The sequence below is a fragment of the Carassius auratus genome, unplaced genomic scaffold, assembly GCF_003368295.1.
Source record: "Carassius auratus strain Wakin unplaced genomic scaffold, ASM336829v1 scaf_tig00215878, whole genome shotgun sequence".
Classification (NCBI taxonomy): Eukaryota; Metazoa; Chordata; class Actinopteri; order Cypriniformes; family Cyprinidae; genus Carassius; species Carassius auratus.
Window position 1 is genome coordinate 155 of NW_020528288.1, and position 72,089 is coordinate 72,243.

Here is a 72,089-nt window from a genome sequence, read left to right on the forward strand (position 1 = left end):
CCAGACAGAAAACAGTGAACATATTAAAGGCTTAGAATGAAACACTTCATACAACATGTGCTGTATAGACAAAAGTCTGCCTGCTAAAACTTTTTTTTTTTTTCAAAGAATCTCACGTCTCAGTAATTGTGCCTGGCTTTAATAATAACGTAAAAAAAACTGACACTGACGTTGTAAGGGGAACAACAAAGCAGCGAGTGATTTGAGAGGCCCCGCTGCTAATTATGACTCATGTTATACAGAGCGTTCTGCTGCTGCTCAAAAACACTAAATAAATTTGTCGTTTGACTGTGCTCGAGAAATATGAGAATCTGCCACAATAGCGTGCATGCTTTCCAGTTTTTAGCACCAATTACGCCATTCGAGTTAATTCGGGAAAGTTTTTTTGAAGATAACACCATGCGAGCGGCACGTGTGTGTGCAAATCTGCGATTAGGTGAACAATCATTAGCAGAAATGAGCAGTGAAGGATCATCAGTCAGAAGTGCTTACCGGAGGATGCAGTAGATTTCTTTGTTCAGTGTTTGGCAAATTCACTCACATATCCTCATCAATCACAGAAGTGATCTGGAAATTTAAAAAAACAGAACACATTATATTAATCCTTTGCCAAAGTAAATGGTGTGCACGGTTACATATGTTGTTCTCAGTATTCATAATCCCCTGTTCTGCACCTTCCCTGCTTGACAATGTCACAATGTACCATTGTGATCAGTGGAATTTATCAGCTAGAATAGGAGACAATCTAACCATGATAGTGATGATAGAGAAAGGCAAATGTAATATTTTTCATAAACAGCCAAATTTAGCCTTATTACAAGGAAATAACATAAAAAAATGCTGAGTATGCTTTGCCATTTCATGATGTCACAACCAGCATACCAAATAAAAAGTAAGGCTAAAAACGCATTCATTGGTTAAGGAGCTGTGGAAAAAGCTGACTTGCCTTCGGGGTCCTGATCACCCTGTCAGGGTTTACAGTATGTTTCAATAACGACAAGCTGACTGTAATTTATACCTTACTTAATGTATTCGAAGGAGGCGTGGTTAGAGTAACAACAACAAACATTTATATCCTGTCTAGACCACAACACAGATTCCCTACTACATAATGAATCACACAATGAGATTTAACATCATACAGCATCTTATGAGTTTGAAAGTCATTTTGCAACTTTTAATTTACACCATTTAATGTTCTGTAAAAAACAGACAATTTGCAGGCAATTTGCAACTTGCAGGCAAACCCTGGAAGCTTTTATAGCACTACTGTAGCAAGAAACGTACAGTACTAAATTGTACAGTCAACATTTTTCACTCCAGCTCCGTTATAACCAATAAACAAAATCACCCGCTATTATTATTTAATGGACACATCCTCGACTCAAAAAGTCAGGGTTCAAAGAAAATCCAGGATTCCCCATTGGCACAGACGACACATGTGCACTCTTCACGTAAATACGATAATTCTGACATGACTTGAAGGCAGCAATAATCTGCTCATATAAAACTTTGTGTCTCTGTTTATCTTTCTCATCAGCTTCTACAGCTCCACCATCCATATCCTGTCATGCAACTGTCACAGAGTCTGAATAAATACTTCTAATCTAAAGGGAAAAAAAGTGACAATCCGTCTGATTCTCTGGCCTCGGCATTGCGACTGGAGTGCAGGATCTACTAGGTGTGTTTATTGCTTGAATTCCTGCTATCAACCCCTACGGATCCATAAAGCTGTAATTTCATATGAATATTTCAAGTCAGCTTTTGGAAAAGCAAAACTACTGATATCCTAATAGGATCATGCTTTGACTATTAATGGACTCGTTTATCCTGACTGTACTTCTAATACCCACATACCACGTTTGATACACCAGAATATTGTAATTGAGTCAGGTCACAGTGACTACAGATACCAGAATGATTATGATAATAAAAATAATAGCAACTTCCACACAGAATGCTATTAAATTACACTCAAATCTGGTTGGCTGCTGTGACCCTCTCATTTATTTTCTTATTTCTGAGTCAAATTAGATTGGACCTATCCTTTTAATTAACAAAATGCTCTACAGTACTTCCATTAAGCATTTGAGAACAGATAAAACTTAAAATGCACATTAACGTCCTACTCGGATAACATTCGCCAGTGTTATTCCGGACACGATGCCCAAGGACTTCCCGAAATAAGGTTTAGACACAAGGATGTTATAGGTTATTCCTTAAGGACTGCTACTGCTCCAGATTTCAATGGGCTACTATCGTTTTAATTGGTACAATTAGGTTATCAAAACCCCACATCTGATGAAACATCCAGCATCATTATGTATTATATATATATATATATATATATATATGGAAAAAAACTATACATAAATACATAAAACAAATAATAATAATAACAAATGCATGTCTTTCTGAAACATTGAAATAATAATTAGTCAAATTTTATTATAACAACTAATAATAATGAATACAAAAACTCCTGCATGAACATGAGACTGTGACAAAGCGAGCATCAGAAAATATGACCTTCAGGCTGGATGACTGATCTGGAGTCACTCAGCATGAGAGAAACCCATGAGATGGACTGATACTAACAATAAAGGAAAGACACAGTCAGGATACAGGAGGCCGAGACAGCAAAGGCTTGATTAGCCACACTTTCACGGTCACGGAGCACAAACTGAGAGCCGTCTATAGACGACCTCCTCCGGTTCTTGGACTGCAGTGGCGCTCAGATGGGCTGCTGGATCGGGGTGCATTGTCTGTGCTCCACACTCATTAGCTGAGTCAAGGAGGGACTTACTGGGGTGTTTAGCTCGCCGGGTTTGTGTGGCAGCTCAACAAGCTCTCCCAGCTGGAGTACGGCTCTCACATCACAGCTGCACACTTACAATTAGTGCAGGTGCAGCGGAGGAAAGACCAGGCACAACACAGACAAACACACAAAGATAGAAAACACACACTTACAGAGGTGTTGCACACCACCGATGAGGGCTGTTACATGTAAAACAAAGCACTGATGACTCAAAAAACCAGCTCATTATAAAAGTACACACAATACAAGGAAAGCAGATTCTGAATTTAGTGGGTTTTCTCTGGTTTTGACATTGAAAAGTCAAGATGTGCATGTTTTGCCTAAATGGTTATGACCTTTACATGATAAAAGCATAATTTAAGGCATATACATTAACTAAGTTGCACATCATTAAGAATAATCAGGGTGATCAAGCAAGCAACTGAATTAAAATAGATTTTTTTAATATGAAATCGTCTTTCATTTGCATGTTCAAATACACTTCTGTTTTTCCTATCTGAACCAAAACTAGCATTCCATTAGGAAGCTAAATTGTTCTGGATGAGATAATGCACCAACTGCATCATTTTCCAAATATTTGAAGAGAAAAATAGAAGCCAGGCTTGTTTTCCCCCTCAATCTTATATTGATCCAAAGAGCCTTGCTTGCAAAACATTATCACAAAACTGAGCACGGAAACAAATTACAAAAGCAGCCATTGATTTGCGAATCGTTTATTAAGGGGAACCTAAAAGTGAAATGAATTCCAGCATTTTAAGCTTTGTTCCTCAGGCACACAGTGAGGCAGTGCAGAAAGCTGGAATGCCGAGGCTGTCTTACATCTGGAGTCGTCTCTGATGCATGCCATAAAAGATGCCATTAAGCAGAATGGGCCGGCAAAACACACAACATGCAGATCTGAATAATTCATTTAGGGCTCAACCCGCTGGAGGGACATCTTTCTTTTCCCCAATTGGTTTTCCGCATCAAAATCTGAGCACATATTTGCTCTGACTGAAAAAAGGCACAACACAAGCATTCTGCGGACATACAAATTAGCAAGCAGGTGTCCTCACATGTGGTGCAGACCTTTATTTTTCTCTGTACAGTTCAATAGAGACTGCAGACTGTTGTCTGCCTTATTAGGCTCTTTCCAGGGGCAGTGGGTAATGAGACTTCACACAGACAATAAAAAAACTCACAGCCAATCACATGAGAGTGATGCAAGACATCTGTCACCATGTTTTCCGCAGCTCTAATTTACTCAGTAACTGTAGTAGGCAAGATACACTCTAAGAGGGTCATCAGTGAAGAAGAAAAAGCCAATGTCAGTCTGCAGGGTAACAGTTACATGCTTTTCCATGTTATAGGGCACAGATTTTGATAGGTTGATTTCATAGAGTTTGTACACACACACACACACACAAATTATAATTTTTAGACATTTTAGAAATATATATATATGAGTATGATTATTAAATATTTTGTATTATTATATGATTCTAAATATGCTAATTTTTTTATAATAAATATTCATTGCATGATCATTTATATATATATTATATATATATATATATATATATATATATATATATATATATATATATATATATATATATATATATATATATATATATATATATATAAACATGAATTATAACAATTAGTGTAGCTATTGCTCTAGTGATGGTATTCAATATTACAAGGATTTTTATACACTTATAAATTGTTTAAAATATATCTAGCTAATCGATCCATGTATTTATAATGATAAAAATAAATGTATTATTATTTATAATTATTATTATTTTTGTTGTTGTTTCAGTATTTCAATAAGAATTTCTTATTTTAACAGAGAAATTGCCTAATATTTCCACGTTTCCCACGTCTATATAAATCCTGGATACCGCAGATGAGTTTCAATCTAAGGAAAAACCTTTTTTTCCTTCAATCAAAATGCCTTTTTGTCTGAGACAGTGGTAAACAAGCGGGAAAAAAACACATTTAAAAAGCAGATTGACTGAGGTGATGCAAAGTGCAAATGTGTGCATATGAAACCACAGAGAGCCAGGAATAAAATCAAGAGAAAGAAACAAGAATTACGAGCAAAACTAGTCCCACAGTGTGTCTCAAGCAAACCAAGCACTGTAACTCTACGTTTCAGCATTATAGCAAAAGATTTTTAATTACTTTGCTCGGCAGCTGGAAAATGCCACAGTAGCCCAAAAGTTCACAAGGCCCCTTTCATTCAAACTCCAGTTATACAGGCAAGTGTCCAAGCCTGCCAACCACTAAGCATTCAGCTGGGCTTCCACCAGCAGGCCAAGTCGAGCAGACAGCCACAGCCATGCGCACAAGAGCGAGGGGCTTGCTGACACATCCACAACCCTGACACAGGACAGAAAAATGCACAGGCCCACTCCAGCCTTTTCTTTGTGACCGAGCTTGAACGTACCCAACAATTACAGAGCTATTTTCTCTGGAAGGGCAATTCCCTTATTATTGGTATCCGCTTGTCAAAGGCTCTCCCTGTCAATCCTCAGCAGGAGCCTCCCAGTGGTCGATGAGAGATGATTGAGTGTAACTCGACAAAAATGAGTGGGATTCCGGTTTAGGCAAGCAGTGTTACTCTGTGCTGATCCACCAGCATCAGACAGGAGGGAAGCGGTTTCCCAAAGATTAAAAAAAAAAAAAAATGATGGTGACTTGAGCGCTAGCTTGTAATTTCCAATACCGCCAGTAAAAAAAAAAAAAAAAAAAATGACAGGAGTATTAAATGGAGGGAATAGATGTGCTGATGTGGCATTCGAACTAATTTTGTCACACTTCACTTTTACACACTATTTAACCTTTTCTGTGTCACAAGAAGTCCCAGTCTTCTCTACTTGGTGGAATATTTTTGTCAGGAAGATAAAACTGGAAAAAAATCTAGAAGGAAAAGCATCTACAGGAACAATTTTTACTGTGAGGAAACCGCATGAAATGTTTCTGAACAAACCTTAATAAAGCTTCTGTTGAAATAGGCATCCACTGCTCACACAGAAAAATTATTTGGTGCTTTTGGAAAACAGCTTCCACCCTAGTTTCATCACCTCACTCTCCCTTTGTTAGAGCTCGGAAATGCCTGAAGTTAGGAATGAAAATACTGGCATGTCCCTGCAGCTCAGTGAGAGAGAATATTTCTGCAGCTGCGGAGTGAAGTCAGCACATCAGAACAGAGCCAGCAGGCCAGGTTTCCTCCACAGATAGCCATGTTAACCTAAAGAACATAAACACCCACCTCACGTTTCACCACGAAAGCCTGTGTGCAATGAGGTTACAAGGCAATCTTTAGGAAGCACCGAACGTGATGCTTCAATTTCTGACAAAACAAAAAAATGTGTCATGTATGTGCCTTCCAAATGACATCTCATGTAATGTGAGATTGGATTCGGGTTTGCATGTTCACACTCGCATTTACACGAAAGCTAGAAATCTGTAGAACCAAACGTCAATGAAAGGCTTTGAGAAATGCATGCTGGGAGCTCCATCAAATATAAGACAACAGCAGGTTCAGGACATCAATCTAACCTTCGGCATGCAAGAGGCACTGGCAGTCTGACACAAGAAATCTCTCAGCATTCTGCTCTGATTTGAATTCAGCTCCCAGATGTCACTGATACGGGACTAGATTTTTCTATATACATTAATTTAACAAAGTAAAATATTTCCATGGTAAATAATTAAATGTCTAAAAAATAAAGGTCAAAAATGAAACAAAAAACAGTGAAATCATTTCTAATATATATATATATATATATATATATATATATAATATATATATATATATATATATAATATATATATATATATATATATATATATATATATATATATATTAGGGGTGTAACGATACGCGTATTCGTATTGAACCGTTCGGTACGACGCTTTCGGTTCGGTACGCGGTACGCATTATGTATACCGAACGGTTCGTTGGAGTAATTAATTATATTTGAAAAAAAAAAAAAAGAGAGAGAAAGAAATATAATGATATGCGTTCAACAAGGTAGCCCAATAACCCAAACAACGTAACAGGCAACGCCCCTGACACTCCCGAAGAAGAAAAAAACACCATCTTATATGTTTATGTTAGGCTACTCAGCAGGCGCTCGCTCACTCAGTACACGCTGAAGGCTCGTTGCAAAATAGCCAATGCGTTTAACAGACTAGAAATGAGAAGATCCCCCAATAACCAACAGGTCTGGTGTTTGGGTGCACTTTGGATTCCCTTTAAGCTATAATGGTGATGGCAAGAGAGTGGTGGATAAATAAACAACGGTATGTCGCATCTGCAACATGACAGGGTACACCAGCGGGATTACAAAAAAAAAAAAAAAAAAAACAGCGGGAATATCTGGGATATATGCGTCAGTACTATCTGGGAAAAGACGAAAAAAAGGAGAAACATGCACGCAGCAAAACTATCCCTGCAGCATTTAGACACTATAGCTTACAGGGAATCCAACCCAAACACCAGACCTGTTGGTTATTTTAGGATCTTATATTTCTGGTCTGTTAAATGCATTAGACATTTTGCAACGAGCCTTCAGCGCGTGCTGAGTGAGCGAGCGCCTTAGGGGCCGTTCACATATCGCTCCTAAAAACGCGTGGAAAACGCTAAGCGCGGTCTTTCTCCTGAGGCGTCTGTCTTTGCTAAGCAACAATGACGTGCTCTCTCCATGAGACGCGGAAATTTCAGCGAAGGATAAATGGATTTGCAGCTCTAAAAATCGCTTGCAGTAGCTCTGCTACTGAATTTATTTCAAAATTGCAATCCATATACAACTATGATCAGCTGTTCCTTCATCTTGGCTGAGCTCTCAACGTTGTTACGGGAAAGGATGAAGCTGATTGGTTGGTTCTTGTCACATGACCCGCGGTGCGCTTGCGGCCTTCTGAAAAGTTGAGATGTTTTTACATTTTGCTGTATCTAAAACGTATCGAACCGAACCGAACCGAACCGTGACATCAGTGTATCGTATCGAACCGATATATATTAGAATATTAGCGCCATCTGCATGCTAGGTGGCGCTGACCAACATTGCATTTTTCCTCAAATATGTGTTTCGTATATAGATTTAACATCGTCCGCCCCACAATATACAGCAATAAATTAAGATAAAGTAGTACAGAAATAGAAACCATATATAATGCTTACAAGAAAACATCTTAAAATACAAACAGAAGTAGCATCAATCCACATTTAAAAATTTGTGTACGTTATTTATTCATGTTTTTGCTTAAAACGATCATCAAGTGCTTGTAATAACTTCCGGTTGTGATCTATAGTTGATTTTGATTCTATAATAGGCAGACAAACACTCTTTGTATGTTTAATAATGCCCACACAGCTTATTGTCAAAAAAAATCTTAAATAAAATGTATAAATATACCATAAGCTCCATATAAAACACATACAGAAAATATATAGTCATAATCATGTCTCTTTCATATTTCATGATTAGAAATATATTTTAAAAAAATGTTTTAATATGGAAGATCTAGAGAGTGACTCATATAACAGACACTACAGATCACATAATTCAGTGGAGAATTAATAGAAATTATATTAAGAACATGTGACAATCTGTTCTCAGATACCGGAGATAAAAAGAACTCGGCATCCACTCTCTTCTCTCTTGGAATCACTCAGAATACTGTTCTTCAGTGACTACGTTTACATGCAGCCAATAACCCGTTCAAAACCGGTTGCAACCGGCCATGTAACACCGGCAAAAACCCGGATATGCTCATATCCTTTTTAAAAACCGGGATATTATACCTGAGGTACCCCTTTTCTAACCCAAATATTTGGTCTTGTAAACGCGTTTCGGCATATCCCCATCAAAATGTGTGTTCTGCGCATGTTCTATTCGCAAGGAATCTTGGTCTTTTGAGTCTTTGGATACAGGAAGAAGAATCGGAAATGACGCATATTGCGTCTTACGTCCAGACGCTAACAGTGCGTCGCCGTTTACATCGGGATATTGGCGACTGATTACACATTCCATGTATACAGGAGTAACTCTCTCTGCTCACGCATGTAAACGGGTTATGCCGAATGTTTCAGAAACCCAAATAGTGACCTTAACCCGACCAGAACCCGAATTTTAACAGCTTGTAACATGTAGTCACTGTTTGTTTACACTGGTTTTTGAAACCGCGCCACCACTCTTTGCCTTTTTGAGCAACAGCAGCAGCTTCATGCATGCAATCTAAGCTCAAATCTTATTGGATGGCCCATTTCATCGCAGAGCAATGGGTGTGATGAAAGAAATCGACACACAGAGGACGGAAAACAATCTTCACTTTTTCGCGCCGCAAATGAATGTGCCCGATGTGAATAACCCCATTGGGATCTTTTGTTTCGATTCAAAAGCATTATTGCGCCAAACATTAATGCCAAATTATCGCGTTCAGTGTTAAAAGCACTTAATGTTGAAGTTAGAAGACCTCCGAGTCAGAACAGATGTTTTCTGTAGATGACGGCGGATTCAGTTTCTTCACGTCACTTACATCAGCAAGGGTCAGACTCTTCTTTCAATTCAATTTAAACCGCATATTATGTTGCAGCTTCTAATAAAGCACCCCTCCAACCGTTGAGTGGCTTTTTGTACTCACCAAAGTCAATTTTTACTTGCATTTGGCACGAATGTTATTTTTGGAGCCTGACCGTATACGACAGGGCTCATTCTCAGCACCATGTGACCATCTATCGTTGCTTACACTGTCAGCATGAGGTGCTCGAGAGATATAACTACCGTAGCCCTGGAATTTGATCGTTGCCATTGGATGTGGTGGTATCATGACCTTATTGTCATTCCTTTCTGCTTTCCTATTAAGTGAACTGCTCCCAGTAATTTTCGATGAGTCAAGCTGCCTGACTGACACACTCCAATTAGGCCCTGGCTAGCACGGCCCTTAACTCCAGCACACGCTGTACTTCAGGCACGCACGCAGCCGAACCTTTTTAGCCAATGACAGAAGGGTGACGGTGATGACATCGAGATGGCTTGCCTGGAAGCCTGTGGGCCGCTCTAAGGAGACAGAAATATCTTCCTTTGACAGACATGGATACATGGTGCTACGCGTGCAGCTGTCTAAATGTTGCCTCTTTTTGTATCTCGCTGGCTCTGGCGCTATCTTTCTCTCTTGATCCCTCACTCACTCACTTGCCCTCTCTCATTCAATCAACTTAAGCACACTGACTTTTTGTCTGCAGCGGAGGCGAGGGGTCAGCTTTCGGAGGCCAACCTTTAGACACAAGCATTTGAGATGGATGAGGTTGGGGCAGTTACTGGAGCCTGAACACAACCCACAGACAACCTCAGACGTTCTCAATTAATCAGGTCATGGTGCAGGGAATAACTCACTCTCTGGTATCTGGGTCTGGACAGTACAACAATCTGCTTCAGCTCATGCAGCCATGTAGCTATTTGCCTCTCAAAACAGTTGAAACTGTGCTTGTGCATGTGTGAAATATCTGAGAACGTCAGCGGATAGCTTGTGACACTTAGCATTACGACACATTCAGTTACAAAGGTTAAGTATTACAACTTGGCTCCAAAACTCTAAGCAATCATATTAATCTTCCAAAAATGTATTCAAGTTACACCCCCTCCCCCGAAAAAGAAAAAAAAATCATAATTTTACGATAATTATGCGAATTCCCCCCTTGATTCTCATTAACATGATCAATACATCAATACAATGTTTTTTAATAAGTTAAAGGCAGAAAATAAAACTCTGCCAAGTATAAATATTTTACTATTTAAACAATGTTATTTTTCCAAAAAGTCATTTTTCTTTCATAAGTTAGGCACAAAATAAAACACTACTAAGTATACTTTTTTATTATATTTTTTTTTTTAAATTGGAGAAAAGAATTGAGATAAAATGTGCTTAATTGTAATGAATTAATGTTAAAGCAAAAAAAAAATCTATAAAAAAAAGTTAAATACAACAAACAAAAATTATAAATTTATAAAACAATTTAAAACAAATAAAAAATATATATTATTATATATTATAATATACAATTCTATAATATAAAATAAGAGCCAAGAGGAGCTACCTACTTGAACAACTTTCTTATTCCTGCCATCACTTCCATTCAAAGAGTTCTTGAACTCCTTAAATATAAGCGAAATTCCACACTGTAATCAGAAGTTTAATAGTCAGAGACCCTCTGCTAATTAAACCCATATCAGAAGCCCCTTCTCCTTCCCTCTCTGTGCTTCATTAGCACAAGCACAAAGGCCTTAAACTCAGTCTGGATGTCTTTCAAGCTCTCCTCCTCTGAAGGTGTGGGGCTACAGGAGGCCTCGCTGGAGACGGAATCATTTTCATTCAGCTCTTGAATGCTCTGCTGCTTTAAAATGCATACCACATTCCTCTTTCCATGTAGACATTCAGAGACATCCTTACTGAAACTATAAAATTTCCCCATCATCTCAGAACTTAATTGCTTTGTTCTGAGAGAGTGAACACTGCCCCACATCTGCATGTCCTTCTGGGGGCCTTGAACCCAAGGTGGCACCAGGACCCAACCTGGGGAGTCCGAGAAACTTGGAAAATCCGTCTCTCTTTATGGAGTCTATAAAGAGCTCTGAGTTGGAAGAAGAGAATGAAAATATACGATTGGAGGAGTAGTATGAGTATGCTGGATGTAATGCGTCGGAATGACTGCAGTCAGATACAAGTAAAATGTAGGTTTGTCAAATGAGAGCTTCCAATCTGGTGCACACCGCCTGCTACGACGGATCACACATAAAAACTGGAAGTGCAATAAATACACATTTTAATGTTGGTCTGGGCAGAATCATAATAGGCTCAGATTTTCTATCCAACAGACTGCATCCGTAAATCAACTCCAGATAGTTCTGCCAGCAAGCAACACAAACAACGTAAACGCCCTAAATCACCAGCAAATAAATGAGAGAAATTCAAATCATCAGTGCAGCTGGATGAGACAGTATGTTCTGATAATTCAAGGCTTTGTTTGAGTTCAGACTCCACCCCAATAGTTCTCAAACTCTTCCAGGGATTCAGACCAGAACAACTACTAGGAAGCCATTGGCTCCAAGAATGAAAGATTTTGGGTCCAAGTGACTTTTTTTAGATGTCTGAGGGAAAACAAGCTGAAGGATCAATTCACATTGTAGTTTTGGTTGAATATTTCTAAAACCAAACCAAACCAATTCTATAATATATATATATATATATATATATATATATATATATATATATATATATATATATATATATATATATAAAAATTAACACCACTTTAAATGGTGCTCATTTCATTTTATATCCAAAAGAACTTAAAAATTGATTCAGTGAATGAGTCAGTAATTGCTTGGAATGATTCACAGGATAAATGAGCCTGATTCAAACCACCGTTCTGAATCCTTCTTACTGGCTCAGTAAAAAGAAGGGGGAAACAAGAAAAAAGGAAAACAGATTAATTTTGGATCTTCATAGATTTTATACTGTCTTATTACAATCTGACAATATATAATATAAAACTGATCTTTGACTGTCTCTATATTAAAATGATGTTCCTATTATGCCAGCCAGATTTCTCTTATGCATATGCACACCGAGAGCCTATATCTCATACATCTCAATCTGTGCAACACTGTGTGCTAGAGATAATATCTGGAGACGCATTCAGATAAGTAATTCGCATATCCTGTGCAGATGAATAGTACACAGGTTTGTAATTGTGTAAGCAATGCAGTGATTTGTTTTTGTTCACTCAGACCCTGAGGGCTGGCACTCTTCACACGGCACAGCCCGGGACTGCCAGGGACTACACAATTTGTGATATTCAAATGAGCACATTGTTTTCCTGTTTACTGACATGAATTGGGGGGGGGGGCACAATTCAACAAGATTAAATGATTCAGAAACAATCAACTTCTGCGTGAAAGTAGCATTTGAAATGTATTGCTCCAATTATTGAGAGCCATTAATGCATGTGTCCACTCTTGATCACTGTATATTACACTCATTCATCATGGCTGCATGGCCTGGCAGGCTAACAGAAAACATCTTTTGTAATCATATAGCTTCCTGTCAAGGGTAGCAAACACGTCTGTGCATTTAATGATTCAGATGTTAGTTTTTATTGGCGAGGAACTAACAAAGGATCTTTTGACTGCTATGGCAACATAAATAGATAACAATCTCAAATGTTTTTTTTTTTTTTTTTTTTTTTTTTTTTAAAGTAAAGTCAAGCTGTTTTTTCCACTGTGAATGTGACAGAATGTGAAATAGTGAATAATGTCCTAGCTATTCTTTTCCACACAAATCACAATAATCAAAACCTAAAGCTTTGAAGTTCCAAAAAAGACACATTTCTCCAGGGAGCTGCGTTTCTAAAATCAATAGGTTACAAGACTACATGCGTGCTCAAATGTATAATGTATCCTTGACTATCAGCTTTGGCATAGTGTCAAACTCTGACCGCTATCAGGATGCAAGCTGTCTTTGGCATAAATGCAACACAGATGCACAGTACTCAGCCTCTTCACCTCCAGAAGTGAGATGAAGAACATCCCAGCCTAAGCTTTCATTTCCCTTCCACACAGAAAAACATATTTCCAGAGGAATCACCACATCTGTCCCGCATTGAACAGTCAGTGCTCTTCATGAATGCACTTTTGGCATGGATAAAAGGGATATTTCAGCTTGTTTCAACACCTTCCATTCTAAAGGGGTGTTGAACTTAATCTGAGCCAACAATGAAAAAAAAAAAAAGTAAAGTAACTTGATGGCAGACCTCCATTAACAACAACAAAGAGCCAGTATATAGGCAATTCTTGGCAAAGCTGTATTATTTGACTGAGAGCGAGGCTAATGTATTATAGTAGCAGCTTTGTTTCATAGTTTTTTTTTTTTGGTGATAAATCTATTTTTGGTTGACGCATATAGGGTATGGAGATTTACAGTCAAACAAACAGAATTAATAAATAAAACTTTCATAAGTCAGGTTCATTTCTGTGAATCGATTCATTCAATCGAAAATTGAGTTTGTTTTAAATGATTCACCAATTCATTACCTAAAAGGAACTCAGAGAAATATTTACTTCGATGCTGCTGTTCTCAACTTCAACTTAATTAGGCTGTTTTCTAGTTTATAAGATCTCTTTTGTGTAAATTTAAGTTAATTGCTGTGCCTAATTAAGATCATTGATGTTTTTGTGTTAGATAAACACTTGCACAAAAAACAAAAACGCAAACATGAATGAATAAATCACAATTAAACTAATGTTCAGACGTTTGGGGTCACTAAGATCAGGGTCTATTTAATTCTTCATTTAGCAAAAATAATAAAAACGTTTATAATGTTACAAAAAATGATTCCTCACATAAATGCTGTTCTTATGAACTTTCTATCCATTAAAGAATCCAAACAAATGATCGCATTTCCACAAAAAATATTAACGACACAACGGATTCAAAAATTGATAGGAAATGTTTCTAGAGTGATTTCTAAAAGATCATGTAACACTTAAGACTGAAAGAATAGACCTTAGTCAGGGTAGTGTCATGTTTTTGACAGGAAGGGAAACAAGTCTGTGAGGGATACAAGTACAGGGCGTTTAATGGATTTGTATTGTTGATTAACAACATGACGAAACGTCTTTCTGAAAAAAAACAAAAAACAATAACACAGTTTTGACAATGTGATTGAAAAAAATGATGTGATCTATGACTTTTATTCAGTGTGTGTCAATTCAATATGGCATCGATACTGAAGGTCTTTGGCTTTAATTTGGCTATATTAAAATAAAAAGGTGTTTTAACGTGTAGGAATATTTTAAAATATATGGAGCCTTGGTAAGTATTCGTTCAAAAAAAATATAAAAAAATCTTACCAACCCCAAACTTTTGAATGTTAGTGTATATAATTTAAAAAGTTATTGTGCTTAAAATAGCTTTAAAGTGGATACTTTTTCTTAGTAACTTGTAGTGTAGCTAACTACTTCAAATTATAGCTTCACTATACCTTAAATACTTAAAGCACAAGTAGATTTCAGCTTGGAAAACTACAGTTTTAGTACACTGCTACTACTGTCCAATGCTCTACTATTATCATCGGAGAACACAGTAATTCACAGAGGTAAAGACTACCTTCCCACCGATCGAAAAGAGAAACATAGAATTGGGAGTGTTCTTCATCACAGATGTGTTTTTTTCTTCCTGTAACTGCGGAGGCTAGATATCAAAGAGAAGAGAATCCTGGGTGCTACAGGAGCTGGGATGTTGATGTTAATTCCTATGGTGTGAGCTAATCCTAAGAGTGCTGACATCCTTTTTCTTTATCAAACACACCATGTGGCTTGTACACATGCCCAGAGAAAACTTCATCGTCAAAGTTATTTCTTACTGTGGTGCTTTATCATGTGGTATGGGAGACGATGAAGACAAATATCACCTGAATCCCAAAAATCTTGAGCCTAGATTTAAAAAAAAAAGAGAGATGGCTAGACTTGAAAATTAATGACCGTGTCATTCTGCACCAATAAATAATGGCAGTTTTCAAACAGGTTATCAAACTGTGCCACTGTTTGGTCAAAACGAATGCCCTGCCCTTAAACTCAATATTTGGGCCAATGTTGTTTTTTAGGGTTGGGTTGTTCAAATGGTGTAATATATTACATTTAAATTACTAAATTACACACTTAAGCTTTAAATTACATTGTAAAATATATAAATATATAAATAATGTGGACAAATTGTTCTCGAAAAAGTCAATCACTAGCTACTTTGGCATGTTTGAAAAGCTACACAAAGGAAGAGGCAAGTCAAAATGTTGAAAAATGAGGGCGGAGAACCAAGTCAGCCGAATTTGAACGTCAAGATTAAAGGAAGAAGAAAAAAGGGAAGAGAGCGAAATGGAGAAAGAAGGCAGAGAGTATAAAAGAACAGTTAAAAGAAAAGAAAAGTATTTAATAACAATTATAAAACATAAATTGAAATATTACGACTTGTTTTAAGAGATTTTAAAGTGAAGCTTTATTAGGGATGAAAAATTATGGGGGAAAACATCTTAATAATATCTTAAATCCATTCATCTTATTTGAAAAATGTTTAGATTATTTACTGGGGGGTGACAATCTTCTATTGTCAAAATGTTATTAATCTGCATTTTGATCTTGTTTCCCAGTAAAATATCTAACCAAGATAACTTTACTACTAATATATCATATAAACACAAAATAATAAGACTTGTTTTTAGAAAATTGTCTTAAAAATTTATTAAGTACCAAAAAATGATGAAAAAAGTTTTAATATCAAATATACTTATCGTTTTTAAAAAGTCCTTCGATATTTCACTGGGAAACAAGATAAATGCATATTAATAAAACATTTAGCACTAAAGAACACAAAACCGAAATGAAATGGGAAAAAAGTGAAAAAAGAAAAAGCTGTCGAGACCCCTTTCAGGAAGTATCGCCCCTTCTTTGCTATAATAAGGTTAACTCTAAAAACATGTGCAGAATACAGTCGCCCTTCATACACAGCAAAGATAAGGTCACCTGCTATCACATCAAGGCCCCCATCTCGGTACAAAGCAAGTGTAAAATTACAATTACACCTTAATGAATGGCATATTTCATTACATACATGCTGATTAAGAAGTTTCGGATACAACCCTGGCTGTGATAAGCATCTGCTTCAGTACCACGGCAGACTGTTCAATCCTCAGAGCTACATGTTGCTTTGTTCTGATAAAGGGAAAGAACGCCAAGAGCATATGAGTATTGGAAAAGTGTAGTGTTTGCATGCGGTTCTTGCACTGCTTTCAGAGCAGGGCCTCTCTTGTGCTGCGGTGTCAGTGTTCCAGGTGGAGTGTGGGAGGAAAGGCTCGTCTTCTGGCTTTTGTAACGGGCACCCGTCTCCACAGGCTGACGTGAGCGCGCTAATCGCTTTAGCTGATCCCGCTCGGCTGTGTGTGAGGCAGATGTTTGTCAGGCCACAGCACTGCTCAGCGTTCACACTGCACTAAGCAAGATTAACCGCCACCTTTATATATTTATTTATTTCCCTCGTTCCCTCCTTGCCCCCGCCTGCCCCAATTCTTAATCCCTGACTAAAAAGCTAGTGGTGGGGGGGGTGGGGTGTAGTGCTATATTAAAGCATTGTGTAAAGCACCCACCGATCGTTTCACAGAAATTTGTTTTCCTCCACAAATTTCCAAGGGCGGCGTTGGGGAGAACAGCCAAACATGCAATAAGACAAATGTTTACGAAACAGCAACGAGGCCGGTCCATCATATCGACGCGCAATTCTCTAAGGACGTGGAAATATTTTCCTGGTGTAAGTCAAAAAATAAGAAACATCTGAAGTGAAAAATTCAAGCCCTTGTCATTTGATCTCCTTCCCCCTTTCTTTCTTCTCTGTTGTTCCATTATGCAGGTGCTGGAGGCCTGAGGGTACGAGGCATCCGCGGGACTGGGCTGTGTGCAGATGCAGCTACCCTGCGCATAAACACTACCAGACGCGCATCCAGCCCGGCTCTGCTCCGCTGTATATTACTCACAGGTTTCCAATTTGGCCAAATCAAGCCAGCATGTTCCTCTCTGCTCACTGCGCTGCCTTGAAAAGGCAAAATGGTACGGAATATCTAAACAACTCGCAGCTTATGGCAGAGGACGGGAATGACCCGCTGCCGGAACACAGGACAAAGTGCAAAGGTCAAACGTTATCCAGATGTTATGTACTTTGTTCTAAGCCACTTGAAATGCTGATACGGTTTGGTGATTTGGCATGAGTTAGAACAATAATAATAATATATAAATATATTTTATACCTTACAGAAGTTTCAAAAATACTGAATCCACATTTTTTTTAATTATTATATATTTTGTCTTTGTTATAAATTTTTCTCTGATTCTTTGAAAAGATTTATTTCAAATATTTATATCTGTGCCAACATATTTCTCATACAATCACACGTAATCTAATGATTTTTCACCTTAATGCCAGAGCTAAAAGAAACACAGATTTGTTGTAGGGTGTTCAGGTATTCATTTTCCGCGTTCCGCTCCATCTTGCGCAAAGCCATATACTCTGGCATTAACTAAGAGTGGTGACGGTGAGTACTTTGGACAAAAAGGCACAGGAAACACTGACATTAGTCAAAAACAGTACTAATGAAAAACGAAAAAAGGTACTAAAAGCAAGACAATAAATTAGCTGTACAGAAAAAACGGACATCTATATTCAAAGCCACTGAAAATGAACAAAACAAAAACACTGAACCATGAAATTTCAAGACAAACAACGTCAAATGTAAAGGCATGCCGACCTGTGTGTTCTGCAAGCTGGGAGTAACGTCAGCAACCCCCCCTCCCCCTCCCCTCCCTTCATATAGTCCGTGGAGAAGGTCCCTCTGCAAGCTCCCGTCTACACTAGGGTCCACTGCACCTGCGAAAAAATAAAAGTCACATTACACCTTCAGCTTGAAATTAGAGTATCCTCCCAGGACCGCTCTCCAAACCAGAGTAATTCACTTCACACGCACACCCCTGACGGTCTGACATTTCCCGCTCTACTGATGTATCCTGCAGAGGTCTGGTACGGCATGCTTTGTTTGTGTTGCGCTGGGGAGTTTCCAGCGAGAGTGACATCAAATGCAGCCACCCTGGGGTGTCTGGCAGTAGAGACTCCTGCTATAACCCGCTTCCCTCTGCGTCCTACAGTAAAGGTTTTCATAGAGCTGCTTTGTCGCTCCTAATCCAAAATTCATTACATATAGCAGTTACCACACTTTAATACGATACGTTTCCTGAACAGCTGAATGAGCTCCTTCAAAGTTCGCTGGGAGGTAAGGACAGTGTAAAACAGAGGGTAAAAATGGACAGCGATGCTTCGTGAAATTGCAAAAGCATCATAAACATGTAGAGCGGTATGTGTCAGCAGCAAATCTAATTTACTGACCTCGCAACTGATCGCACATTGCCAGGTAAGCCAATTAAGTGCCTATTAACCCTGTACAAGTGATAGGGGTGGAGGATCTTTGGTTTCTTGGCATGAACGGCCACCCTGTGACAGAGTTACTGGGCTTCTTTCTGAGTGACAGCGACGGGAAGGTCAGCTGGTAATGTGCCGCATGAATGTGCAAGTGATAATGACAGGGCCCTCTCATCATACCCGGCTCGGATAACTGCTAACTGGATTGGATACCCAACCGTCATATCTCTATGAGCATGATACACATATGTTCTAAGCTGACGAGAACAGGATCAGCGGATGACGATGTACAGCAATGCCTGCGATGGAGCAAACACTGGAACACGGAGTCTCTGTTGTGCTGGTCAAATTGCAAAAGTAAGACATAAGGAAAAGAGCCAAGTTTCTAACTTATCCACGCAGCTGTTTCAAAGCAGCTTTTTGGACCTCATCTAAACCAAGAGGTATCCACATGCTCACTGATATGCATATAATTTGGACATTTCTACATTGTGAGTAAATTACACACCAATGCAACTAAATTTTGCAACAGGTGACTACATTTCTACAGATAGCAATTGGCTGATCAATTGAGTGAGTTAGATGCCGAGAATAAGTTTTGCACAGATATATTTTCACTCACCTACACTTGAACACTATGCATGTGAGTGTTTCACTATTCCTATGGATGTACAGCTTATACTCAAGCATCAAAAACTGACTTTCTATAGGTAAATGCTTCTTTCTTGTTTGTTTTCTTCTTCCTGAAATTTTCCATTGCTTTGTTAAATCAGTTAGAGTGAACATAGACAGCATGATTAATATTCACTTACCCAGAAGCCCATCGGACCTTAGTAAATATTTATATTATTAGTTGCAGAATTCACAGTAGTGCATTTTTTTAAATCAGAAATACTGAATGACAATATCTCAAGTAATAGTTCCAAGGAAAGGTTCCATTTATTATGAGAGACATTCATTCATAAATTTTCATTCATACTTTAGAACTAAAAGATGACAATCTTTTCATGTAGCTGCTTTCAAATCATATCACATAAATGTGCCTTTTTGTAAAAGCTCTTCTGTTTTGTGAAGATGATTTTTATACATTTATAAATGTTTATTTACTAGCCATTGGCAATTCTATTACCAATGTGTGTGTAGAGGGTTGACTTCATAAAAATTCGAAACTAACATTGAATAAGCAGTTTCGAGTCATAATTAGGAACCAGAATATCATTTGTGAATGGGTTCTTTGACTTGTGGCAATTAGCAATGACCTACTAAACCAACAAAATACCCTAAAAACCACATAGCAACATAGAAAACACACTCTGAACACATTAGCAATCACAAAGCAACATCATGGCAAACATCCCCAACACCCTGACAACATGCCAACAAATTTTGGATGGGTAAGTGAACTATACGAAATCAGAGCAAGGATTCTACTTTAGCAACTACTTTAGTCTTTGTGCAAGTGGAACAATTGACCATTTTACAGAAACACAATTAGAGGCATGAAATGAGTACTTGCTTCATTCCAGGAGAGGAAGATTGCCATTTCTGCATATTTGAATCCACTAGAAGGCAATCACTGAAATATGCAAACATTCATGAGAAAATAAATGTAGTGGAAAATTTGGTGCATATCTGCAATCAAGTTTCATGTGCAGATCTAGGAAGAAAGAAGGGAGCTAAGGCAAATCCAACTGATATTGAGTATCAACTGTTTCTCAATGAGGTTTCAAAAAACCCTCAAAAACATGCTTGAGTAATAGCATGCATTTCAAAACGAGACAGATTATTGGAAGTGTCAATACAGTAACTGATACAGAGAAAACATTTGAATATGATCCTCTGTGATTACACTTTAAGAGGTGCTATATACAAGTCATTTTCCACTCATAAGCATTGGAAAAGTGCCTTTCAACTGCTTTCAGGCCTGTTCTGACAAATTCATGGACAACAATTGGGGGGAAAAAACCATACTAAACACATAAAATAAAAAGAAATGAACCATATAATTACCTTTTATAATGCCAAGTATTTGCCAAAGGGATTTCCTTGCATTGAAAGAAATAACAGTAGTATAATATTTTTTAATGTACACATAATATCTCTAGACTTTATTTAAACATCCACGTACTCTTTAACCTTGCTCAATTCCACTGATTTGCTTCAACCCTTCAAAACCATGACCTTTCTCCAACCTCTAAATGCTGTGAACTACAGTAAACGACACGCTCCTGCATGCACGTAATTCTCTGCATTCTAAAATTCAGGGATAATTTTAAAAGAACCAGTCATTTTCGCATAACACACCCTCAATTCAATTTAAACAGACAACTAAATGTTGAGTCATGAAATTTAGAAAGAAAAAAAAAAATCAATGTAGCCAGCAGTGCAAACAGTTGATAATTGCGAATGGAAGTAGGGGAGTGCAAACATCATTTGTTAAGGTGAAACATTACAGTTCCACACCACAGACAAGAGTCGGGTGGCACAACCCTGCCAAAAGCAGTAATTGATCATTTACATGCAAATAGAGAAAGCAAAAAATGGACTCAATCTAAAAAACAGTGAGAGTTTTGAAGTGCCGCATCCGCACAGGCATCCAGCAAAATCAATTCACACTCTTTTTCCCCAGCTGGAGATAATGTGCCACACTATGGGTTGTCAGATACTTATCAGAGGGAAATTAGTTAGGGAATGCCCCCCTTCCCAACACAAAAAACAAACAGGTCAAGCGTTCCACCTCACTCCCAAATCAGTGATATCATCAACTGGAGCTCCAGAGTAAATGTCAACAATTGAAATGATTTCAGCACAGTTCCTTCCAATTGGTCATTTCGAAAATGTCCTGGGGATATAGCAGAAACCGAATGCTGTATACGAATGAGTCCTTCTGTTGTGTAGCCACTTCTGCAGCAAAGAATGTGTCAAATCTTCAGGGACAATCTGATTAAAACACTTATTTTTCTTGCGCTTTAAAATACAGGCTAGATTTCAAGATTTTACATCTGAGAAGTTTAACAAAAATGTGTCATTTAACTAGCTTTTTGTCTTATACACTTCACTTAAGCTGAAAGGTGTCATTTCTCCATTAACAATTCCATTAAAAATCATTAAAAGTGTTAAAATACTTTCAGCAGCTTAATATGCAGAGACAACAAGACAACCACTCGCAGGATGAATCTCCTGTGGCACTATCAAACATCGCTTTGCTTGTCTCAAAATCCCAATCAGACCAACACAGCAACACCAGTTCAGCCAACAGAGAGAGTTTGGGGGCAGAACTATCTGCTCATCAACCAATAAAAGACAGGGGAGTCATTATTTGTGATTCTAGCAGTACAGAAATAACCAACTTTACTTTTAATGAAGCAGACAACAGTCTTCTTCTAAAAACTACTTTGGCTCAAATGTGTGTGCACAAGCAGAGCCCAAGTGGATCAGTACTAGTTGCATTAAAATGATAATGAAAATACAGAAATGCATTCAATGCCCAAGCCAGATGTTCATGCCAGTCAGAGAAAAGCCCACCCAGATACAGATAGAACAAAAAGAAACTTGGATTTTTGTTTAAGAGAAATATTTTAACATACTCTTTTTACTGTAATATTAAACAATTGAATCATTTTCAAAGAAGCAAATATGATTTTCTCATTTAAAAAGATATTCAGAATATTAAAAGATAAGTGATTCAAATTTTTTTCAAATGTCTGTCAGTGGCTAAAGTTCTAATATCTGACTGTAACTCACATTCATGTTGGTTAAGTGACCTATATCTGTCATCAGTGTGAACAGACCGTCGCTCTGAAAGGAGCTACACAATAAAGTCACACACATTATCCACAATCTAAAAATAAACAACATTATTATCCCATATAAAATTTGTTGCAGACAATAAAACAACCATTTTAGAATCTTTCTGTCATTCTGTTTACTTTCTTTTTGGATGACAGCAGCGGCTAATAGCAAGTTACCACAGTTTTACCACATGATAATTTAGTGGAAACTGTGGTTACAATTGTAAATTTTTGTAATGACATGTATTTATAAACCCTATATTTGTGGGAAAGTCCATCATGTAAAACGAAGACAATGTCTGGATTTTTTTTTTTTTTTTTTACTAATTTTCTATCACTGACAGTTTAAATTTCCTTCAAATTATGCTTGAACCAAAACATATCTGCCAAAAGATGTCCATCCAATAAACACACAACTACACATAGTGTCCTAAATCAGTGCTTTCCAAACTGTGGTACACTGAGTGCCACAGCATGTACACTATGGATGGGCATTTTTGGTCATTTTAGTCATTCAACAGCTAAACCAACCAAGTTGTTTTACTTAAATGTTATCTGTTCTCCATTACATGACTTCAGAAGACTTGAAAAGCATCGCACAAGCCATATGGACTCCATTTATGATACTGTTGATTTGTCATTATTACACAGAATGACAGATCTTAGTATTCATTGACTTTAACTGTATCGAAAAAAGACTTTTTTTTTGTCCTGCTGATGTCAAGCGAATTTGGAACAACATAAGTAAATGGTCATTTTATTGTGGGTAAACTACTTCTTTCAAAGCAGAAATATTACTACTGATGACAAAATGTGTATACTTATTGTGGCTCACAGCTCTTAAGTTTTCACAAAGCTGGGAAAAACATTAGAGAGAAAATTGGTAGTATTAAGATATTCTGATATGATTGAATGTGGTTATTGGCCTGAAAAGTTAGACAACCATTTGATTATAGGCCATTTGAGATCTCTGTTATTTTGATGACTTTTTACATGTCAAAAAGTAACTCAAGAGCCCAAAGTCTCTCATCCATTTAGGCATCATGTGCATACTGAGTCAAATGTCAGAGATATTCAAAACAAACATGACAGGAATATAAAAATCAGACTCCATTTTAGCTTCTCCATTCTCTCAGCTCCATTTAGCCCTGTCACATTCACATTCTGTTTACCGCTACTGTAATTAACAGAGGAATCTCTCTCTGACTGAGACTCTGCATAGCGGTAAAGGTACATTATGCAGCGTTTTGCTATGCTAATCCAGGTAATTTGCTTCATGCTGAGCACACTTCCCCGGTGTCTTGATTAACGATTCATTTTCCTACATTAGTAACCTGATCAAGATATGACACATTGCATCTCATATATTTGTTCTTAGAAAAGAATGTTTTTCTTGAAATCATTCATTTGCTCATAGATTCTTCAGTTGCCGGCAAATCTGCCCATTCGGGCAGCCATTGAGCAAAGCCCATATAAGCTTCTTTAAAGCAGATTGGAATGAGTGACTGGTCAAGTCCTCCAACAGTCTTTAGCCTGTTTTTTGGGGATAACAGTCAGATACACATGGCCTAGATATAAACCAAAACATGGTCAAGCCAAAACAGAACTAGAGTCCATATATAAATACTTCAGCATTCAAACAGCAGCACTTAATGATGATCTCCAAAAATTCTGCATGGTTAATACAGTGAACAAACAATACTATGTAGACATACTACATCTTCTGAAGTGTGCAACCAGCTCAGGAACCATCTTATTTGAAAAGTTGGAAAAATGTGGAAGACCAAGTCAAAACTAAAACCTCTGCATGTGTCTCTTGCTCACCAAGGTTACAATTAGCCTATTTGATCAAAAATACAATAAAAACTGTAACTTTGTGAAATATTATTACGGTTTCAAATAATGTTTTTCTATTTCCAGATATTTCAAATGTAATTTATTCCTGTGGTGGTAAAGCTGAATTTTAAGCTACCATTACTCCAGTCTTTAGTGTCTAATATAATGATTTGATGCTTAAATAACATTTTTTATTATCAATGTTAAAAACAGTTGTGCTGCTTAATATTTCAATCTTTACTACTAACGTCTTAACTATCACTTTCGATCAATTTAATGCATCCTTGACTAAAAATGTCTTTCCAAAAAAGAAAAAGAAAAAGCACATACCTAGGAATGCACCTGCATACTAAAGTGCAAACTTAATCAATAGTTAAAATCAATTTCAGAACATATTCTGAAATGTAGTAGAGGAATTCGGACTTAGCCTAGAGCTATGTGCTCATTCACGCGAGAGTCTTTATGAATAACACTCGAGGGGGATGCCGGAGGTCTTATCAAGGGCAGAGTGACGGATGATGATAGCAGCTGCCCCTTATTACATCAACTGACACTATAAAGACATAAAGCGCATTGAGCTATTATACGGAATAACTAACGCAATAGTTCTGATCATTCCATCCTACGCTCGCTGCACGCGAGGAACAAGAAGAGAGAGAAAGCGAATTTTCCCACAATCTTAGGCAGAATTTATATTCTCCATGAAGCTTGATGATCTCTTGCTCACCATGCTAGAATACTGATCCGTCTAAGTGGAATCATGCTGTTTGATTCGTTCATTTGTATGCCTGTCAAAGGGAGCGCTGGAAATATCTAATTTTCCTTTGAGCCAATACCTCATCCGTCAATGGGAACAAAAGGTCAGACACATTACAGTGGTCTGATTGAGTGTGTTCAAACCCAACCGCTGCTTGTGTGAGATGAACAATAACATCCCTCAAACAGTAAATATAATTCATTTCAGGGTCTAAATGGAAGCATGTCGCCACAGGGGGAAGAACAGAGCACTGGAAAATTAAACGTTCTATGAAACACTCTAAAATACTCACAATTAGGCATATTTCAATATTCATCCACTAAAAACAACGTAACAACTCTGTTTGGTGTGCTAGGTCACATTTCAAGACATTTCACAGTACTAAATTATATCTAGGAGCAAAATTTTGGGAAAGCTACTTTCACACTATAAAGCTATAGTGGTTTTATCTCAATGCAAGCTAATAACAACATTAGCTGATCACACTGAAGCTACTTAAAAAGCCAATCTACCTAAAAGACCCATGAAAAGGAAATACACCAAATATTAAAAAAGATTCATATATGAAGGTTACATTTCAAATCTCTCAACTAGGATCAAAATTCTGGAAAGGTTATTTGATACTATAAAACTCCAGCGCAGTTTATCTTACAACAAGCTAATAATAATATTAGCTAACTACACTGAAACCGTTTAAACTGATAACCTTCCTTTAGGCCAGTGACATGGAAATACACCCTATGCATCTTATTGAGAATGATTAATCTATGCACGTATCATTTTTTTGAAAATGAAACAGAATGTAACTCCTCAACCTTTTTGTGAGAGGACAGACTTCTCTCAATTTATAATGGACTTCTCCAATCACTAAGCCCACTTAAACATGCCCTTTTATATTTTGTAATTGACTGCAAGATTGCATTCAGATCTGCCTTCATCCAATCAAAAAAATAAATAAATAAAATCACTGGATCGAACCAAGGCAGCGTCTTAAATTTTTTCCTTTTTTAATAATCTGTTTTGAGTATGTATATGATTCTTCCTTCTGTCTTTTGCCAAAAATGACCTTGGAAAAAAGTAGTTTGTTTCTGGAAAGCTACACTACTTTGAAAGCAGCTGCTCGACTGTCAGACTACTAGAAATGCAGTTAGGACAGTTTTGTCTTTTGTTAGTTGTGCTAGGATTGCTTTTGAACAAAACAGAAAATGTAGGGAACGAAATGCTCTATTTTCTTGTTTGACGGACAGAGCTGAATCCCTCGTGTGCTCTGACAGCACAGCGGATACCAGTGATGATGCAAGCCCAGACCTCAGGCCCAGCTACAGTGAGTCACAGAGCAGAGCAGGCTGTTCGGATCACAAAAACTTGTCTATTATTACACCACACATGTCACAACTCCCAGTGGCCCCCAAGAGCCTGACACACACACCGAGACAGCTGCAGACACTTATACATAAACACATCACCCAATGAGAAAAGACAGAGATAATAAAGAGCACACTTATATGGAAACATAGGCAACTCAATAAAAGCACTTCTGTATAACACTTCTTATTGCGCACGCTCTTGTTTACTATGAAAAGCTGCAACTGAAACTACAACTGAACAAAAATTTAAATAATAAGATAATATGAAAAACTTTCCTTTGGGACAAAAAAATATAGATTTTCTTTAAATTCTACATGCATTTTCCATGTAATAACAGTTCATAGTGACTTACCATGGCTCTTTTGCTCCAAAAGGAGCAGCTTAAAAGTAATCCATAAAACACATGCGCTATATTTTGAGTCTTCTTTAGATATATAACAGCTCTGTGCAAAGTACAGACTAAAATTCAAGCCGTTAACTCAAGGAATTCTACAACCGGATGATTCAATTAGTAAACTGAACTCTGATTCATATATGAATCAGCCTGATCCATGAACCGGATCAACTGGCTCACTGAAAAAAGAACCAGTTCAAACAAATGAATCATTCACTGATCTTTTTTTTTTTATAGTTCAACTAACTGACTCAGTGATCCGGTCACAGCAGTTCTCGAATTAACACCTCACTGGAGGGGAAAATGATCGGTGAATAATGACTTTGTATTGTCGCTGTACAGCTGTGTGAATATTCCTGAACATTCCCCCTCGTGTGTCGCACAGAAAAAAGAACAACATAAGAGGCGGTAAATAATGACAGAACTATTCCTTTAATACAAACACGGCTGCAATGCTCCCTAAGAGACACACAAAGAGCAAGGAGGCGCATACCACACGCAGGTGCTCGGCAGCAGAAGTGAAGGTGACCGGACGAGAGCGGGCGAGCAGGGCGGCTCTTACTGAGCTGAAAAATGAATGCAGCAAACGGGCGGTGCTTTAGGGCCACTTTCCAGCACTATAGACCAACAAGATCAATTACAGAGTGGAGATGTTTCTCAGCGCCACAGTGAGCGGCACCTTAATGAGAGAGGTTTCCATTACCTCCATAAATGGCCTAAGAGAGACGCACTGATGAAGCAAGAGTCGTAATAGCCTTTCTCTCTTTTCCTCCCTAATGACACTGCAAGTGGATTACGCTGCCAATCCAGCCATCCGCTGTGTTTATCATTTATGTAAATAACGTCAGCGTCGCTGACATGATGTGGGGAAGTGGCTGATCGCAAGATGAGGGTGTGGCTTCCGAGGCTTTTTGTGAGGTGCGAGAATATTATCTGCTCGTTTTGACATGCCACGTTAAGCAGAATCTGTCTACGTTTCAAGCATGCAGCTGTTTTAAGTGACAGTGCGTGCACATGTGTGAGGAAGAAAGCGAGTTTGTGTGTTCTCACTTTATATTCAGGTGAGAGTAAATGCCTTCCACTTCTGCATCAGACAGGCTTTTCTAATATGCACCATCTGACTGAAGAGGGATGGAAAAAATAATACATCAGCAAAAATATACACAAGTGGCAATAATCCTCTGCCCCCAACACTTGTGCTGTGCAATAAGCAAACTGAGCTTATCAGGAGCAACCACCACTCCTTTTAATAGTCACCATGATGCAGTGCTTTCAGGCAGGTTTCTGTTCCTGCTTTTTTTAAGAGCTTTACTAAGTGTGTGAGTGTGCGTCCTGGTCCTCTTGCTTTTCCATGAACGGTACATCTTAGGGATGAAAATAAATCATTTCATTGTTTTGGCAAAAAACCAGCAATCTTAGCCAATTATATTCAACACCGTTTTTTACAAATAAACAATATATACACTAATACATCAGTTAACCAAAATATGTATTTATTTTTTTTTTTTTTAAATGAGACCTCCACAGTTGCAAATATTTTGAAGAGGAAAAATCTAAACCTTTTTTTTTTATTTACTTATGGAAATGTACAACTTTCAACTCCATTTCCACTACTGAAGTGTAAATATAAAATGCTATTTTACATAGCATTTTAATGCCATTTAAAAATATAATATTAATATTTATAACAAATAACGGAGTGTCTATTTACACAAAGTTCACTAATTTTTAACAGTATTAAAAATTGTAATGAAATTAATAGTAGTAGGGATGAACCGAATATTCAGCAACTATAATTATTTGGACGAAAATAGCAAAAAAATTATTATCTAAATAAATGTATTTAATGATGTTGTGATATCACTTGTGTTTTATCAACAAATGTTTGCATGCAACATCTCTGTATGTGGACATTTTCACATGTTAAAAAATGTTAACATAGGCCTATGTATGTGGGTGTGCGTGTGAGAGTTGTTTTTATTAAAGATATTATTTTTATTATAGAAATCATACTACAGTACATTATTATTGATCAGCCAGTCCTAGTCCTATTACAGGTGAGGGCAGTGTATCCAGGTTTTTGGACAGTCTCATTACTTGGGCACACAAGTGCATTAATGCACTTCCTCTTGTCTGTTTTTACAGGCTCCACTGAATTACTTCTGCGGCGGTTCGATTTGTGAGGCTGTTCATCAGGCAAAACACAATGTGCTCTGTGTGCAACTGCGCCAGGAGTGTCAATGACGAAGGCTGCATTAGCAATTCAAAAGACAAAAACCTAATAAACATCCGTTGTCAGATGCAACTCTCTGACATACTGAGCAGCATGCAGACTGCAGGCTCTATGATTCAACTGACCTTATGCAATCATGACCCATAGGAAACAGCCCAGATGAATAAAATCGCAGCATAGAGCATAATCATATTGCATCTGCTGTAGGCTGTGTCACAGGCAAAAACCTCAAACCCAAAAGAGGAAGTTTACATATAAAACCATCACCTATTGAGCAGTATGGAGAGAAAAAGCTCTGCAGTTACACTGGTGACACCATGCTAAACACAGAATGTTTGCGGGAGGAAAGGGATTATGTAAATATTAGCTGTTGACACAAGAGTGCAGCTATATTTCAGCAAACTGACAAGCTGAGCTGATGAGGAACAAGTGATAACAAAATCAGCCATGGACGCTAATGTCAACTGATGTAAATTGTCCCTCTCCTCCTCCTACTGCCCAAAGCTACAGTTCAACCCATGAACAGCAGGCCCATCATAATCTAGAAGACTATATTCATCAAACAACGTGCATACACAATGTTACAACACAAACTTTTTGTACATTTATTTTTATTCTAAAATTATATATACCTGGCACATGTATACATTTTTTGGTATATATGTAGAAATGCATATTTTTTGTGCATCTTTACAGACACTTTTAAAGGGACAGTTGACCCAAAATGAAAATTCTGCTATTAATTAAAAACTTTCATGTCGTTCTAAACCTGCAAGACCGTTGCTCATCTTCGGGACACAAATTAAGATATTTTTGATGAAATCTGAGTGCTTTCTGACCCTGCATAGACAGCAAGGGAACTAACACGTCCAAGCCCAAAAAGTCAATGAGAACATGATTAAAATAGCCCATGTGACATCAGTGGATCAACCTTAGGAACTTTATGAAGCTACAAAAATACTTTTTGTGCTCACGTCTTTCATCAAAAACATTGTAATTTTTGTCTTACGGGTTTGGAATGACATGCTGTATGGAAAACAATTTTTATAATAATAATAATAATAATTTGAGCCACATTTTGGCAAGTGCAATTTTCTTACTGGATGAACTCTGCCTTTAAAAGCAACACAAAATGATTCAACTGGGAAGTTCAATCATGCAGAGTAATGTTTAATCAGGGCTACAATGTGGACAAGGGAGGATGCTTCTACTGCTTACCATTCCTTCTCTTAAAGCCAACACAGAGGTCCCTAAGGCATTGGAAATCAACGTCCGTGCCACAGTCACTCCGGCTCTACCTGACAGACACGCATGGCACTGCGCATCCAGACAACTTTGACGTTAAATTCAAGCTTGTTAGTATACATCAGCCAGCCACTGCACTAACCCCTGCTCGATATCCAGGGCGCAATACTCACCATTTCATGCTAAAGGCCAAACAGAGGCAGAACTCCGCTTGCTCTTCAACGGAATGTTCTAGACTCTGCCCCAAGGCCACTCAGGACATTATCATGAGAACTCACAGGAAAGGCCATTGTGTTTACAAGAGGCAATTTCCTCCTTCAAATCCTTTTGCATTTCCCTGTTAATGCAAATGGACCGGACGCTGCGCGCCTCCACGAATGGATGAGAGCAAAGTCGACTCCGACTTTTAACACCAGGGATCCGTGCAGTGCAAAAAGCACTTACGCAATAGTAAAGCATGATTTATCTATGAAAATTTAAAAGCCCTCTTGGTCTTGCAGAAGATCCTGGTAGCTCCTCATAGATACGAGAGCAAACAAATGGACAACATCAGCAAGCGCCGCAACCAGCTCCTCAACCTCTGGTGAGGTAAAGGTCAAACCGTCACTGTATCGCCGGAGGAAAATGAAGGCATGTTAAACACAGGCTGATAGTTGCCCAACAGTAAATTGTGTAAGACAGGAGTACTTAGTCACGTCAGGAGCATGTTTGAAAAAAATGATTTCAATTTTCCTGTAATGACCACTACACTGTATAATTGACTGTTGCCCCTGCCAAAAAGTTTGGTATGAGGCTGTACTAGTTTGCTTGACTCTTTGGCCTCACATAATGGTCACCATGGTCATAATCACGAACCCAACCCTTTTAGTGATACATGACCATCAGCTTCACCCGGTCACAATAAAACCGACGGATTGTGCATAATCCCTATTCAACGCTGAAAAAATCTGCTACAGAAACAATTTTAACTCAGAAATGAGTGAATTTCAAAAACAAAGAAACTGAAAGAAACAGTGACATTGTGAAATAAAAAAAATAGTACATTTTCTTGTAAAATGTACTCAAATAATCTTATTTTCAACTTCGAAAAATTCTATTTTACAGTGTTTATTACTTGGCCTTCAGACGTCAAATGGTTGACTTTAACCAATGACAGAGATCCTGTGTCAATGTTCCCTACAGACATTTCTTTCTAAGAGCTGCCTAATTATTAATCAACACTTTACTCTTGTAACATGAAACACTAGTAACGAGAAAAGTAAGACAAGTGCTTTAATTCCCAGCATGGGCAAAATTAACCAATTTAAATGAAGAGAATCACGACAAACCACTAATGTATTTGACCAATATAAATCAAATTGAGAATTCAAACCGGTGACTGATATTTAATGTGCCACCAAAATACAGAAAGTGCTTTGAATTATTGATAAGCAGGGAGCAGGATGATTTTAAACAGCTCTACTCCTGCTATCAATCATTCATGTGCTTCCCAGAGAAAACACTTCACTCCCTCAAGTGTCAGATCTCACTTGAAGGTGGAGGACCTATGCTCCAATATCGCACTTCAATTGAAGGATTAAAATAAACCAGACAATTAGAATGGATCATCCCTAAACAAATTGTATTGCAATTGATAGAACAGATCCCTGGGTCAAGGATTCTAGCAAATGCATCGGGTGTGGATTAATAAACAACTTCATCTCTTTGACAATCAGCGATTTACAGCTGCACTGGGAAACATTTGCCAGTATGTCTAATTGCAACCTGACTAAATAACAATTAGAGCCAGGCAAATATTTTCTATTAGGTCATGCCTACGGTGAGCATAATCAAACTTGCACCCACTCAGACTAATGGAATACAGACTATCTCTGCGCAAAGTCCTTTGGTGCCAATCGCCCCAATTGTGTCTGCATGCAAGTGCTTTCGGGCCTGGTATCACAACATCAAGGGCTGGCAACCCTTTTCGCCGCGATGGAGTTACCTGCCACATCCAGAGCTGGTTATTGTCTTCAGGAATTCCCTGAACCTCCTATCATCAATCGCAAAATATCTAAGGAAAGGCACTGATGAATGTCATTCATGGGATTCTGAGCATTTTAGAAATTAAATTTAGCAAACTATGTATTTGCTAAAGGCTACTCGATCCAAAGTACCCACAGAGAATGTCTAAAGTTGCAGAAATGGGTAAGTTTATAGAAGTACAGCAGAATAACTGTCAATTATTTAGTTATAAAAAAACACACACATTCATCATCATTCAGCAGGATGCATTAAATTGACAGGAAAACACTATAGAGTTACTTCTGTTGAAATTTATATGAAGTAATCTATGAAAATAAATTATCTAGAGAAAGTTTCACAAAAATAATTAAACAATTGTTTTAAACTGAAAATATTAAGATATATTTAGCTAAGAGAACCAAACAATAATTAGAATGGATTCTCAGAAATGCATCATGTGGACACTGATGACTGGGAGTAATGATGCTGAAGATTCAGCAGTGCCATTAAAAGTGCAAATTACATTTTAATCAAATAGTAAAACAGTTATTTTTATTTTCAATTAATGTTTTTCTACTGTATTTTTGATCAAAAGCAGCCTTGGTGAACATAAGACTTCCAATGTATAATACTAGGCTTAGTTTAAACCATCCCATGTTTTCTCTTTAAGTGGAAAAAGTTATGTTTTCAGGGTGGAACACATCAATGATTTGGGGAATCCCTTGTGAGGTCGAGGCTTTCCTTAGACGTCAACAGTAATCCTGGGTTCCAAAGCTGTGACTAATCTCCAGTCCTTTCCCTGCCCTTTCCTCCTCTCCATCCATCGATTTCGTCTACAGTCTGCAATGACATTTCAGCTGAATTCTGTTATTGCTTCTGATTGGTCTCTATAACAACCAAAAGACCTTTGATTGAGGATAACAGCTAAAGCACTCTTTTTGTGCAGCGTCAGTGTCAGCTTTGAGATCATATCATACTGTACTTAACACAGAATACAGAAGAGACTTCTAGTGGGGCTGAAGACAGATTTGGCTAACTTAGAAATCATATCAGACAGGAAATATGATACAATTATTGACAAGTGCGCACCACCCGCCTGCTATTCATGGCAGAATGACTTCAAACTATATTGGTCAACAAGTACAACTTTTTCATGCGAACCAACCACATCACAGTCGGTCTTAAAAAGGTTAATATTTAGTGGCCGTTGTATCACTTTAATTGTGGTGACAATTTATAATCTGATTCATTATTAGCAAATAATATGTTATTATTGAGTAAATGACTGGAAACTTATATTTACCTTAGCAATAAAGTCACAATAATTTATTACACACCCTCTAGACTTAACAGGTCTGGGCAGCGTGTATATAAACATGGCTTTAAAAAGCTAAAATGGCGGTAATAGAGCACAGCTAATTATCCTTGGAGATGTTTTTGACAGAAATCCTGCCAGTATCTGTCTTGGCTCTCATCCAGTCAATCTTATTTATTTGATTTCAGTCACAGTCGAAGTAGTACAAGGAGCACAAGCACAAGTCACTCAGTAACAGCACACAAAAACACAAGTAATCGTTCACAACTTCATACATTTGACCTTGTTTGTCATTAGCAATCACTAATTTAAATGAGGCGTTATAAACAGGCAAAACTTGAAGCTTAAATTGTTGTGATCATATGCAAACGAATAATGCCATATACAAGTCACAACATACCACAGTTTGACCATGATTAATGACCAGAAATATTTGAATGCAAATCTTTTTTTGTAAAAAACATGCAACAATTTAAATGCAAAATCATGTAGACATGAGCCACATATTTCCTAACTCAAAGCCCGGAAATATGTCCTACACAACTTCATTGTGTAAACAAAATAAATGATGAACCTTTGTATGCTTCAGTAAATCAAGTCGATAAATTGTATATTTTATTTAACTGTTGATAATTTAAAGATATACATATATATTTAAAGGAAACGCGCTGATATCGCATTTGGTCTCGTTCTGTATCGCGTATATTGTCAGTGTCTGCGCTTGTTTGTTTGGCTTGTTGTGGAGAAATTAAGGAAAGTGTGTCCAACTGAATTAAGTATTTTGGTAGACGGGTATAAAAAAGCTTAGTTTATCACGCCAGCAGTCGCAGCAGCCATCATGTGAAGGCCTCCTCCCGTGAAGACCAAAGAGTGTAAAGATAAGTATCGCTTTTTATTTCTCTTTTCCTACTACTTGTTTCGCATTTTGATTCAATTTTTAGAACCATTTCTTACTATGTGTAGGTAATTTGTTGTTTTTTGCATGTGTGTTTGGCAGTGTTATTTTTAGGATTACTGATAAACTACTGTTGTTTGATTTGTATTTTTTAATTATTTGAATTTTAGTTACATTTTGTCTGAATTTACTATGTCTGTATAGGTCTTTTATTAAGGGTTATTTAATTTGATTTATTTTAATACTTCAACAAACAAACTAAATGGAAATTAGATTATATATATAGAGAGAGAGGTTAGAATCATTATTATACTCTTATACCTTTTGTTCTTTAATATTTAAAATTGTTTTGAAATTTTGTTGTATTGTCATTTTTAACTAATTTATTTATTTTTAAAATCTGTAGAGGTAGTTTTATAAGGTTTTAGCTTTTAGTTTTGGATCGGTTTTTAGTTATTTTAATAATACAACTGATTGCTTCTGTTGTCCTCATTTGTAAGTCGCTTTGGATAAAAGCATCTGATAAAATGACTAAAATAAATAAATATACATTTGTATTTATTTTTGCGTTAGCAAATTAGCAACAAGATTGTTAGAGGTCTACCATGTGTTAACCGCTACATAATACAACAGACATGCGTTTGAAGTCTTTAGTAATGAGCTTATGCAAACATGCAATATTGATCTTTCTGCTCTTCTATTCTGAAAGCCTTCTATAATAATTTCATAATCCATTGGGACGTGGGCATCTTGCCAAACATGTGTCATGACTTAATTAGCTATCAGAGACAGAAAAGACTGCACCTGTGACTGACAGGCCCGAATGCAATCTGTCTGCACTGTCTTTCACTGAACAATAGTTTGTGGGGAAACTGAATAAACAAAATGTCAGATTCACTTCGGAGATAATTCACAGAAGCCTTAGCGAATGATCAAATCCACGCTCCTTTGAGAGCTGCATCTTTCCAGGAGGCAGTTTTAGGGCGTCTATTACTGTAATGGGATATAATCATTAATCTTCTCCTCATTTGTCACGACCAATTTGTAGAACTGATAAACCATTGAAACAAGCACGATCCAGATTGATTCTGCAGCTATTGAAATACACTAAAATCTAGTTCACAAAGATAATATCCAAGTGTTTAACTAAAACTCCAAAAGCACTGGAGATGCAATAGTTTTGCCAAGGACACATTCATCACCATGCACACAAAGTCTTCCACACTTGTGACAGCCTACTGACTTCCTCCAACATCAATATTTTCCAGAAGAGTTTTCAGCTTGAGTTGTTACTCTGTCAGACAGGCAACTGTGAGAAATTCCAGCAGTTTCTCCTCCCTCGTACTACAAAAGTGGAATTGCCCATCAGAGCACAGGCTTCCAGGAACCTAAAACCCTCCCGGAGTACAAACATATTAAAGTACATATAACTAACTTTCTCTGGTAAAGTCAACTTGGGATGAAAATTGTGTTCACCGTTTTAAAACAGTTAAGAGAAAATGCAGAAGTAGTGATGTACACACACATATATATCCAATACCATATCTAATATAAATTAGACTTTAAAAAATCCAATACCATATCCTAATTAATTGATTAATAAATAAAATGACATATTATTGCCTGATACAGTAAAAATACCTCTTACAGTTCTAATCAAAATTAGCAATAACCTGCAACATTTCAGAAAAAAAACTTTCCTTTTATGCTGTAGTTTAAGAATCCGTCTTACTTTTTCAATCCCCTTTGTAATGACATCTTTTCACAAGGCCAATCAACTGAGATAAATACTGTCCTGGCCCTGTTTTTTTCTCACTGAATATCCTGTTTCACTCTGAAATACATCACATTATAGAAAAAAATAGGTTGTAAACAGAATGTCACATTAACTTCAGGCAGGACGCTCTTTTGATGTCAGCAGCTGCACCCTAAAGTTGACATCACCTGCTTGAGGCCTTCATTGTATCAATATAGAACTAACACTTAAAGCCACGTTCATTATACCCCTACCTTTAACAGCAAGAAACATATTTCAGCTGAAGATTCTATCTTTATGGAAATGATAACAGACATCTTTTTCAAGAACATGACTTTCTTTCTGCCTCTGTGAACAAGTAACAGAATAAAGAAGATCTGAAGTTCTCTGATCCCGTCTAGCGTGTTACTGACAGCACATCAGCTCAGAGTGACAAATGCCTGCCGCCACGCATGATGCCAGCCACGAGTGGCAGAGGAGCACGGAGATGTTTATCAGACAACAAGCCAAGCTGATCTTCAGGACATGATGTACTTTGTCATGTTTCTGTCAGCTGAAACCAGTTCTGCTAGTATGCGACATCCTCATCTAGTGATTTTCATCCCGTTTTTTCCCCAATTTCCAGTTGGCAAGTTATAAAATAAAAGTCTGCAATTAAATAATTTGTATTTTAACCAACTCCTTTGAGACAATTGTTTTGTAATACATTTTTGGTTATAAATATTATATAATGAGGCATTATCTATATAAAAATATGCACTCATTTGCATAAATCTCCAGAATGGAAACATGAATAATGGACGATTCCAGATTCAAAATACCTTAAAGTAAAGTTTTCAGAGGGAATTTTGGATGTCTTTTATTACTCCTTACGTCAAAAAAATCCTGTCAACACCCAGAAAAATACATGTTTTACCAGATTTTTAGGAATATTATATAAATCAGTTGAAGCTGATTTATACTAGAAAAAAAACTCACTTTGAGAAAATGGCCTTTGAAGATTGTAATTTAAATATACAAATGCATGAGGTCTAATAAAACAATTAAATGTGCATTTGGGATATTTCTTTCCACTAATCTAAAAGAAGACATGTTACAGAAACCAAATGGCACAAACTCTCAAAATTGACTATAGCGACAAAAAAGCCAACTTTTCTTTATTGAACAAACAATTCTTACAGAGGCACACAATAACTGCATGAAGATGAGCGTGAGGCAAACAAACAAACATCTTACATTTGCTAAGGAGAACAACTACCCCCTCCATTAATTCAATAAAAAGGCTTTTAGCCATCATAATGATTTACAAAGTGACGAGTCAAACAGATTTACAGCGACAGCCTGAAAGGAACCCAGCACAAATACAATTACTATTCACGTGACTGCCACCGCCAACCCCCTCTGCTCACAGGAGGCCAAGAACGGGAAACACGCTAGTTTGAGCGCTCTCAATTCACCCCTTTAAAAGAAGCCACCACCAAACAGGGTGGAGAAAAAGGCTGCCATTGTGGAAGTCACTTAAAGTGACAGACACTTGGAACGGCGGTTTGCTACAAGCCAGCCGCAATCATTATTCAATATCAGATGAGCTGACGAACCATAGCCAGAGGGCAGTGACGTGTGGTAATTCTTTAGACACCAGCTGCAGCTAACAACGCAGGGCACAACATCTCATTATTGGGGTCAATCCTAGACAAAACACTGTTGTTCTTCTGTCTAAATAAACCATTTTTATTTTAATATAGAGACAAAAAGCACAATTGACCTTGATGGCATGACACTAAAATTGTAATTGGGACTCCATTGCTCTTTATGAAAACACGCTGAAATCTCCCAGAACATTTTTGGCCATTTAATTCCAGCAGATTGTCAGAACACACAGAGAAATAAAAAATATGTATATTCATTCAAATATTATTATAGAAAGACAATTTCTGGACACAGTAATGTGCTAAACAAAATGTTTTAAGGATCAATTCCACACTATGAAAAGTATAGAGTTGGCAAACAATATTAAATAATTTATTTAAAAAATTATTTTAACATTTTGCAATTAAAAGTCTGGAATAATTCATTTTTTCATGTTTTCGAAAAGCGCCATTTATTTGACCAAAAACTCAGTTAAAAGAGTAATATTGTGAGAGATTAAAATTTAAAAGGACCATTTGACATTTTAATACATTTAACATTTTTATTAATTCATTTGAGGGTAAACTTTTCTCCAGGCTTCAGCGTCACATGACCCTTCAGGAATCAGTGTAATTTACTGATTTATCGAAGAGTATTTCATTATTTTCTGTAAAGAATGAAGAGTGCAAAATGGGCCAGCATGTTAAATAAATAAGCTTGTACATTGCATCTCTTTGTTAGTACAACTTGCCATCTAATTAATGATACTGCGGCACATAAGCAGTGGCCCCTGTGCACATGTTCAACTGCCTTTACACTTCCCACCTGCCCACTAGCAAACAAGCTGCTTCGCCTTCTGCGGTTGTCTATAGTTGTGGCGTGACGCAGGTTTGAGGTTTGCGCTCTCTTCTTTGAAAACAGATCTACATAAATGTTTGTGTGGGTGTTGGCAACTATCTGGGTGGGAATTCTCTTGCAGAGGAACCCCTCAGGGCACTCCAGATTGAGTTTCCTCTGTTCCTGTGTCCCAGAGTCAAAAGAATTCCAGAGAAAATTAGACATACAGCCATGTGCATGAAGCCAGCTTTAGAGAGCTAGAACAGGGTAATCACAGCAAGCCAACCTCAATAACGCTCAGTGATATCGATTAGACGCTCGAGATGTCCTGAAAAAGGTGCTTTGCTTTACTATATCTTTGATGGCGACAGGAAAAAAAGATCTGCATGTTATTCCCGGCCTGCTGTTTCTCGTCTGATGGCCATCGTGAAAATCTGAGCTGGCATGTGCCATCCGTCCCTGGTGACTACTTACTGTAGATGTAGGGTCAGGAGCTCTCAGAGCCATCCTCTGAGGACACGCACCCAACGTTCAATGCGCCACCGGCTCAATCTAGCTAATAAAACAACAATTCACTCTGATGCTCAACATCTCACCCAGGGCCACAGCATCATACAAAACTATGGGGGAATGTAACGGACGCCGTGCCGTCTTTAAAGCATGCCAGATTAATATGCCAGCAGTGGGTTAATGTGCAATTAAAACATCTCATGTGAACACTGTTTGCTTATGCATCAGCAACAAGCTCACTACAGAAAGATCAGATTAACGATCTCAGCAGCCACTAATGAAACATTGAACATGTTTATGAAAACTACTCACTTAGAAGCTCCTAAAGCTAGCAAGCTACTTTGCTGCCTACACGGGAAGCTGCTAAGGGAACATTCGAACCATGATGGAACTTTATAAGGTTAATTTGCAGTGATATTATCGATAACTAAAACTACAAAAATTAATTTGGTTTGAGTATTTTAAATAAATCTGAAATAAAAAAAATATATACTAAATATTAGACGAAGAACCTAAATTGAAAATGACAGTTAAATTCACAACTAACTGTAGTGTGAAGAAGAATACTAAAATTACTACTTCAGAAATAAAAATTATATTTAAAAATAAATAAAGATAACAAAATTACTAAAACTTTTCATTTTAATTACATTTAAAATAAAAAATAATTTCAAATATTAATAAACAATAAATAATGCTACAATAGTAGCATTATTGAAACATAGGCAGTGACTAGAATCACAATTTCAATACAGTTAGCGTGTTGCTAAGCTAATACTACCTAAAATTGGTCTAAAGGAAATTGTCATGCTCTCAATCTCATCGTCATTCCAAACCATTAAGAACACAAAAAGATGATATTTAAAAATGTTTTAGCTGCTTTTGTCCATACAAAAGAACATTAACTTTCATTGTATGGACAATGTCATCTGCGTTCCATTTGGAATGACCTGAGGATGCGTAAATGATGACAACTTTAATTTTTTTATGGGCACTATCCCATCAAGGTTACAGATACTCTCCAAAGTCACCACACTGAATTCTGGAATGGAACATAACAGAGCCTTTGTCCGTTAGATGGCAAAACATATTTGTTTCTTTCTAGCTTTTGTTTTTAAAGAAACCATATTTTATGACACTGAAATGGGACTGCTTTTAAATCATAACACCCAAAAGGCTTATGCTGTTTGTCAACAGTTAATTAAAAAGCACTGAGAGACAATGACAAATACTGTTTGAAGATGATCCCTGGCAAGCCCCACACAGTGTATCATTGCTGTCTCTGGAATACACGATTAGTTTAATCTCATTACAGCAATGATAAATGATCAGTGCAACAATGGCTTCTGTTTTCTCAGAAGATGCGCGCAAGAATGAGGTATGAAAAATCAGGGTTTAGTTTGCGATATCACTTACTCTTATTGCTCCACTGTTAGCTGACAACTTTATTGTGGTGGTACTCAGACAACCCAAAACTTACCGTTTCAATTTGTTACAGCATAAATAAACCTCGGAGTACTTCAAGTGAAAAAAAAAACACCTAATTGCTTTGGATTTCAAAGAAACTAGTCACCGTTAAATCAATTCTACTTTCCCCCCATGACAAGAATCACCACACCTGGCATTTTACAATACTTGCACTCTGGGATTTGTAATATGGTTCTTTATCTGAACAGCCCAGGTAGAGAAATTAAAAGACATGAGCTCTTAAGAGTGTGAAGCAGTCTGGTTAAGATCTGCAGCGGAGAATGAGAAGGAAGGGCACATAGTGGCCACCAAGAGTGTGGATTATGAAACAGTCATTAAGAGTCAGGGCACACAGCACTTACCTGGGAAGTGGTGCTTGCCATTGCATGCCAATTTGAGCCTGGACATACACACTTACACAGCTCTGGATTTATCATGCTCTATCTGGCGCCGAGTCTGCACTAGCACTCCATGAACGTCTCTCTGTTGCCTACAGCTGTCACCTCATGAGCTCTGCACGGAGGCTGTGATGCATGAAGTGTATTTGTGGAGCAAGAGGTGTGCTCTCAGATGGAATACATTTTCATTGTGAGATCTGCCTTGAACGGTTAATAAGTGCTAAAGAAAGCTCTGGGCCGTGCGGTTTTGTGATTTTGACACAGCAGAATCCAGATAATAACAGGTTTCAAACAAAAACATGGAAAAGCATGCATATGATGGGACAAAAAAAAAAAATACCGAAAATTGCTTAATGTAGAGAAAATGAGCTGTTTTAACAGCATACTATGCAAGATTAATATGATATTACACCATACCAGTGTTTCCTGCACAATTATTTAACAGTAGCGCTCTGCCGCTGCTGAATCTACACTGTCTAAAAAAGTCATTTTACCAGACTTATGAACTTGCAATCTGAAAATAATGAATGAGAGGGTTGGGTATCACAAAATAAAGCAAACATAGTGTCTTTTGAGTATTATTTCTTATCACATACAGCACAGCCATTATAATCTGATTCTCACATAGATCAAAAAGACTCAAACTCAGTTTGAATCAGACTCATGTATCAGTCACTGAATCTGTTAAAGGTGATACCGATTTAAAGTAGTAAGATAAGCAGTCTCTTACTAAACCAAAAGCCATCAAAAATTTCTGATTTTAAAGTCCTGTCTATGTGTTGAGTATACTTAACCTTTTACAAAGCTAATTATGAAATTTGACTGAATCAGTATAAAAACTGACTGGCTGATTATAAAACATGTGTGTGCCTGCTTATAGGAATGGACTTTTCATTGCATACCTCCAAACAAACAAAAAAAAAAGAATAAATATATGAAATTGTCACATTAAAGATATTTATAACAAATCAGAGGTCAAAAATTTAAACTCAAGACTTCATCCTTTTTTCTTTTTTTATATAAATAGTGTCAAGATAAAATAAAAACTTAGCCTATTACTTTAATTCTATACAAAAAGAAACTTCTCACCTATTCTCTACCACATTCCACATTAACAGGTAAAAGTGACATATGAAATCATGGTAAATAAATGAAGCACTGAAATATGCTTAAAAACAGTACTTCATTTGTTACTGGAGGAAAGAGAAGTGAAATAGACCCTGCCTATAGAAACCATTTAGCCTCTTACTGAAAACTAAATTTACAGATTATAGTAACAACCCTGAAACATCAATAAATTCGTGATCCAGACAATCTACAGTACATCCTCATCCAAAAAAATAAATAAATAAAAAATATCAATCCAAGCGTTTAAAAGAGAGTGAAAGTAATAGGAGAATAATCAAATGCATTTTTACTGTTTAATATAAATTCACCTTTTTCCTGCGACACTAAGGGATTTGGTGGATCTAGTATGAATTTCATTCACCACCGTCCATTTGTCATGTTCTCCTGACAGCTCATAGTTGCCTTTCATTTAGTCTCACCTTGTGCAAATGTCTAATCCAAGGTTATATTCACGTGTCATTTGGCGCAGGCAACCGCAAATCCTCCCTCCCGTAAAAGGCGAATTTTGAATGAGAAATAATATTTATCTTTCCTATGAAAACCTAATGAATTTACTTTGTCAGAAAACATGTATGAATCCCTCGGGCTGTGTTGAACGTAATTGCGAGTCCCTCTCAGAAAGAGAGTGATCACTTGCCGGGACGGAGGGAAATCTCCCGCTCGCAGAGACAGACAGCTCAGACACGGTGACAAGGTCCAAGGTTTCCACATGATGGAATACATGGCAGTATTTCAATGAACGCAGATGCATTGCAAAGCCTGAATAAATGCATACAGATAAACTGCTAAAAAAAGCACAAACGCAAAATTTCTACATATCAAAAAATGTATTAAATCGCTTTCGCACAACAAGTTACTTCTGTCTAATATTTCAAGTACTTGAAACCAAGCCCTGATTTTGCGTCTATAGAATCAGTTTACTTAACTATGCACATATTAGTTTCTCGAAGAGAGATGGATCTCTTTAAGAAAGTAGCAAGACTTAACAGTCTAGCTTGGAGAACATGGCTCACTGAATGTACACTAATTTGCCTCAGTCAAAAGAAAACAGGTTGAGGACAATATGTTTGTTTTGCTTAAGCTGGATTTGCACGGCACACAGCGGCAGCCAGACTTCAAAGTGCTGCAAGCTTTTATTGGCACTAAAAAAACGAAGGTAATTGCTTGTGATCATGCAAAATTGTCAGTGTGTTGGAGACATTTTGTGCTATAGTGCCAAATATCAAGCCCTCGCACTGGAAAAAGAGTAGCTGGGTGTCATTTTTGATTCAAAGTACTTGCTCTCGCCGACAGAAATGGGATACAGCCATTGTGACATCTTCTGCGTTCATTTTTCAAAGAGCGTCAAATCAAACATGCATGAGCCCGTGACAGTGTGGGCCTGAAAGTCCCTATCTGAGGGGTAAAGCACTTAGAATGGCACCAGCTAGCTAATGCTTTTCACATCACATCCCAGTGCATCCTTGGTCACATTGTCAGCTCGAGAGTCGGAGGCAGCCTTCAACAAGCTTTCATCTTATGCAGCCTGGAAGCAGATTCGGTCCCACGCCACGCTCTTTGCAGATGCATGTAATTAAAATCAAAAGTCCCTCTCCCTCTGGTTCGCCGAGGTCACGAACCACAAGATGAAACGGAGCAATGTACCCGTAAGTCTGCATGGAAATCACAAGTCATGCACTCCTATTGTCTGAATAATCTGTGGTTCGGAGGCTATACTTCATGTTAGCGCATTAACCCCGATCACCACAGAAACGAAAGTGCACACACAAGTCAAGCAGGCGGTTAGAATATGCAGACGTAATGTGAACCGTTAAAAAAGGCCATCAGTGTATTAACCATAATAAATGATCCACGGTGCAGCATGTGGACTCAAACAAAGCCTGACTCGGGTTCAAGAGTGGGTGTGTGTGGGTGGTGGCTAGACGACTGTTCGCTTCATGATGAATGAACATGGACCAACTTTTCCACCACAATAGTGTGCTAACAGTTAAATGTAAACCTGTCAAAACACTGATTAGTATTTTTTAGCTGGTAAAAAACCTATTGTGCCTTATTCTGTCTTTAAGAATGCAGTACCAAAGTCATTTTAACCTAATTTTGCACTTAAGCCTGCAAGAATACACAATGACTCTTATTAGGTGCCACTTTTCAAGTTTCTAAACCTAAATCAACTTTTGTTTTGTGATAAATTTGAAGTAGCACTAGAAGTGGGTGAAACAAATATATTATAGTACATTGAAACATACAAAGTTCTAAAAATGCCTGATTTTTGTTTGTTTGTTTTGTTTGAAGGATTTCCTTCACTCATGCAAATGTTTTGCTCCACAGCACATCTGATTACTCAATGCTGGTGCTGAATAAAAAAAAATAAAGTTCACAATACTTTGTGTATCACAACTCATAAGAGAACCCTTTACGTATGGTATTGTGACCCAAGTATCATGATAATGTTCTGTAGCGGGATCACTCACGATTCCCACCCTTAAATCGCCCAGTGAATTAGAAGAGCTTTTGTCACACATGCCAAGAATTTGAATGTGAAAAGAAATCATCTAGACTACGCTCCTAAACTGGACAACCTTGAACACATTTGTTAGGCTAGACACAATAGAGACACAAATGTGCATAAATAAGCAGCGATGTGAGCAATTATGACTAGTAAACCTGTTACTGAATAATTTGCGTGTAAAATCTGATCAATTTTGACAATGTTAATTCATTCAAATGACATAACTGACAATTCTCTCTATTTTGGCATGTGCAACTTTTCAATGATCTTATGGAAGTTTAATCCCACATTAAGCTCAATTAAGTCCTGCCCAATACCTCTTTAGTCCCGTTGACAGAATGACTTGAGCACTGTCTGTGCCTTTACATGACTACGGCTAAAGACTCTGCCCTTGGTAATGATGATCCTCAACCTGGGGCCCCCGTCTGAAGAAGGGAGGAAAATAAACGCCTCTCCTCTCCTAGACACATTCTCCATTCCTGACTCATACAAGTTGAGCCACTCATAGAAGGGGACATCACACTGATGGGTAAATCTGTGGTGTTTTAAAATACACCCCCAGGTGACTCACCAAATGAGACTCCAGTCTTATTCGTGGGTTCATATTTAAACATTTGCCAACAATAATTGGCCTTAACAACATACCTCCTCCAATAATGTTAACATGAACCAACACCACAATTCAAAACCAGTGAGTCGAGAGCTCAGTACTTTCACCTTTGCTCCAGGAGCAATCCACCCTGAAGCAAGGGGGAAGTTTTTAACATTATCAGTACTCACACAGCCATGTAAACATTGACTGTGATTGTACTGTACTAGAGAGGTGACCAAGCAATTGTCATCAACAGCTCTGGCTGAAGAATCATGCTGAAAACATTAAGTTTCTGTTTTCAACAAGCATCATGTCCACCAAAGAGAACATCTACTGTTAGAACTTAGTTTGGAGACAACAAAGCCTATGTTCATGAAAACAATGACAATTTACTGTAAGCTTCAATTGTTGCTAGGAAGAACTTTGGCTACCTTTATAGGCTTTTTGTAGTTTATAGGCTTTTTATTGGCAATAGAGTTACCGAGAATAATTCAATATCAATCATTTCAAAATCAAAAGCATTAAGATGACAATGTATAAAGTATAAGCCAGGCTTCATTCAACATCATGTAGGAAAATATGATCTTATTATCCAAGGCTGAAAGTTGTAAAATTACTAACTGTAAGAATCTCATGAATAAACGGTTCACTTACTAATACAAAAATAAATAAATAATACATGCATTAACAAAAAATAAATAAAACTACTGTGCTTTGTTGGGTAGTTTACTTCTTAATGTAATTACAAATTTTATGACTAAATCAGAATATGTTCACTTCTGAATTTTGATTAAAAATACAAACAAAAGCAACAAGGAACTTACTTGTTTAACATCAGCTTTATCATCTTATTTCTGCCTCGCTGAATAGTGAATCGTAAATAAGTGTATAAAGTGCAAATGAAGTTTCCTTAGATTAAACAGTAAAATAAACTAGTAAACTTTTATGTGAACATGTATAATTCGAAAGCAATAACTACATTACACAATAATACGTATCTGCTTGAATTTATTTTTTAATGTATGATGCTTGTTTTACAGCTGCATGGGTACAATCAGTAAATTAGACATTTATGAAACATAAATTTATTACCGTTTCCTGGTATCTAACGTAAGCCATATGTAATCATGTAATCCACAAGTCAACTGTCATTTCATTAAATAGCCTATATGTAAAAATGCAATGGTTTCTAATTACAAACACTTGATTTTTCTAATCTTATTACGAAATCCAGACCACATAGTTGGTAGCCAACACCGCGTGTGTCCTCAAAGTCTGCTACAGTGTTACATTCAAGCATTCACGGATTCCACGATTCGAACGAGATTAAAATGTATAAGCGGTTACAATGAATAATCGTGCTTCCGAAAGCGGTTGTCCTGTTACTAGAGCACAGCACGAAACATCACATTTCAGCACATGGTTGAAAGCCTTGTTTCCTATCACTTATCAAGAAGCCACTATTATATTTTTCACCTAATCAAAATGACCCGGCGAGTTTAAATCGCATTCGTGCAACCAAGCCAACCAAACGTGCCCATCTAAGCGTGCCAACCAACCGTCCACCGAATGACAGTGCCCTCTTCATCTGAACAATGCAACACACCAGAACGATACGCTGAACGGTATGTAAACGGTGGGCTTCTCCGATTCAGCCAAATTCCGCGTTCCTCTGAACACCACTGTCCAGGAAAAATTGCTCAGTAGTGCTTTGCTTCGCAAACACAAAGCCGTATCGCCAACGGTTCAGTTAGTGCAATTGTTTCCTGCGCAGAAATACATGTGTACACATCTTAGCGACACTTTAAGTGACTCTATTGTTAGCTGAGGTTGGAGCTAGCGCGGAGGCTACGGATTCATTTCAATGCAATGCATAAAAAGCTTCCCAGCGAGCGAGGTGTGAAAATGATAGGAAAACACAAACACAACTTACTTTCAAGTCCAATCACAGCACGGCGCCGAAAATCTCCTGGATTTGAAGTTGCGATCTGATTTCTCCCCTCACACTTCACAAACAGTGAGAGAAAAGCGCACGGCGTTTCGTTAGTGTGACTGTCTGAATCAACTAACGTAGTGCACGGCAAGTTGAAGTGTCAGATTACACGGGCTATTCTATTACCACAGAGCCATGCTTGCTGGTTGCTGACAAAATGTGTCCCAGAGTCGCGTAAAGCGCTCGCGCCTTTGGAAAACACCAGACGGCGCGCGCAGATGAACGGACTGGATTTACACGCGAGCGCCAGTTGTTTGCTGTTCGAATACTACAACATGTCGTTTGGCTTTATTTCATTGTCATTAAACCACGGTGACCACAATGCCTTTCTTTCCAGGCAGGTTACTGAAGAATACTTAGTAGTATGACTAAAGATATAACATGTATCAAATATGTAAAGTGCAATTATTGTTATAATGTACATTTTGCACTTACTAATCTTTAAGCATGTTAAGTAAATAAGAACTGCAGCTAAATGTGATCTTTATTTTCAAGCTCTAATTATGAGTAAACATCATATAAACAATTAATTAAGCATTACGTTTATATTGATGCATCTAGCAGACACATGCATATCGAATTTTATATTTGATCATTTTATACTTTTTCCTTTCTGCACTTCTAAAACATAAAAAAATATAAAAAATAAGCATATATTATTATAATATGCACATAGGCTAATAAAAATGATAATAATAGTCACAATAATAATACGTTATACAAATCCATATTTTTTTGTATTTCACTTCAAATCTAAACGGTTCGAAGTTATCTGATAGAAATCTCCTCCCCAAACACAAGCAAACGCGCCCCCATGTGAGTCCTCCTACTTCCAGTGAATAAAAGGAACAGCTCGTTCCGTATTTTGCGATTCGCCGATGGAAAGCTCTGAATAACAAAGACATGTTTGAGAGCAGCAGCGCCAGGCTTGGCTGAGTGGTGACGTCAAGGAACAATGACTCTTCCAACAGTGCTGAGACAGAGCGCGCATCTACTGCCTCCTCTGCTCTCCTCTGCTGTCCTCTGACCGGGGGGAGGCCGCCGCGGCGCACCGCGTGCGTCTAGTAGTGCATCACACGCAGCGCCGCGCTGCCTCACACCACCGCAACAGAATTCCAGCATGTCCCTATGACTTCTGTCCTAAAATATGGAGATATGCAAATACTCAGCCTGGGATTTTACATATTTTCATTTTTTTTTTCTCCTGACAGGAACAAAGCAAATTGCTCAATATCACAAGCGGTGTTATTATTTTTTATATAGGCATGTTTTCAAGCAGTTTATAAATCTGCAATGAAACTGTAAATTAATTTGTCAAAAGAATACAATCTACATCACTGTTTGCAAAATTAATGGAAAAAACTTGTTCAAAAGTTTTGTATGCTTGTTGAAAATAATTATGACGTCCCCCTCACCACCCCATTTCACTTTAAACATTTCAATCCAATATAGTACAAAATAATTTCAATTGAAAGCCAACATTGAAATACATAAAACATAATATACAATGTATGTCCCAAGTGCAAATTTATTAGTAAGTAGAAGTTGTGTGAATGTTTCAAACCAAACTGAGAGAAACTGCTTATATGATCTCACATCTGTCACCCGTTCAGTTATTTTTGTTATTCATATATTTATTAATATTTGTATAATTTTTTTGTTTTAATTTTAACTATAGTCAAAGTCTTTGTAATGTTGTTGTCTTGTATTTTTTTTTATGCATGTTTAAAGTTTTTAGTTTCAATTTGATATACTGCAGTAAATTAAGATAAATTAGTTCAATAAAGTTTTTAATGTTATTTTATACTTTTATCAGTTAATGTTTTTTATTGTTTTAAGTTAAGTTTTAGTTAACTATGCTGTACCCATTAACACGATCACTAATCAAATTATAATTCAGATATGAAAAATGACCTTTTTATATATATGTCTATAAATCTACTTTCCCCTCAGGAGGATGGTGGTCGTATGATAGTGATTTAACCCCTAAAGCTCAACCGATGGTGTGACAATTGAAACCCCCTGTCAATTCACAGAACCCATTGTTTTGAATATAGGAACATTGTGTCATATTTCTCAATAGGGTGTCCAATTTTTTTTCCCTGCCATCTGTCAGTTATATCCCAACAATCCTTGACCAGTGCTTTCAGAGAAAGTGTTTGACATCCTTAGCATCTGCACCGCACCACTGCTGACATTAATGCATGGGGCCCATTCTCTAAACACTTTTGTCTCAAGGACACTTGCTCCTGTACAGTTATCTAAGCTGGCAGGGATAAATCTAGCAGATGACATCACTGGTCACAGGCAGTCATTCATATTTATTTCTGTCCCGTTCTAGGAAGAAGAGTTCACGATCCGCCGAATGACAATTTAAGTGCTGCAGTCAATGTCAAAGCACCCTTTTTCTCACATTCAGATATTTTCCATTAGTTTTCCAGTTGCTGTTTTAACCACACTTCCTTTTCAATCCAGATTGGCTAGTTCAAATATCTTTTTGTTGACATGCACTTCTTCCTAAGGTCTCGAGGCACTTTATCAAGGCCTGACTTTCAAAGTGATTTAACAGATGCTGTTTGAATTTGTCGATAGGATGACTGGTGCCTCAGATGGCTTTTGCAAAGATGGATATCCCTGTGTAACATCAGTATCAAAGCACGGCGTTAGTAATGCTGAGTACCACAGTGTCTATTGTGATATACCTTTTAAGCTGCTTATAATATCCTGTGTTCTGGGCCATTAATCATGTTTTTGTGAAGTCCTTCAGAGATGCCATGGTTCATGCGAACAAAATCACGAGCAGTCAATGAACAGCACACTTCAGTTCAAAGCTGGTTGTTGTAAGGGTTCTTAGTGTTCGTGGATAAGCCCTCAACTCTTACATTCTGAGACAATATGACCAGATGGCTGCCAAGAAGATGGATGGACTTTAGGTGGAGTGACTTCAGCTTGACTGAACCTCGGTATAATTTCATACACACAGATGCAAGAAATCAAGATAGAATTTATAAGGTCTAGGAACGTGCTGGACAGGGTTGCGCAAAATTCAGAACTGAAAAACAGGCTCCCTTTCAATTCATGAGTGTGAATTTATTTTTGTGAACTGGTCACATCCCACAGGAAGCTGAACTGGAATGAGAGGAAGAGGAATTTACATAATCTATTATATATGTATATATACCCAGTCATAAGTCGCGTGGGTATATATGGCAATAGCCAACAATATATTGCATGGGTCAAAATTATCATTTTTTTCTTTTAAGATGAAAAATCATTAGGATTTTAAGTAAAGATTTTAAGTAAAAATCATGTTCTATGAAGATATTTTGTACATTTCCTATGAAAACTTAATTTTTGATTAGTAATATGCATTCCTAAGGACTTCATTTGGACAACTTTAAAAGGCAATTTTATGAATATTTAAGATTTTGTTGAACCCTCAGATTCCAGATTTTCTAATAATTGGCCAAATATTGTCCTATCATAAACCGTACATCAATGGAAAGCTTATTTATTCAGCTTTCAGATTATGCATACATCTTTATTATTATTATTATTACCCTTATAACTGCTTTTGTGGTATAGGGTCAAATATAATAAATGTATACAAATAAGAAAATATAAAATGAATTCTAAATAAAAAATGTAAAAACAACATTGTAAAATAAAAAAAGGATTAAACAAAATATAAATATAAATATTAAATATAAAATTAATCAACATATTAAATTAAGTGCAAATTTTCATGAAATACTGTATATAGAAGCACACACTTTGAAGTATTGTTTTTAAAGTTCTTCCAAAACTTTCAAACAAGGCTCTGTCAACATTCACAAGCTAAAATACAACGTTTGTCAATTAATTGAATTTCACATCATTTAAATTCTGCTTGCTTTTTACAATTCAGTGGCATTGAAATTTCAAAACCATGCACAATTCAGTTCTGGCAGGTGTCAATATGATTACATTATTAGCTACTTCCCTCTCAGATGAAAAGCCAAACGAAAGGACAAAAACAAAAAGACAGATAATTCGGACACATATCCCCATTTTACTGCACTTTTCGACCCAGACTGACATGAGCTGGCATTCCACGGAGCGCCACAGCTCAGCTAATTCCCTGACAATCACAGGGGAAATGATTGATGCTGCTGGGACTTCATAGCTACATGATGGAAGGAGAGTTTCAGTTCTGCTGACATAAGCTTTCACACACAGACTGAGCATTCACAGATTATTTACAGCTCCTTTACACAGCGCTCTATCGCCCTCACAGACCTCCTTAGAGGAAACACAAGCGACTGTGCCAAAGCACCATTAACTGGGTAGGTGTAAAGGATATTACAGAAGTGTAAAACAGACAAAGAGCGGAAATGCAGATCAAGGGCATATAAATGAGCGGCACTGAGACGTTACCGCAGCGCACAAAGATCAGCCCACATGAAGAAAGGCAGAGGTGCACAATGTATTTGACAACAAGACACAAGAGAAATCTGTTTAAGTACACTATTGATTCCCTTTAGAGTACAGCCACTGAGAGGAGAGGCGGGAGAGGGAGAAAAAGAGAGGGAGAGGGGGAGTAAAACAGATGCATCTGGTTCTCTGTTTGCAGAAGTGGAGGAGGAACTCACTCCGAGACTCTCTCTCCCTCTTTTATTTCTCAGAAAAATGTGAGCCACGGTGGATAAAGCAGACAGCCTGTACCCCATGCTGACTGGCCCGACTGGCTTTGGAGAGGGTAGAGGCAATCAATGTGAGCTCACAATAGAGCGAGAGCATTCAGAGATCTAACTGCTCCCTCAGGCCATGTAGGAAGGAAGAGAAAGGAGGAGAAAAGAGGATTGAGAGGAGGGGTATGGATGGACATAGAGACTAAGTTAAGGTTTATTTGGAACTTAATGAAGAGCCAACGCAGGACGTGGTTTATTTTGTTTGGATAGGACAGGCCCCTGGTTCGAATGGTGGAATGCACACATTATACTGAACCCTGAGAGTTTACAGATGCACACGACGCTAATTTTTAATTTAGCCAGTTTATAGTAGACATGCCTGTGTGTGTTGCTAAGTGTTTGAATTGCAAATCCACAAAAGAAAAAAAAATGAATTTATGCCACTCCCTAGAGGCTAATTTTAGCATTTGAACTTGGAACAGCAGACGAGCAGGAGAGAGAGTGAAGTTCACCGTTGTATTCGGTTTGAATGTTAATTATCCCCATTAGATAACATGAGACAAGTTGCTGGAAAATCAACTTACTCAGTGGCTCTCAGAGTAAATTAAGAGATGGCCAAATTCCCTCTTGATTCAATGCCTGCTGGACTTATTCCGGAAAAATTCATCTGCCAGCACTAGATTTTTTTGCCCAGTCTAGCTCCTCTGACCTCCAAACAAAAATAAAAAATAAATAAAAATACAATGCTTGCTCAAACTACACATTATTGTTCACCTTTAACAGAAGATGTTTTCTGCTCTTCAAGATGGCAATAATCAAATGATAGTGCTGGCGAAACTAAACAATTTTACATCGATCCACATAACCCATTTAAGTCTATTGATTGTTGGTTCTTAAATCAGACATTCTCTAATCTCTCAGATACGCCACATCTATGAGCAGCTTTTTAATATCGAAAGCTTTTCTAACAGCCTTTGACATTCGCTTCAAATCGGTCGGGAGTCAGTTTTAAGTTAAAATGTTAACATTTTTATGCAGCGCATCAGAAGATAGCATGCATACATTTTTACCACAGTCGATGTGTGTTGGTAATTGTCAGCAAATGAGGAAAACGCAGTCTGATTTTGCGATTACAGAGTGTAGAACAAACAACAGAAAAGTGAAAATATAAAAGGGAGTTAAGGTTTAATTATGCTCTTTGCATGTTGCATAAACACAGCAACACTTACATCATATGATCACCAAATGAGTGCATAAGGATTTTCATTGCTGTGTAAAACAGTCTAAACTGCACTGCAGGAAAATGAGCCTCTTCCTCGGGAAATAAATGAGCCCTTGTCTGAGAATGACCAGCATTTTCTCAGAGCCTTTAGATGTGTATCGTATTACTGGAGAACTGGCATGAGCAGACAGGTTGAGACTGAGAAATACCTTCCTGTTCATGACATCATGTAGAGAACTTCAGAGGGCAAGAGCTTTAGTTTAAGCATGCAGTGTCTGTATTTGTGATTCATAAGGGATATGAGAGGAGGGCCATAGGCTACGTATACATGCTACTTTGATTTTGGATTTCCATCTCTCTCTCTCTGTGGTCACTGAGGCAGAGTGACACCTCTCTCTGTTTAGCCGGATGTGATAGACCTCTCTCAAGGTTTTATTCTCTCTTCTTAAACCTCTGAATAAAATGCCCATGAATATTTGAATAAATTGAATGTGTAGTACAGCTGTAATACTTTCAAAGAACTGCTAAGCTGTTACAAAGTGCTTCTTCTTTCTTTCATCATATTGTAGCTTGTCTAGGACACCAAGAGAGCCAATACTGACACTGCTGTACCCTCAAAATGTGCACCGTGAACAAAATAAATAGCAGGATTGTGCAAAATTGTGCAGAGATTATGCATTTGAAGAATTGGCTCCTTTTCAAGTCATGTGTGTGTATTTGAATTGATGTGGCCACACCCCCTACAGGAATTTGAACTGGAATTGGAATTGGAATGACAGGTTGAGGAATTTACTGCATTGTAATTCAAACAATGCAATGATGGCAAAAGTGTTCTTTTTAGCAAAGGCATTTTATGGAATATCAAAAAAGGTATTTTAGAATACTTTTTATACCTTTTTGAAATAAAAGGTATTTTATGGAATGAAATTTAAGAAATATGAAAACATAAAAAGAATGTCAAAATTTCTATAGGTAGCAGTTTGAATCTCAGACAGACAGACAGACAGACAGACAGACAGATAGATAGATAGATAGATAGATATACAGATAGTCTTGAGAAGATTTGTGTTTCTAGTTAAAAGTTATTTGAATTTCTTTCCATTTCAATTCTGTTTAATACAACCTCTTTAAATTGAAATTAAAATGCAACTTTTGTAATGCTATCTCAACTCAAATTCAGGAGTTTTATTTCGATTTTGAAGGGCGCACAACCCTGAACTCAAACTAAATCTGACTTTTGAATACTCTGAAAGACCTAACAACTGCAGACAAGTTCAGATAGCATTAATACAAAACGTTAAAACAAAAGCGATAACCTTCAGACAGAAGTCCTGGACTGGGTCTTGTGAGTCCAGGCATGTTTCACAAGCACAACAAGTGGGCGCTTCAATTGAGCAATTAGAAGACGAGTGGCATGAAAACATGCTAATGAAGTTAATCCTTCAAAGAAGTGATGGCTCTCAGGCACTGATGACAGGGATGCTAATGCCTCCCACTGACTAGGTTGGGGGAGAGGAGCTGCACAAAAGACTGTTCTGCAGTCTTTGAGATTGTGTCATTGTGTGGGCTGAAATTAACTTGCACTCAATTCCCAATGAGGGTGGTCTTCCCTCTGTACACGGCTTGAAAATGAAAAAGGGAGCTGCCTAACAGATCCCACGTAAGCCGTAATAGATAAGTTGTGTAAGGCACAAGAGATATGACATGGTTTAAATATATTAATGCCATACCATTGTTCCATTTTGATTTTCTCCTGAAGAATATGTCTGGGTGCTAATTCATTCGTTATGACTGACCTGAAATTTCTAGGATGAGGCATTATATCATCATGTACTCTTAAGTGTTATTCCTAAAGCACTAGTTAACTGGGCAAATGGCACAGCAGTGGCATTTGATTGCTTTATAGAGTATCTATGACTCTTTCTGTAGCTAAACACCATGATTCCACTCTATGCGGCGGCTACACATTGATTAAACTGTTTGCTCATACATGTAAATGAAATGAGTAGGCCTCAAGTGCAGTTTAAATTGAATAATTTTATCATTAATAGTCAGAGCTTGCATCTAATGCTGAGTCAATGGTGCTAAAAGCTTGCCATTCTCATTAAGTCCATCCTAATTAACATTTTCTTTTAACCATAACATGCTCTCCCAACAGTTTCACCCCTTCAGTCTTTAAATCTGCCTCCAGGGCAATGCCATTTGGATTGTGCCATTGATACTACAGAAAAGACTGACATCTGCTGGCTAAGTGTCAGTAGCTAATGTGAGCAGGTTGAGGTTAGAAGAGAAACACTGCTTTTTGTTATAGATTTATGGTTGTGAAATTCAGTTGATGCTCGGTGTTTTTAAAGGAAGGTCATGTGCCTAGAGAAAGCTATCTGTTAACATTCCCATTCATCTTAATGGTAGCTGTTTGGCTGGTGCAGGACCTGGAGGTGGAAGTATGTGATTGGAAATCTGTCATCTTTGCTCGTGGGACCACAGAAGTGTTTGATCCAATAACCTGAGCCACAGACGACATGTGACTTATCACTCTGGAGCTGCATTACAAATGTCATAATGATGCTGATTGGCTGATGGAAGCACAAAAATGTGCATAGCGTTCACTTCACTGAGAACCATTGCAAGATGTAAGCAGAATACTGTGAAACATAAGTGTATTTTGCACTTTAAAGAACCCCATAAAAATAGATGGATTGGGGGCTGGTGAAACAGTTACTAGCCTATAGTGAAATATTAGCAATACATGTTTATTGCTATAAATGCAATAAATACACTGCTAAATCTGAATGGTCGTCAACAGATAAATGGCATCGTTAAGATGCCTACCATAATTACAAGCTAAGAAAATATATCACCTAATGTTTGCTTTCCTCATTTATGCACTTTTGCTTTATGTTTAGAACAATTCGATTAATGTAAGCAAACTTATGTGTCATGCAGGAAATAATTTAAAGCAACTATTTTTGTACTACATTCTGTATATATATATATATATATATATATAGAGAGAGAGAGAGAGAGAGAGAGATACACACGCCCAAGATATGTCAGATGTGTGTTGAATAACATCCAGAATGTAACTTATTAACTCTCTTTGCTTCTCTAGGCAACAACATTAAGAATAAATAAACCTTCTTTGTCAAACAGTCAATAGAAGCATATGTGGTATGCAACGCTTATTCCTCAGTCATCGTTGTGAATTTAAAGGCGTTTCCCATCAACACTCTCATGGGAGCCGCAACTGTGCGATTCTAAAAAACTTTACACAGTCTGAGCTATGTCTAAACACTTCATAACGGGAGGTTAATCATTGCAATATCATTAGATATTTGTTCATGTGAAAAGACTTGAGCGAGGGGTTGCTCTCCACACCGCTGTCAACACTGTTTGCAATGTGTCACCAGGCAACAGCCGAAGCAAACAGCACACCTGGCAGTCCTAAAGTTTCAACAGGAAACCACACAGCACTTGGGAAAGCCCTCCCACTGCACACTAATGTGTCTTTAATCAAAGATTTGTGCACACATCTAACTGTATAAAACACACACAAGCAATATCACACAAGTAAAAGTGCTGTTGCGCAAAATTTTGAGTGCTGTGCAGATATTGCATTTTTTTTTTTTTCAAAAAACAAGAAACAAACACAGAATACTTACAATTGTAGACACAACATCGCCAGATACTTTGTTTGCTTTCATTAAATCAATGAAAACGGTTCCAATTTCTCCAAACCATCCGTCTCCAAGCAGCAAATAGTTGTGATGTGTAGATTTGAATGGATTGCCTGAATGAATGATTCAATGATACATTCATAATGACAGTCCCCAACACTCAGAATTTCCTTTCTTATTTTCATTCAAGTGTTCTCACTGTAGTGGGCTCGAATGGCTCTCCCTAGTGAATGAGTGAGTGATTTTAAACGCAGCACTTTTTTGAGCGAATTGGTTGAATGAATAAATCAGTGACTCACTGATAAGACAGTCCCTTGTTTAGTAAATCAGAGGATTTGAACTAATTGGTTGAGCGATTCAGTGACTCATTCATAAATACCATCCCTTGTCACTACCTATTGGCATAAAAATATAGCCAGGAGACACATAAACAGTAAAAAAAAAATTTAAATAAAATCCACACAGAAAAAAATTGGGCTGGAAGTAACAACTCTATATATAGCCAAATTATATGTTTATTCCCACCTGCACTCATTCAGAAGACTATTTGCACAATTAATGCTTTGATTTGCATCATTGCCAAAAAAGAGTGTGACGTTTTGTCCATTGATTCTCTTCCTCACTCTCCTTCTCTCATAAGCCTATCAATTTATTGTTATTGTTGGCAGTTGAACTGAAGCTTCTGTATTGATTTCTCACCCCGAGAGAAGATAAGGTGGAGAATCGAGATGGATTCCATATCTATTATCTAATGGAATTCCTCCTCTTAGAGAGGCTATGGATTTTCTGCCACTGAATCTCTGCAAAAAGAAGGAGAGGAACAGAGTGGCCCCCACAGCCCAGAATAACTCCCTCCTGGATGGATTAAAGTGTTCAACACAATGCAGCTGAGAAAAGCAGAGCCATACCGGGACTGTAAAATAAGGTTTTTCTGAAAGGGAACTGCTCTTATCATAAATGTTTATTGACCTGAAGAAGGTTTAATAGCCCAGCTAGTTCACGTACTTGAACAATTGCCTCAGCACGAACATACAATATTTGCCATGGCCTACGCTGCACTGTAAAAAGGTTGCTGTAAATTTTACAGTAACTTACTGGCAGCTGGATGCCAGTAACTTACTGTAAAATAGTTTACAGTATCATTACTGTAATACCATTTACAGTAATAATAATGCATACTGTATTACTATTTACAGTAGGAGTACTGTATTTTTCAATTACAGTACAAGTACTGTATTTTAATATGCAGTAATAATACTGTATATTGTATTATTATTTACAGTACAAGTACTGTATTTTTATTTACAGTACTAGAATTGATTTCATATTACTCACTTTTTTTGTAGATTTGGGTCTAGCTTCATTTGCTTTATTATTACAAAATTAATAAAATTTTAATCTACATGTCACTGGTAAGGTTGCAATAAAGTTGATGAAACTGATCTAATCGCAGAAGTCAAAGTTTTATTTAATATAGAACTCAAAATACTCAGAAAACAAAGAAACAAAACCAAACACAGAGTACAAAAAGACAAACCAATTAATTAAATTAACAACAGGTGTAACTGATGTTTAACGAATGAAAAACCACTAGCTGTAAACTATACGTTTTTTACTCCCCCAAAAATGCATAAGTTCTCATGAACATTTGTCATTAAAATGTGCTGTTTCATTGTTTAACTATTTCATTATTTAACATTTACTTTAAAAAGCACATTATACAAATGTGTTTGAATTCATCCTGTGTATTTGTAACATGGCTAAAAATTTCTGAAAAACATTCTGAAAAGCAGAACAAATCAAACAGTAAAAACATGTTTTAGTCGTGTTTTCTTTCAATAATTTGGCCAATCGAATTCAACAAGCTCTCTGATGAAAGATGTCACAAGGGGATTCAGGCTGGCGATTTTTCTCTGCAACCTTTTTCCAGATGCCCGGCTGATCTGTGATTTTGATTTTGTGATTTAGGCATTTGGTGCCATCAGGGTTTATTCTCAGAATGAACCTGCAAGCACAAGAAAAAACACATTTATCAAACCACTGATTTCCCAACAGTCATAACATGGTGCTGTATGCAGTTTTATGTTAATAAAAGCAATATGTACTATATAAATAAATAATTAATTATACATTGTAGACAGATTATGAACAGATTAGACAGATTATCATGAACCTTTGTGAGGTTGCAATTAAAATGAGGGACACTTTTTTAGTGCTTATAAAGAGACAGCTCTTTGCGTGCTTTCTGCCATGCCAAATCAAACATAGTAGTCTATTTTTGCTTTTCTGTTTAAATTAACAGTGGTTTGGGAATTTAGATAATTTATTGGGAATGTTTATGCTGGGATGTGATGTCTCTAGGCTCTGGTTCTCAAAATTTTAGAGTAGTACCCCCTGAGGCTTTTAACATCGATCTGCGTAACCCCTTTCTGCAGTTACACCTTTTTCAGTAAGGGACAATATTTGCTCCTAATATTTGCTTTTTTTACATTTACAAATACTTTTATAAAATAAATAATGCTTTAAATAAAAAATATAAAAAATTAAATAAAGAAATATGAAATGATGGTAAAAACAAAGTGATGCTTTAAATATTAAATTAAAACCCCCAGTACGTCGCAACAAGTCACTATCTTTATTTGTGAGGCATTCATTCATTCAGTAAGGAAGCAAATGGCTGTAATTATCAATGAATCATTGAATTATTGGCTCTCTTAATTTATTCAAAGCCACAGATTCATTCACAAACACTGCTGTGTGGAGCTGTTCTGCAGTAGCTTTCGTTGGAGCTATTTTTTGTATCGAAAAATACTGACTATTACTGTGTTTAAAATGAACATCACTTAATATCAATACCTTTCGTTTGTTGAACTGTTGTATAAATCAATGTCACATTAGCAATCAAGTGGATATTCGTGTTAAACACAGGAACTCACACAGGGAATGTTTTTGTATTGAAGAGATTTTGAATCTTAAATCGTCAGTAGGGTTGCCACCTTCAATACAGAAAAATAAGGGTAAATCACAACTTAAAACATGTTTTCATAAAAATATTAATTGCTAATGAACTTTAGTAATTGTATAAGGTGGCGTGAACACAGATTTTGGATAAAATATTTGTCACTGTTTGCAGACAGTAACACCATCCAAACAGTGAAACCACATAATAAATAACTGATCTACAAACATTTCTAAATTCATGTAAAACACACAATTATTGTTATTTTCTTTTTATTATTGGTAAGTTAATCTATTTTATATAGTCTATTCTTAATTGTACTGTAGCCTATTGAAGAATGCAATCGTTTAAATAAGTTAAGTTGTTTATTTGCTTCACATAGGCACTGTATTTTAATCTCTTATTAAAATAATGCTTATGTGTCTGACTGTACACCTTAACCGTAATAAACAAATCGGGACGCAAAATGGGACGCGCTATTTTGTTCTCAAATGCGGGACGATTCCGTATTTAAAAGGACGGATGGCAACCCTATAAGTCAGTCAAGTCAAAATTTATATATGAAAAGCTCTTTTCCAAAACGTGATAAATGCCATAAAAATGTTTTGTAATTTTGCTGTGTACTGACCCTATTTGCTGCTCCATCAACATTTCTTGCCAAATCGCTATATTTCCATGTTTAAAATGTACTGCAAGATGCAGGTTCTTTCCAAACCGCGATAAGCGCTGAACCTATTTTTAGCCTAAACGCGATATTATCCTCAGGACTAATCAGAATTATCTTTTTCTCTTCACGCTCTCACCCTTGAATCACTCGCACATATCGCGCCAGACGCTCAGTTCGCCTCATTCACGCGTCCGTACCGTGCTAAACACCTCGCGCCGCAGGACCTCCAGATGCACGTAAACGGCGTCTTTGCATTGACTTAAAGGGATAGTTCACCCAAAAATGTAAATTATGTAATTAATAACTCACCCTCATTTTGTTCCAAACCCGTGAGACCTCAGTTTATCTTTGGAACACAGTTTAAGATATTTTAGATTAAGGCAGAGAGCTCTCAGTGCCTCCATTGAAGCAGAAAGGTAAGAAAAACATCTTCAAAGTAGTCCGTGTGACATCAGAGGGTCAGTTAGAATTTTTTGAAGCATCAAAAATACTTTTTTGGTCCAAAAATAGCAAAAACTACGACTTTATTCAGCATTGTCTTCTCTTCAGTGTCTGTTGTGAGAGAGTTCAAAACACTGCAGTTTAGTGAAAAAAAAAAGAGCATTAGACAGCTGCAGCTCATTCAAAACCTGCAAGGATTCTGAGTAGAACCAGAAAATCTGAGCATATCACACCAGTCCTCAGGTCCTTAAACTGGCTTCCAGTTACATTTAGGATTGATTTGTAAGTACTTTTACTCGTATATAAGTCACTAAATGACCTAGGACCGAAATATATTGCAGATATGTTCACTGAATATAAATCTAACAGAGCACTCAGATCATTAGGATCAAGTAAGTCAGAAATACCAAGGGTTCACACAAAACAACTGGCGTCTGCCTTTAGTTACTATGCTGCCCGCAGTTGGAATCAGCTTCCAGAAGAGATCAGATGTGCTAAAACACTAGTCACATTTAAATCTAGACTCAAAACTCATCTGTTTAGCTGTGCATTTATTGAATGAGCACTGTGCAAAGTCCGAACTGATTGCACTACATTTTCACAGTTTTTTTATTCTATTTTATGTAAAATAATTTTCTAACTGTTTTAAATTAATTTTAAAACATCTTCAGTTCTCTCTTCACAGCAGTTCAGTCAGTGTACTGTTTGAGTAAATGAACTACTCCGGGATATTGGTTTGTTTTATCTCAGAGGGAGTGTCAGCCACATTAAAAAAAGTGAACAGCTTAAGTCATTTGTGGATTAATGTGTATTGGAACCATTTAAAGATTCAGTTCGATCTGGAATGATTCGTTTGCGACCTGGATATCACAAACTGCTTTGTTTTAAACTCTCTCTCACAACAGACACGGAAGAGAAGACAATGCTGAATAAAGTCATAGTTTTTGCTATTTTTGGACCAAAATGTATATTCGATGCTTCAGAATATTCTAACTGACCCTCAGATGTCACATGGACTACTTTGATGATGTTTTTCTTACCTTTCTGGACATGGACAGTATACCGTACACACAGCTTCAATGGAGGGACTGAGAGCTCTCAGACTAAATCTAAAATATCTTAAGCTGTGTTCTGAAGATAAACAGAGGTCTCACGGGTTTGGAACGACATGAGGGTAAGTTATTAATTACATAATTTAGATTTTTGGGTGAACTATCCCTTTAACATGAAAATCACTTGCGCCAGACGCTCTTTTCGCATTTGGTGTGAAAGCCACTCACTCACATACACAATGTCATGTCATGATGTGTATGTAAAGTTGAAAATGGATATTTTACTTGTTTAAAATGTGCTAGAGAAAGACATATGACTACTACACTCAAGTCTTTTGCAGTGTCTCACACGCGTCAAATTAAAATTATTGTTTTAATTTTAATTTAAATGTTTTTTGAGCAGAAAGTCAACATATCGTCCCCTTGGAATTATAAGGTTCTATCTGCGTTCTGAGCAGTTTTGAGATATTGAGCTTTACATTTTTTGCATTCCATGTAGAAAGCAACTTTTTATTTTCTAAATAAAACATTCCAAAATGTACATAACTTTAAAAAAACTACATCATATAATGTAAAGAAGTGGCCACAGAATAAAAATATGTAAATAACTAAATTTAGACAAAAATGTCAGATAGAACCTTATAATTCCAAGGGTACGATATTACAAAGATTTCTGAAGAATCAAGTGACACTGAAGAATGGAGTAATGAAAAAAGGAATACATAACATTTTAAAATATATTTAAATACAAAACAGTTTTTTTAAATTGCAATCATATTTAAAAATATGACTGTGTTTTTGATCAAATAAATGCAGCCTAAAATTTTTAGGATAAGTTCTTGTGATGTACAGCCTGGTTGGATTGGCTGCTGCCTAAAATAATTAAACATAATTTACCACTTTATTTACAAAATATTAATCTTCAACACATGTTCACAAGAGCACCGCGATGCATGCCTGTTGTGTTGACACAAGAGCAGACGTTCAGTCAGCTCTCGGGTATCTGTCTGCTGGTAGATGTTGACCAACTTTAATCTCATCCATAGTATCAATTAAAAAAGCTTTTTAATAGACTTACCAAGTGCAATCAGTCTTGGGGTACTGGGCAGAGAGAGGCTTCTCTCTGCATCTGCTGGAGTTGCAGTGACCTAAAAGTAGAGCAATTAACAAAAGGTTGGGAGAAATTAATTACATATATAGAGAACATACTTGCATCTTGTTTTAAAATACTTCTCAATGTGCTTTATAAGCATATGTCACTTTGTGATATCTTTTGTCTGCCTATCTTGCAAAATAGAAGTTTGAAAATTAAAGTGTACCTCAAATGCATGACATATGAATACAAAAACAGTAATAGTCTTTTAGAAATGTCTTAAGAAACTATAATCCTGCGATCTCTTACATCCTCCAGTAAATGTGGGTCATCTGATCTGTGTGTCTTTGCATCAATGTACTGTGCTTTGACTGACTCAAGGGCTCAAAAGTGCTTTGAGGGTCTCATTTACTGAAACATCCTGCAAAAAGCAGTCCTTTCCTTTGGAATTTTTACCTAGATACACCTGTTCAGGTGCCACATAATTAAAATTCCTCTTGAAATATGTCTTTTGTCAAAAATGTGTCTTTAAAATGGTAAATGGACTGCATTTATATAGCGCTTTCAACAGACCACATGGCCATCCAAAGCGCTTTACAAGTTGCCTCACATTCACCCATCCACTCCCTCATTCATACACCAGCGGCGGTGTCTGCCATTCAAGGCGCCATCCAGCTCGTCGGATGCTCGTCTTTATCACTGCAATTATCCTCAACCTCAGAATGCACAACGTCATCATGGATGTTACTGTCATGTCTACAGTTTGATGCATCAGCATCTATTATTACAGGGTTCTCCAAAGATTCTCTGTGTTTTCTGCTTATGTGAGATGTGAAAAATGATTTTACATGAAAATGTTTTTCACAGTTGGGAAAGGGGCAGGTAACGTTTTCCCCATCTCTTATATGCCAATTTAAATGGTCGCAGAAGCTAGGAAAATTTGGGGATGTACAGTATGCTCGCATCCCACAACCTGACAAATCACAGCATCCGTTTGAGCAGGTCTGCTGTTATTTGGTTGTGTGTGCTTACGAAGCATGTGTGACTTTAGTGCAGACAGAATCTGAAAACTACAAGGACAAGTCGGCAAACCACCATTGAACCTAAAATTAGACAGGTTCCTATGCATTATGATATACGGTGGTAAAATCTGTAATGCGTTCGCACAGATAACTTGCAGTGTTCGCACACAAAACTGCGCAACCATCTTGACTGCTGCTTTTTTAAACAGTATGTTAAAGATAGAAATGACAGTTTTCAGATTATGTTAACGTTTTAATATAAGAGTCAACGTTGGTATAATAATCACCAGCTTTTCCTCATTGAATTGTTGTTAGCTTACCGGTTTCTTCAGATGACGGTAACCGCCAGAAAAGAACTCCAAGCAACTCCAAACCTCCGACGTTCCGCGGTTCTAACAGCGAAAAACTAAATGAAAACGAAATATTCACTTCAAAATACTGTTATACAACCTCCGTCTTTAGTGTTGCCTCACGTTTTCTTTTTGTACTTCAAGATAGTTTGCTGTTGACGTAAAGTTTCCACAGAGTCCTCCTGCTTAGCTAATTTACATTAAAGAGGCAGAGGAGCATTAAAAAAAAAGCTTATTTTGTTTCTGTGTCACTAAATATCAGTCGATGTAAACTTTATTCACCCCGTTGAAGTTGTCATAATGATGACGGCAGTAACAATTGTAACATTACCTCAGGCCTTGACAAACAGGCAGAAAAAAAGTCTTGACTAACGTTACAGGAATATTGTCCTCACAACTCACTCAATTTGCAACACTGGTTCGAGTTAGGTTGCTGTTAATAAGTGACTGCATTTGAAAATATCTCAGTTTTAAATAAAATAATTACAGAAACAATACTAACCTTTTTGTTGAGTGTTTCCTCAGTTGTCCCAACCAACCGAAAAAAAAAAACCGTTGAAAAGAAGTCTCCGTTGTCATTGGTCAGTTTTTTCGCGGGCATTTTCGCTACTGTAAATCGATTTACAGTAGAGAATAATTACAGTACTAAACTTATATTTTCCCATAATCCTTTGCTATTTACAGTATTATACTGTTGGCACATTTAACAGTATTATACTGTACATATTACAGTAAAATACTGTTCAAATTACAAAAATCCGTTACAGTGTGGTCTAGGCTCATCTACATGACTCTGAGGTGGAGGCTCATAAAAGTAGAGCGTGATTCCTCCACGCAAGCATTTGTTGATGTCATCCAAGCAGAAAATTCAACATTTACAGTGCTAAAATATAGGTCAGGTTCAGCTTAGCTATTCCTGATATCCACAGCAGTGTAGTTGGAGAGTAATATATCCCAAGTCTGGTGCTTTTCTTTATTGCATACTCTCTTTGGACTATGAAAATATCATTGCATCCGAAAGCTCACAGAAGTATTAAGAAACAAAGTGGATTCTTCACATCTTACCCTCTGAGTCAGCCTGAAAAATACAAAGCTGGAAAGAGAGAGGGAGAGAGGGGAAAGAGCAGAGATTTTCCAAATTGAGGTTTGTAAGAGAGATCCATCAAAGCCAAAACCTGTAAGCTTAAACGCAGTGTCTGATGCTGTGGGGTTCAGAGAGTTCTCACACATTTAGATGGAAGATTATTAAGGTACTGCCGAAGCTCACTACTACTGTCCGTATGGCCACGGTTAAAATCAGACTTATGACATGACGCCTTATCAGGGCAACAGGAAAGCCTCTAAGCTCCTTGTTTTTAATCAAAAACAGATCAGTATAGGCTGACCTTCTGTGGCAAATGACTCTGTATATCATTTTTAATATCCTCAAGGCAGCGGATAGTATTTCGTCCCCTCGCAAGAGGTGCTCCAAGAAACAACTGGCGCCATCGTTTTATGTCCTGTCCTTTTTCTCCAGTTTGAGTTTAATGGACAACCTCCTATAAGAGCTGTAAGTCCTTATTAAAACTTGTTCATCTGATAAAGAGGTGATTTGGTTCCTTGAGAATGCCAATCAGGTTCACACTTGAGTTAATTATGGAAGATGGAAAGTTTTTAATACCTCACACATCGTGACAGTTCTTCCAGTGTCATTCAACCTTTTTTTCAGTATTAGTCTCTGGGAACTCTTACCTTAAAGGACATGGAGGCAAATGTAATTTTGGTGGCAAATAATGTAATTTATTATACTTTGATAAGCCAAAAAAAAAAAAAACGAAACATCTATTTCCCTTCTTATTGTGGCCATTGTACACATATGTTGATGTATCTAAATAAACCTAATTTAACCCTAATTATTTAGTAATTAGCTATTGAATTTGGACTTTTAAGCCTCATATTTCTTTAAATTTACATTTTATTTACTTACTTTTATTTACTTTAAATTTAATTTGGTTTTATGTTGTATTATATTATATTATATTATATTATATTATATTATATTATATTATATTATATTATATTATATTATATTATATTATATTATATTATATTATAAATGTTGGTCATAAAGGAATCAAGTTTTATCTAAATTCAACAAGTAATTTTTAATAAGAATGCACATACTAATAATACATGTCATTCAGAAGTTTGTGGTTGACAAGATAATGTTAAAGATAACTTGAGTCTATTATGCTCTGCAAGGCTGTATTCATTCAATAAAACATTATAACAATTTAAAATAACTATTTTAAAATGTACTTTATTCCTGTAAAATCAAAGCAGAATTTGTACTCCAGTTTCAGTATCACATTATACTTCATGAATCATTCTAATGTGGTCATTTGGCACACAAGAAACATTAATTTATCATTATCAATATTCAATACAGCTGAGCACTCAAATTCTTTGTGGAAGCCAAGATACTTTTTAAAGATTCTTTGATTAATTTATTTAAAACGAATCTTTCATAACAATATAAATGTCTTTACTTTCACTTTTGATCGATTTAATGATTCCTTGCTGAATAAATTATATCCTAAAAAAGTCTTACCGACCCAAAACAATTTAACGTTTGCATATTTGGACTGAAGTTTTGGACTGAATACACTTTCATGAGTCATAGGATGTTTTCATAAAAATTAGAGGTGATTAGAATACATGGCTGTTTAGCCGATGTTGTGTGTTTGCTGAGTGTGACCTCTGACCCTTGTAGTGCCCCTGTAGTCACTCCAGTAACAAATGCAACAATGAAACCAAGGCCCCATTCCAGGCTAAATCCATCCACACAAGAACTGAGAAATACAGGGAGGTCCACACCACTCAGATGTTGGAAGCCAGTATCAATATAAAGCAAAATACATTCAGCATTTTTTGATTTTAAAACAGGTTGAATGAACTGAGCATGCTGCTATGACATTTGGTTTCTAGATTGGTTTAGCTGAGTCTCTCTAGACACAGCCAGAGGCCCTAATGGTATGAAATGCTCCTGCCCTTTTGATAAATGTCAGCCGCTCTATCCACTTTTAAAGTGGTCTTCTGGAAGTGACCTGGTCTCCTAACAGATAATAATATCCATATTCACAGGCACGTTTAAGCTGCAGAAAGTTCAAAACTGTTGTAAGTGATCCTAAGAGTGTAGGGTCTTCATACTACAATGTATTATTTCAATTTTGTGTGTAATATTTATTCATCAACAATGTGTTGCTGTTACTTTTAATAGAACATTAGTGTTGTGGGGTTAAGCAGTATTTTAATATTTATTTATTGTTGCTAATGACATCTACATCTTATAGCTGAGATTTCTCCTCTGCAATTTTGAGGTCTTGACTGTGCAATATTTGTGCAGTTACATTCAGCATAGCAAATGTTTATATGAGACAAATAAGTATTTTGGAATATTAATTATATGCAATGGCACACTTTAATTAAATTACATTTTTGCTGCTTTAGAAGACCTGAACCCACTACACATCTGGTTTAGCTGCATTGCATCGCTTGCTCACCACTAGATCATCTGCAGTGAATGCTGATAAAAATAAATAAATAAACTAAGCCACATGACATTTTCTCACTAGGTTTCTTTTCTTGAGCAACACACATACTGCAGTGTTCCTCAAATGGTGCTATTATTCACATTACTTCTACATCTGTATGTTTTGCTGCAACTGTAAAAAAGCTGAATAGATGTTGCTTTCAGATGTACTGTAGCTAACTATTTTCAAACACAGTTTTACAGAAAATTGAGAAAATATGGACATTGCCATATGGACACTGTACCAGCAGAAAAAAAGAACCATATGTTACCATATGGCAAGCCTTACCACAATGCAACAGCAGTAATTGCATTTCCTCATTGGAAGTTTTTTTAAATAGTGGAAGTGTTTACAATAATATAATTGTATTTATGCACAGGAAGCACACTAATTATATATGTTTCATTTATTTGGAAGAAATTGGCTTTAATTGTCTAGCAGTAAGGATGAACTTGGATTTTAAGACCAATAATTTAAAATAAAGAACTGACTCAAGCTAAGCTTGTAAGAACACAGTAAAGAGATATTATTTACAGAATGCTTTGAAACTTAAGACAAACAATGCTTTTCCTATTGCAGTACAGACCCATTCAGTGTCAGAAAAATATTAAATAATATCAAATGATTGAATTATAGCAATAAGGGAATTTCTTTTATCCTCCTAACCTTTGCATTTTACCGTGATTTTTTTCACTCCCCAAAACACCCATCTACATTGCAAGATTAAAGCAGCTAGAATACCATTATTTCAAATATAAATATAGTTTGTATAGTTCAGTTGTCCCACATTACATTACAGTACATTACATTTTTTTTTTTTTTTTAACTTTTTTACTTTTTGAGTGTGAACATGTGCCCCAGAGGCAATGTTTGCTAAAAAAAAATTGTAGATTAGCCAACCACACTGATATTCCAAGAGTTATCAATCTACTTAGTGGTTATCAAATTCAGCAAGGCCTGAAATTAGTCCTAAAGAGGGCAACCACACTTCTGTTTACATCTGCACTTCATCATGTGTAACTGCTTTATTTTGCATCCTGGAAAGAAAAGCAGACAGAGACTGATTTGCAGGCAGTCTTAACGGGACAGTGACGAATAAGAAAGCTCTGTGGCTAAGGAACAAAGCCATGTTAGCACAGCAACCTACACAAACACAGCGAATCAATCAGGCCATTCCAGTGGTGAGTTTTTCTTCTCTGAGTAAAAGAATATGTCTATGTTATATGCTAATACATCTGAGGGTGAGTGTATATGTGTAGAGCTGAAGCTTTAAATCAGGTGTCTGTCTAAGGCCCTTTCCTCTCTTTGCTGCTCAGAGGCAGAGGAGCCTGTGTTGGCACGTATTGAACGGTTTGATTCAGGCAGAGGTCTCCTGGGCCCCGGTCTGATCCATTACTCGCTCTTCTAGTGCACAGCAGAGGACAGGCGGCTCGGAGTGAACTGATGCCTTGTAACACGCTCCTGCCTGGTTTCCTTAACAACAAATCACCCTCAGGGCTCTGCGAGTCTTTCAGTACCTTTACCATAACTTCATGGGGCTGAAACAGAGACGGAGGCTTTCAAGAGAAAGACATACATTGGCAACATAGAATCACACGGCCTACAATTTGGGCTTTCTCCTTATCTGATGTCTGTTTTATAATACAACAAAGCTATCATTGTAGAAAAGCGAAAAACAATTTGTATATACAGTGGCCCAACAAAGTATTTGAACACTTTAAGGTTGTCAGACGCTAGTAGAACATGTTTATTGTTAGATGAATGTTAACTGGACACCTGTGTGAACCTGACTTTATACATAAACACTAAGATAAGCTGGTTAAAGATCACGGCAAAAAAACGTTTTGAAAAAAAAAACATACTTTTTTTTTTGCATTTATAATTTCATGGTTAATGTTAATTTCAACATACACTTTTTTTATTAATCAATTAATGTTTTTTTAATATATTGTTTTACACCTCCATATAAAACTTTGGGATCAGTAGGTGTTTTTATTATTATTATTAGTACAGTTTTAGTATTTAGTATTACAAAAATATTTAAGCAAAAAAATATTAAGCAACACAATTGTTTTCAATATTGATAATAATACATTTTTTAGCAGCAAATTAGCATATTACAATGATTTCTGAAGGATTGTGACACTAGGATTGTGTACTTATCGGATATATCTCAATGTATAAATATAAGAGGGACTCACTTCTAGTACTCTGAATGTAAGTATCAGCATATCACAGGGATCGGACCTTGGGCCATTATTAGTTATTTTATATATTAATAATATTGGGAATAAACTTGTGCATTCAAGTTTTCATTTATATGCTGATGGTAATTTACTCCTCTGCATCAACATTGGATCAGTCATCTTCAAGCTGATTTCGATGCAGTTCAGAATACACAGAGCAATTTAAAACTTGTTTTAAAGTGGAGAAATCGAAACTTTTGATGTTTACATAAAAAAGTCTGCACTTTCAAACTCATGCTCAACTACTACTCTTCAAGGTTAAGAGATTTAAATAGTATCTAAGTATAAATACTTGGAATTTTGGGCCTCATATTCAGTACTTTGCGAGAAAATTTAAGTTGAAACTGGGCCTTTTTTTACAGTCAAGAGTTGTCTTTCTTTAGCAGCAATGAAGAGATTGGTAGCAGTAACATTTTTGTCAGTGTTTGATTATTGTGATATTATATATATGCAGACACCCAAAGATTGCTTACAGGCGTTGGATTCAGCTTATTATGGAGCATAAAGGTTAATTAAAAATTCAAAAGCCCTTACTCATCAATGTTTATTGTACTCTCAGGTTAGATGGCTGGCGTTGGCATCACACAGACTTAAGCATTAGTACTTATTTATATATAAAATAATTTTAGGTTTACTTCCTTTGTACTTACAACAGAATATCTTTCAAAAGGGTGTAAATAATTACGGGTTTCGCTCACAAGACTATCATATTTTAAACATCCCTAAAGTTCATACTAATATGGGACAATGGGCATTTAGTTATGCTGCTCCATTTGACTGTAATCAACTACGAGCCGTTGTTCCATAAAAGATATTTTATGCCTTAAAGAGTTGGTAACACTAAATTATTTTAAATGTATTTTAAATTATCTAATTGAAGAGTTACCTGACTGTAAATGTTTTGAGTGATTTGTGTATTTTTCTGTGAATGTAAACAAATGTATTTTGTTTTATGTGTAACTAAATGTGCTGCCTATCTTGGCCAGGACCCTCTTGTAAATGAGTTCTTAAATCTCAAGGGTTTTTAATTTCAAGTTAAACATAAACAAACTAAAGACTGCTGGAAGTTCAGCTTTTCCATCACAGAAACACACATCATTTAAAAATAGGGTTCTTTTTATTTCAAAATATTATTGTTTTTTATATACTTTAGATCAAACAAAATTCAACATTGGTGATAATTAGAGACATTTTTTTAAATGTCCAACTTCAGAAACATTAGTGTAAATTATTATTGTTATTATTATTATTATTATTATTAAGCATGCAGTAACAATGAACAAATGTATAAATTAACTAAACCTAAATGACTAAAGGCTGTAAAAAAATATTGTAATATAAACAATAAAACGGTAACGTGTTTTTTTAAAGTATATTTTCCACAAAATTACACAGTGGTGTTGAATTATTAGACAATAAATTGTGAAATAATTTAAGTGCATGCAGTAAAATATAGTCTTTTATTCATGGTTGCCAGCGGCCATGTAATACTGTTGTCTGGTATCATCCTCATTGTTCATTTATAAAAAATACCTTGGCTCTGAATGAACTTTGATATTAGTTAGAGATAATGATCATACAACATTCCGTCTCTCTAAATTATAACTACTGAGTCAAATTTGCATTAGCTGTTGC

General features: G+C 36.8%; 1 long non-coding RNA gene across 1 annotated transcript; it reads right to left on the reverse strand.

Moving 5' to 3' along the window:
- Positions 1-414: 414 nt before the first annotated feature.
- LOC113096110 (uncharacterized) lies at positions 415-47,690 on the reverse strand. Its single transcript, XR_003288462.1, has 3 exons — positions 47,424-47,690; positions 18,162-18,280; positions 415-567 (listed from the first exon to the last, which is right to left on the reverse strand). It is a non-coding gene; the product is annotated as an uncharacterized LOC113096110 (long non-coding RNA).
- Positions 47,691-72,089: the final 24,399 nt, after the last annotated feature.